Source organism: Marmota flaviventris, chromosome 17, assembly GCF_047511675.1.
Source record: "Marmota flaviventris isolate mMarFla1 chromosome 17, mMarFla1.hap1, whole genome shotgun sequence".
Lineage (NCBI taxonomy): Eukaryota > Metazoa > Chordata > Mammalia > Rodentia > Sciuridae > Marmota > Marmota flaviventris.
Genome location: NC_092514.1, coordinates 67,541,209 through 67,613,297, shown reverse-complemented (window position 1 = coordinate 67,613,297; position 72,089 = coordinate 67,541,209). Strand labels below are relative to the sequence as shown.

General features: G+C 44.8%; 1 long non-coding RNA gene across 6 annotated transcripts; it reads right to left on the bottom strand.

The window, feature by feature from the left end:
- Positions 1-37,871: 37,871 nt before the first annotated feature.
- Positions 37,872-65,585, bottom strand: LOC114101302 (uncharacterized). 6 transcript variants are annotated; one of them, XR_011704866.1, is made up of 6 exons: positions 65,448-65,585; positions 64,522-64,721; positions 61,967-62,123; positions 61,092-61,303; positions 60,043-60,727; positions 37,872-38,010 (listed from the first exon to the last, which is right to left on the bottom strand). It is a non-coding gene; the product is annotated as an uncharacterized lncRNA (long non-coding RNA). The 6 variants fall into 6 exon arrangements; XR_003584270.2 differs by having other exon boundaries at positions 37,872-38,007; XR_011704865.1 differs by lacking the exon at positions 37,872-38,010 and adding an exon at positions 56,119-56,859.
- Between the last annotated feature and the right edge of the window lie 6,504 nt (positions 65,586-72,089).

Below are 72,089 nucleotides of genomic sequence, written 5' to 3'. Positions count from 1 at the left end.
TACGATATCTGGTCTTTTTCCAGTTCTGCTTTTGATCTTTGACCTCCATGTGAAAAACAGAAATCCCTTGTTTCTTTGGAGACGCACAAATGTTTTCAGACTGCGCCATCTTGTGGCCACATCGGGGCACCTCCACGACACATCCCTTGTTTGCCTTTTCCTGTGCCTGGAGTCAGACCAGTCAGGAAAGTAGGGCAGGAAATGTCTATCTCTCCAGATCTTCATCCAGGCCCTCGGGCAGGTAATAGCCTGAACTGCATTCAAATCAAACCACAGGACGGTGTCGAAAGCTTCGTGCTTACTGATTTAGAAGCTCATGTTCCTGCTGAAGAGCAATGACTGGGATATAGGTTCAACCTTTGGAAAAAGGAATCCCTTTAGGACCTTTCTAATGTGCTATCAGCTACCAAGGACATCAGACATATAATTCATTTATATTCTAGTTACCTAACACACTCAAAAGTACTTTTGTAACAAAGGTAAAGGGAAATTGAGAAAGAAAAAGAAAGACCAAGATCCAAGATCTGAAATCCCCAATACACTTCTTACAAAGGAAGGTGGACCAAGAACAAATGCCAAGGACCCATTCTAAGAATACCTTTCACTGATTGCCACAAGTTTTAGATCCAAGTCCCTATGCAGAAACTTCTTGTCTTAGTTTGTTTTCTGTTACTATTACAAAATACCCAAGGCTGGGTCATTTATAAAGAATAGGGTTTTATCTAGTTTTGGGTTCTGGAGACTGGGGAGTCCAAGAGCATGGCTCTGGCATCTGCTCAGCATCTGGTGAGGGCCTTTGTCTGTCACAACATGGCAGATTGTTTCATATGGCAGCACAGAGCAAGAGTGTTAGAGCTTAATTTTATTAAAAAAAAAAAAAAAAAAAAGCCACTCCTGCAAAACCTTTTAACCTGTAAATGGGTTGTGTATTCACTAGGAGAGGGCTGTCATGGCCAGTCACCTTCAGAGGTCCCACCTCACAACACTGCGACATTGGGGACCTAGTTTCTGACCTGCAAACTTTGAGGACCACGTTAGAAGCATAGTGCTATCCTACAAATGGGCCACCTCCAGGTTTTCTTTTGTGCCTCTGTTTTAACCAAGACACAGAAGACTGAAGGGCATCCTTGGTCTGTCTCCCCTAGACCCACATCCTAATCTAAGCAGATAGGTAGGGGGGAAGCAGACGCAAGGAAAGATTGAACCCAGGTGAAAGAGACCCCTGAGTGACCAAGTTTCTTCCTCAACTCAAAACACCCTGGATTGAAGCATCCATTCCACAACCTCCCGGAGCGAAACAGGAGAGAAGGCGGATGCACTCAGGAGGGAGCGGGCCCCAGGCCCACCGTGGTTAAGGTCCGTGGAAGACCAAAACGGTAAAGAAGCAGCCCGACATTCTGAGTCGTGCAATGCCAGGTGGAGGGTTCCAGCTCTGGGCATGTCTCATTATCAGCTCAGTCCAGGTCTGGAGCCCCAGGGTGCTCGGAAACCACCCTCTGCAAAATGCCCCCTCTTAGGAGTAAAGGAGAGAAGAATGTTGAACGTGCTTCATATTTTTTTTTTCCTGGGACCAGCAGTTTTCACCAGAACAGAATTCACCAGCATTTTTAGAATCTGAAACAGTGTGGGTCTGTGGTACACACTGACAGCCGACACTAAAACGTGGTGACTTTCAGAAAACGGAGACACTAGGACTCTGGTGGTTTATTCTGAGCACCAAGAGCTGACCCAGGCTTCCAAATACAACTGAGATTTTCTTTTAGGAAAAGAGTCTCAAAAAATATTATTTTTTTTAAAAAAAGGAAGATAGCATTATATTATGAATTAGTCATTCCCTACGAAACACATCAATAAAGGTATTTTTGAAAGGACCATGGGCTGAAGACGTATCCCCACATTGGCTTAGATGTGCCCCTGATGTGTTGTAAGATGGGTCCTTCAACTGTGCCTATGGGCTCCCTAACACAATTGAGACCTTAAGTTGCAGATTTTTTTTCAGGAATGGAGAGCTTCTAGGAGAACCTGGTCTTAGGGCACAGGTTGAAGTAACACGTCAGAGAGGGCTGGGCGTGTAACTCAGAGCTAGTACACTTGCCTAGGAGGCAGGAGGCCCTGGGTTCCATCCCTAGCATCACCAAAAAAAAAAAAAAAAAAATGGATCTGTACTCTGCATTGTATCTATCCACTAGGAGATGCACAGTGCACATGAATTCATGCAGAATCTGAGACATTTAGAAGTAAAGGAAAGTTTTTAACAGGTCCAATGTACTCTAGATCAAAATTTCAAGCTTCATTGGCCAAGGAATACCTAAGTAGAGAAACATCGAACAAGATCTCAGGGAGTCGGTGCCCTAGGGAACACATTATAGGAAAGCTTGCTCCAAAAACAAGCAGGTCTGTGAGGTTTTGTTGTTGATTATGGTGGTCTCCCAAAGCCAGGGGAGGGGACTCTCAGCCCAGGACCCAGGCACAGCTGCCGTGGAACGCTGAAAACAGGCTTAGGGCCAAGGGCAGAGAGGAGACAGAACCCAGGGGTCCTAGAGCTGCCGATGACCCACGTCCGTCATCTCACTCAGACGTTGCCCCTAACGACTGTCTGAGTTCCAGGAAATGACTGGTTGCCTTGTAGTTATGGCAACAGCAACAACAAAATCAGCTTCTCCGTCAACCACTGAGGAAGCGGGTCAACTGTTAGTTATGGGGCAGGCTGAACAATCCTTAGCTGCAGGGCGGCCTGGACTCTCACCCTCACCCGCCTGGTTCCTTATCGCTGGTTTGCCTCAAGTCTGAACACTCAGCCCACTCAAGGCGGAACACTGACCCCCACCCCACTGCCTGAAGGCAGGAAATGTCACCCTTAGCGACCACTGGAGGATCCAGTCATTGCACACCAACACAGCAGCTGGCAGACCCAGAGAGCCCATTAGATCTTGGCTATAAAAACTCTCTTCTGCCGGGCCCCCCTCTCTCACTCACTCTCTTCTCTCTCTCACTCTCTTCTCTCTCTCACTCTCTTCTCTCTCTCACTCTCTTCTCTCTCTCACTCTCTTCTCTCTCTCACTCTCTCCTTCTCACTCTCTTTCTCTTTCTTCTCACTCTCTTTCTCTTTCTTCTCTTTTCTCTCTCTCCTCCCCCACTCTCTCACTCTCCCTGTTTCCTCTCTCTCTCTCTCTCTCTCTCTCTCTCTCTCTCTCTCTCTCTCTCTCTCTCTCTCTCTTCCCTGTTAATCAGACACTGCCACAATAAAGATCTCTTGGTCGCTCTGGGTGTCGTGGTCACTTTGCTGTCATCAACCACGTCATGTTTAAAGAGCTGGTGCCAGCGTCTCCACCAACCCTCGTGGGATTCCTGCTCTACAGATCACTCTTCCTAAAAGACTGAATTCCCTGGTTTTTGGTTTTGGTTTTGGTTTTTTCTGGAAATTGAGAATCATGGCCTGGGTCTCTTGCCAAGGTCCCTCAGCCTTCAAAATTTCTTACACTCACCATCAGTAGTGGCCAGGAAGCCATCACATTCTCCTTTTTGCTGTCCTCCCTAGAATTTTAGACATGGAAGGACACTTTTTGCATGTTTTCTTTACCGGACAGAACCATGTTTTATTTATGGGTTTCTGTCCTAGGACATTCTGTTTCCTGGTTTGGGGAGGAGAGAAACCCGTACTGTAATAATCCCCGGATTCTCAAATGGGTTTCTCTGATTGCAACCTGTTAAGGGCTAAGCAAGTCTCCCTGGAGAGGCCCAATTTGCTTTGCCTCTCAAGACTAGTTAATCATCAACTGGCCCCGTTTCCCCTTCCACTTGACCTTCATCTCCCACAGAGAATTCCTCTGCAGGATTTGGTTCCCCTTTATTTTTCCTCTTGAAACTAGAAAATAAGAGGCGGGGGGGTGGGGTGGGGTGCAAGCAAATGCTCATTTCAATAGAGATCATTTGAGGTTTCATGAACAGACTCTATTTCCACCTAAGCGCATTGGAACTGTTTTTTTCCAGTGCTATTCCACTGTGTTATAGAAAAACACTCCTGTGACCCAAGAGGTGTCCAGGGTCACTTCCGCCCACACAGATCAAAGGATCAGATGATTCCTGATCACAAATGGCTATTACCATGGACCATGAAAAAGTAAGAGATCTGAGAAGGAAAAATTCAAGGGGGCAAGATGAAAAAATTCGATTACCGTGTCTCAGATTCCCCATGAAGAAGCGCGGTCCCATCTGTGACTCAGTACTCTTGTTCTGTGGGGCAAAAGAATCTGGGATTTTTTCAGAAAGGTTGCTACCAGCCTCATTCCCCACCTATCTCTAGCAACCTAGGTGATTATTAATATTCTAAAAGTGAATATGCTCATTTAATTGGTGACAATAACATTCTTGCTCTCAAGTTTCCTACTAGTTTTGATTAAAGAGAGAAAAGTCCCGGAGGTGTTCGACCTGTGCCAGTTTTCATTTGGAGGCATTGTTTGCTCCCCGTGTGGGATGCTAAAGATAAACTCCAAGGCTCAGAGAGTCCAGGGCATGGCTCAGCCCAGGATCTCCCCAGGTAAATTTCCACCTGTTCACCTGGAGGCTCGACCCCGCAGAAGTTCCCGAGGCTGAGCTTCCTGGTTCCTGGGGTCCAAGCACTGTTGGCACCAGCGTCCCCCCCAACAAGCCTCAGACTAGCCCCTTGTTGGCTCTGAGAGGGGACAGGCTTCCAGAGGGCAGAAACTCTCAGCTGAAATAGAGACTGAGAAACTTGCTTGGCCTTGGGAAAATTTAAACTCCCGCTTTGTTCAAATCCTCCCTCTTCTTCCTACAGGTTTCTGTCTATTTTCACCTTTCTGTGCATTTATTCTGTCTCCATCTTTCAATCCTCAGCTCAGACCCCAGGAGGCTAAAGTAACAAAGCCCAGCATCACTGGAGGGCATCAGCAACGATGCCTCCTTCCCAGAGGACATTGCCCTCAGCACTGAACCCAGAAGTTCTTCTTAAATTCTGCCCTCCGTGGATACAGCCGCTCTGCCTTACTCAGGAGTTTGGAAGATGGAAGACATTTTAGGCAAGGGGAAATACTGCCCTCTACAGGGCATGCGAATCTTAGCATTTCATAGACCAGTACCCACGGCACCCCACCCCACCCTACCCCTCAACGTGAAATTTCCATTCTTCTCTTATTTTGAAGTTAATACAGCAAGTGACAATCTTGTTGGCCAGAATGATTTCTCAACATTTATTGCTCAAGTAAAAAAAAAGAGACAATACCTAGAAAAGCTTTTAAAGTTCCTTTCTTTGTCAAAGGGGACGGGGGTGGGGGGGTGGTGCTGATTCAACACTGTTGCCCAAGTCAGATGAGCACGCGATGTTTTGGACCTGAAGTTCATGAGGGCCCTGAGGGCTTACTGCAGAGGCTGAGTCCTATCAGCCCACCCCCTAATACCACCTAACTGATAGGAAGAGGGGTAACTATGTAGAAAACAAGGAGCTCTGGGTCCCTTGATGTGCAGCCCCACACGTCAGCTGCAGTCCAGCTGCTGCACAAGTGCCAGGTTAAACTAACGTGTGTCATGACTTTGGTCTCTGACAACCTTCAGCGAAGTAGAATCAGTTCCCTCCATGCTCATGGGGTCAGAACAGCAGAAGCTTCAGAGAAAATGAAGGAGAAATGCTACTTATTTTTTTCAGATGTAAGTTAAAGGAACAGTCAGAAGCTAAACATAGTCTGAAAAATAGTGGCTTGATTGGAAATCAATATATTGGAAATATATATATTGGAATATATATTGGAAATCAATATATTGGAAATAGGAGAAAAATAAAATAAATTAGTCCTAAAAGTGTCGATTGTGTAGACTCTCCTACTAGCAGGGGAACTTGGACTGAAAGCAAAATATACAAGGTAAAAACTTCAGAGGTTCTTGAGACAATTATCAAATACACTGAGAATAGTGCTGGTCCCTTAATTATAAATTTCATAGTGTGTTATGGTTTAGATGTCAGGTGTCCCCCAAAGGCTCACGTGTCAGAGAATGTAAGAAAGTTTAGAGGTAAAATGATTGACTGGGTTAGGAGAGTCTTAACCTGATCGGTGCATTAATCCCCTGAGAGGGGTTAACTGCAGTATCTGCAGGCAGGCAGGGTGGGGCTGGAGGGGGTGCTTTGGGGTCTAGATTTTTATATCTTGTCCTTCTGGAGCACAGCTCTCCTTCTGCTTCCTGGCGCCATGTCCCGGGCTGCTTTCCTCAGCCACTCCTCCTGCCATGACCTCCTGCCTCACCTCACACCCCCAGGAATGGAGTTGGCCATCTTTGGCTGAGACCTCTGAAACCGTGAGCCCCCCAAATAAACGTTTCCTCCTGTAATTGTTCTTGTCAAGTCTTTTTGTCACAGCAGTGAAAAAAAAGCTGACTTTAGCATAATGTAAATCTAAGCCTTCGCCTAGGTCAGGGCTTCCGAGGAAGGGTTGGTCATGCGTGTTCGGTCAAGCAGAAGAGTTTTTCGGAGTGGTCCCTAATTATGTTTCATCTAGGGTCTTTAGAAAATTTGGCCTTGGAGGGTCAGCTCCTGCTCCCATTTTTTTTTTTTTTTTCTTTTCGAGGTCTATGTACCATGGTTCCCAAGACTCAGTGTGGTTACCCGCCTCCAGTGACTCACCAAACCCTGTGGAGTGTCCTCGATATCGTGTCTGTCTCTCGATCTGTCCTTTCCTTTGTATCGCCAACTCCCCCGGAGTATGGAGCAGAGAAAGGACAGGAGGAGGGAATGAGTATTAGTGACAATCAAATTAATCTGCCACAATGTCAGTTCACCCCCACAACAGTCCTGTGGGGAACTGAGACTTGGAAAGTTTGAGGAAGTTGCCCAGCACCCCCCAGCCCATTTGTGGTGGAGGGACAGTACTCCAGGCCAGGTCTGTCTCCTGTTCCTGGAAAGTCAAGACCAACACACACAAAGCACTTGCATGGAAGAACCTCCGTGCATGGAAATTTGTGTTTCTTGGCACATTACCAGCTAAAAGCATAGCCTAGGTTGTTAAAAGAGTGAATATGACATCTAACAGGGATGATAAATGGGGCTGGCTGGACAAGATCCAGGGTCCCCCATGAAAAACTAAGAGAAATCCACCTGGGTGAACAGTGAGGCGGGGCTTGGAGGGTCTCAAAGGAGTTGACACCGCATCATTATAAAAACTCTCCAAAGGCAGGTGGCCGTGACATGTGCCTGTAACGCCAGCTACTCAGGAGGCTGAGGCAGGAGGATCGCAAGTTCAAGGCCAGCCTGGGCAATATGGTGAGACTTACTTACTCTTGAAATAATGAGCCGTGAGGGATTCTGCAAGCCAGATTCCGTGAGGATTTTCCTGTTGCTTGAAACAGAAAATCCAATTCAAGCCAATAAGAGATACGTCTTTTTTTGGTGGTGCTGGAGATTGAACCCAGGGCCCTGTGCATGTGTGGCAAGCGCTCTACCAACTAAACCATGTCCCCAGCCTTCAATGGTTCCTTTGATTTGAGGTCTGAAATGCTTCAGGTGCAGTCAGGACAGGGCTCAGCTCCCGTTTCTCCATAACTACAACATCTCTGGCCTCCCCAAGGTACCAGCCTCATGCTCCAGGTAGCAACTGCTCTTCAAGACGGTTAACACCTGCAGAAGCCCTAAGCCTCCCTTTCTGCTGTTCAATGTACAGGGGACGTAAGCACATGTGTAAGATTTAATTTTCTAGTTAGCTCATTAAAAAAATTAAAAGAAACATGTGAAGTTGACTTCAAGAATATTTTATTTAACCCATTATGTCCAAACTTTTATATTTCCATAGAAAATCAATGTAAAAATTATTGAACACGTATTTAACATTCTGGGACTTTTGTGATATATCCTAGACAACAAGGAGGAGCTTCCTCAAACTGACTGGGTGTGTGTCTTCTATTCTTTGCAGCTTCAGCCCTAAATCATCTAGCAGCTTGATTGTTGACTTAGACTTTCCTTCGCAATTGCAGTTTACTCAATGAAATTATCTCTGTAGTGTTTCAGTCTTTTTTTCTAACAAAGAATCTCTTTTTTATTCAACTGTATTATCCCGCTCTGTCTTTTTTTTTTTTTTTTTTTTTTTTTTTGGTACTGAGGATTGAACCCAGGGGCACTTAACCACTGAGGCACATCCCCAGCCTTTTTTTTTTTTTCTTAAATTTAGAAACAGGGTGTCTCTGAGTTGCTTAGGGCCTTGTTGAGTTGCTTAGGGCCTTGTTGAGTTGCTTAGGGCCTTGCTGAGTTGCTAAGGCTGGCTTTGAACTTGCTATCCTCCTGCCTCGGCCTCCTGGGCCACTGGTATTACAAGCATGCACCACCACACTTTGCTCTTTATTTTTTTAAAAAACAGGCAAACACGAGTTTTTAGTTCTCTTAATAGAAAAGTCAGATGAATCATCAGTCATGTATCCACACCCAGATTCGCCCAGTGGTTAATAATCAATGCACTTGTCCTTCACCTGCTGGGTTTCTCCTTTAGCTGTGTATCTTTGGCATTGGGGGCTCTGTCCACACCTGTGTCCTGCTGGCTGCGTGACACTCCTTCTCCCACCCCTTACCAGATACCAGAGGCCCTCTCATCTCCTCTTCCCTTCAGGTGGGAGCCTCTCCGTCGGGTCTTGCTTGTGCAAGGCCCCACAGGAGGAAACCAAGTTGTGATAAAAAGAAGCCCCTCTGGAGGAATTTCAGAAGTGACCTCCTGGTTCCAGATGCTTCCCCAGCAGGACACTGTGACCTGGATACTCTGAGTTGGAAGAGGAGGGAAGCAGAAAGAGGGACATTTCACACACAGCCCACACGAGCAGGAAAGAAACCGCTCAGGGACAGATGCACTGTCTGGCTCCAAAAGACAGCTGAGGTCGGGAAGCCCCATGGATGGTTCCAGAACACAGTCCTGGAGAGCAAGCGGCTCAGTCTTTTTTGTTTGTTTGTTTGTTGGATATACAGGACAGTAGAGTGTGCTCTGACATGTTGTACATACAGGGGGTATAAATCATTCTAATTAGGATCCCGTTCTTGTGATGAACATGACGTGGAGTTGCCCTGGTCGTGTGTTCACCTATGAACTTGGGAAAGTTATGTCTGATGATTCCACTGTCTCTCCTATTCCTATTCCTCCTCCCTGCCCTTCATTCCCCTTTGTCTAATCCAATGAACTCCTATTCTTCCCTCTTCCTTCTTTTGTGTGTTAGCATCCACGTATCAGAGAGAACGTTCAGCCTTTGGTTTTTTTGGAACCAGCTTATGTCATAACTTAGCACCATAGTCTCCAATTCCATCCTCTGACCTGAAAATGCCATGATTTCATTCGTCTTTATGGCTGAGTAATATTCCATTGTGTATGTGTACCACATTTTCTTTATCCATTCATCTGTTGAAGGGCACCTGGGTTGGTTCCATTGCTTAGCTATTGTGAATTGAGCTGCTATAAACATTGATGTGGCTGCATCACTGTAGTACGCTGATTTTAAGACCTCTGGGTGTAAACCAAGGAGTGGGATCGCTGGGTCAAATGGTGGGTCCATTCCAAGTTTTCTGAGGAATCTCCATACTGCTTTCCAGATTGGTAGCACCAATTGGCCATCTCACCAGCAATGTATGAGTGTGCCTTCTCCCCACATCCTCGCCAGTGGCTCAGTCTTTCCGTTTCTAACCCAGGGGTGTTTCCATGGTGAAAGCAGAGAGCAGAAGATGAGAGAGGTGGGTGAGCCGTGGGGTGAGGAGAGTTCTCTGCCTGAAGGAAAAACAAGGGTGCTACATGGAACAGAGAGAGGAATGGCAAAGCCAATGGAGAAAAGCTCAGAATAGAGCTCGTAAAAGGATTTGAAGGCAATATCAGCACAGAATCCCCCACTTCAGAACAAGAGGAGGAGGAGGATGCATGGTATTTCATGGGGTTGAGGCCAAGTTCTCCAACTCAGACCTGGTGGAGTTAAGCAAATCACTTCAGCAACAAAATACACCACTGCTTTGTAAGTTTCATTTTTCTTTTTGGGGGGCAGGGGGCAATACCAGGGATTGAACTCAGGGACCCTCGACCACTGAGCCACATCCCCAGCCCTATTTTGTATCTTATTTAGAGACAGGGTCTCACTGAGCTGCTTAGTGCCTCGCTCTTGCTGAGGCTGGCTTTGAACTCTCGATCCTCCTGCCTCAGCCTCCTGCGAGCACTGGGATTACAGGAGTGCTCCACAGCACCAGCTTCGTTCTTTCTTTAAAATATGCCAACTACATGTTAATAATTCATTTGTTATTTTTGTCCTTTACATTTTCATAAAATCAAATGGGGTTTTTCTGTAGTAAGTACCTTAGTCATCGACACCAAAGGGAAGGCCGAGGACAAAAGGGGCAGCCATTGAAATGACAAGCACAGTGACTTTTCCAAATTGCCATCCTGGTTGGTCATATATATATATATATATATATATATATATATATATATATTAAGCGATTTTCATGAAATGTTCGTCTTCATCACCTCTGGGTGTGGGTAGTATTGAGAGTATCATGAAATGCACCAGAGACTGTGAGCAGTTCACAAAGCTTGAACCACTGCTTTAGTGAGAGCAGGCCCTTGCTGTATGTGCAAACTCAAGCCTATTCAATGATTAGATCTCGTAATCAGGAAAACCTAAGAGAAAAGGGAACTTTAGAAGGTCATGATGCTCCGGTTCTCATCATTACACGGCCGCTCTGCACACATCCATGTTTTTATCCGAGTTGACCATATGCACCTGATGTGGGCTTTGCAACAGAGAAGTGAATAGGAACCACTGTAGTGTGTAAGGGTGTGCATGCCACAGGGTACGTAGGCGATTTCTTTTGGGTTTGTTATTCTTATATCAGGAAAATATACCCAGCATGTTCAGATGGTGACGGAAGAGGGGAATGAACAGTTGAAGTTTAGGAAATGCCAAAATATCGAGTTAGAGGAGTCAAGGAAATTGGAGTCACATGCCAGGAATTGTGTCCCCTCCACCATAATAGAGAGGCTGTAGCTCCTCTTTCTCCCTTCATAGACTCTCTGGGACATTCCTGGCCACAGAATTCCAGAGGAATTCAATTTTCTCTTTTTTTTCTTTCCCACTGAGCACCCACCACAAGAGTCTTGGCTGCCTCGTGTTCTGCTCCTCTGCTTTACGAGGGTTCATGGAGAAGGTCCTCTCAGAGTTCCTGACCACAGATGCCGCCTCAACATCCCATGAGGTTTTAAAAAAAAAAATCATCAGGACAATGGAGCCCTTCCCTATTTTATTTTTCAATAGATCTGAATGGGACAGTTACCCAGGATAACCATTTCACTCTGTCAGTCTCTGCCAGAAATTCGAGACAGAAATACACCAGCTTCAAAGGACCTAGGTGCCACTCCCCAGAGGAAGCTCTGGCCAGCCTGTCCAACCGCCTTACACCACAGGGCAAGCAGGTCCAGTTGGACAATTGTGCACATATGGGGACTCACAAATGTCCACCCTGGGAAAATACCCTATTTTTTGGGAAACTTATTCCACATACCTTTGTCTTGCTGGCACGGGGGGGGGGGGGGGGGGGGAGTCACGCTGTGCATATTGTAAGCCAGTAACAGCAACACATCCGCATCTAGCCCTGTGATATATGGTATAATTAGAATTGCAATGCACCTGATAGAACCTGAAATGTTGTCGAGTCTGTAGGATAACAAAACAAGTGAAGAATCATTCATACATCGTCGTGTCAAAAAATAAACTTTCTACCTGTGCCAATGTCGCTAACTGTGATGGTTAGCTTCATGTGTTGGCGTAGCTAAAAATCCAGTTATTTAAACAAACACAGGTCCAGGTATTGATGGGAAATTATTTTGTAGGCACGGTTAACTTTTACAGCCAGTTGATTCTAAGCAATGGAAATGACTATGGATAATGTGAGCAGATCTCATCCAATCAGATGAAAGCCCTTCAAGCAAAAAAAAAAAAAAAAAATCCCTGAAGTTTCCTGGAGAAGAATTTTCCATGAGACCAACATCAATTGCTACTTGAATCCACAGCCTTCCAGGGCCATCCTACGAAGTTCAAGCTTGCCGGCACCCACCTTTGTATGAAACAATTCCTTAAACTAAATCTCTTAATGGTGTTAATGCTATACATGCATATCCTATTGGTGATGTTTCTCTGGATAGCCCTGAATGTTATGCTGCATCTAGCTAAAAATAATTCAGGATCTCATAGATGCAAGTCAGACCTGACTGACGGGCTTGTTGCTGCCAAAGAAAAGCAGTCCTATTCACCTCACTCTCAGACCTGGTCCTCCAAGTAGAGATCTGCAGTGCTCACACTCAACTCCAGGTGGCGCACTTGTTCTACTGGAAAGAGTCAGGCTCTATGGTTGCTGGACACACCCCAGCCTCCTTCCCTGATTTCTAGGCCTTTCAATGACTCAGCAATGGGAGAGAGGAAGTACAAAATTAAGACAGCAGAAACTCCCAGCGTGCCCAATGTACAGAAGCTAACCAACAGAAAATTCAGTTTGGGATATATATATATTTCTTTTGGCAGAGTGCGTGTGGGAGGGGGGTCTCATCTCTTTGGGAGGTTGTAGCAGTGAGATGGGGCAAAGGACAGGTAGCTGATTATAAAAAAAATTAAATTAAAAAGGAAATGAGTTGCTAACAGCTAAACTCCAGATAGCACTTCCCTGCTCAACTGGTTACCAATGCCTGAATCCTCCTCCCAACCCACAAGGAGTTGCTAATGAGTACCCCTTGGGTGGCTCTTTTCCTGCCTTTTGGTCACTTAGGCAGGAAAGAAAGGGGGGGGGGGGTCTATAAAAAAGGCAACACACCCCCAGTCCCTTGGACACCAGCTCTGAGTCCCAGCTCCTCTCTGGAGAAGTCTACTATCTCTGTTCTGTTTCTTAAAACTTGCTTTCTGTGCTTGCCTCATTTCTCCTGTGTTTAATCTTCAACGCTGGGGGAAGGAGGACCCGACCCTGATCTCCAAGACCAGTATCAACAGGATGTAGGCAAATAATCACTTGGATAGTCCCACAAAATCCCCAATAAATAGAGACATTTGCATCCCATTTTGTTTTGTCCACTATAGAAGAAAAGCCACCTAGTAGCTGTTGTACATTTTCTTTCCTCTAGAATCTTCAAGATTTTCTTTGGGGGAATTTGAGCCACTGGAGCCCAGGGGTGCCGCATGTGTGCCTGCTTGTTTATGCACACAGACCATGACTCATCCGGACCCCAGGATGTCGGCTACCCACAATCCTGGGGGACAGACTCTGTTGAGCCTCTCTGCAACCAACCCTGCCCCCCTCCTGCCGTTAATCCTGCTAGTGGTGGGACCGTACCCTGTCATTAGGCTGTGTACCTAACCACAGAACTCAAAACATTTTAATTGCACGGGCTTGTCTAATCCTTGTGCTATCCTGCAAGAAAAGTTCAAGGTGCCTTCACTTTGCAAATTTCTGGTTTGCATACAGGGAAACCTATGTTGGCTGAACCTTTGAAGGTCACCCAGTGAATCAGAATTAGAATTAAAGACTCTCAGCCTTCGCTCAGAGGTACTAACTTTGCTAAATTCTTCTGGGAAGGCAAACCTCCCTCTCCCCCCCCCCCCCTCACCATTAGCCCTTTCCTTACACATCCACATTTGCTTGTTTACTTTTTGGAGTATCCTCATTCACATAACGACACAGATCCACGTCTATGTTTTGGCAATATAAAGCAATGTCCAAGGCCGCTGTTACCTGTCATAACCTAAATGTAAGTAGAAACATCACCTACCTGTAACATAAGAATCTTTTTAAAAATATTTACAGTTTCCCTCTTAGAGATTCATGAATCAGGACTGCATTTGAAAAGGCCTGAGGAATCCTGTTTAAAAAAAAAAATTCAACTCTATCAACATATTTTCCAAATTTACAAGAATACAGATCACGCACTTTTGCACAGTATACCTCATTTTAACATCACTGGAATAGCCTTTTAACAATCCCGTAAGACCCTTTTGGAAATGCTAAATCAAATTATAATCTCTATGTAGAGTAGGGTTTGGTGCACAGGCAGTGACCATCTGCACTAGTTTTTCGTTCCTATAACAAAATACTAACTTTATCGAGAAAAGAGGTTTACGGGTCATAGTACTGGAGGTTCAGAGCATGGCACCTGCGCCCAGCTCTGGTGAGGGCCCTTCCAGCTGCGTCACATCCTGGCGATGGCAACGGTGGGAGCACAAGCAGGAGCAAGTGTTACAGAGCCAGGTTCAGGCCTTTAAAAGAACCCTCTCTTGGAAACTCACCAGGGTCCCACAGGAAACTGCTTCATCTCTTCTGAGGGCACAATCCCAATTGACCTAAGGACCTCTCATTAGGCCCCACCTCTCAAAGGTTCCATCAGCCTCCTGTGGACTTAGCCCAGAGGGTAGGGTGATCTGCTCCTTGGCACGAGGCCTGGGGCATATCCACCTCTAAGGCCCAAACACATGAAGGGCTGCGGGGCCAAGCAGACTGGACCTTACTGCTGAGGATTCTGGAGGTTCCAGGATGGTTGATAATGTATGCTGCTGCAGAGCTCTTTGACACAGCCTCCACTACTCATCCTGCCTCTGAGGGATGACGGGGCTTCATCTCCCACCCGTCCATCTGTAAAGAGCGGTCACTCTTAACTCTGAGAGATGACCAGAGGGCATGACGGCTCTGCTTCCACCAGCCTCTCCATCTATTAGAAACATCTTTCAGTAGGTCCTATAGACACCAGTGACTCTCAATAAAAAGACAAGGACCAACTTCCTTTGTTCTCCTTGTCAAGAGGGTTCTTTTAAAATAAATGCTGCCAATAAAGCAAACTTGATTGCCACCTATGGTGCTGGGACTTATATGCATTTAATTGCACATAATCCTCACAACAGTCTTTAAGTCTGATTTTACTATCCCAATTTTACATGTGGGGAAACCAAAAAATTTGAAAGATTTGGTACCTTTCAATATCATACCACAGTAGGAACTAGAAATTATTGACCCCAAAACAAAACCCTGACCCTGACCCTGACCCTAACCCAACCCTAAGCCTAACCTTGAGCCTCACCCTAACCTAACCCTAACCCTACCCCTAACCATCTTCTGCTTCCAACCTCCACTGTTTCCGTATCCTAAAAGACTTACTCAAATGTGAAATCAAAATATAAGCGAAAGAGGGAAAGGATGAGAGGAAGGAAGGGAAGAATTAGTCTTTTTTTATTTTTATTTTTATTTTTGAGTTGTAGATGGACACAATACCTTTATGTTATTTATTTATTTATTTGTTTGTTTGTTTGTTTGTTTGTTTTTATGTGGTGCTGAGGATCAAACCCAGTGCCTCACTCATGCCAGATGAATACGCTACCACTGAGCCACAACCCCAGCCCCAAGAATTAATCTTTTAAAAATAAATTCCCTTGAAAAAAATTAAGAAGGATATAATTTCTAATTTGAGTGATGCTGGTAGAAGTCATTTTGGTTAAAATTTAGTATGAAAGACAAATCTTAAGAATAAGACAGTGCCTGTATTCATTATCCATTGCTATGTAGCAAGTTATCTCTACATTCAGCAGCTTGGAACAGCAAATATTTGTTATGTCTCACTGTTTGTAAAGGCCAGAGATCCAGGAGCAGCTTGGCTGGGTGGTTCTGGCCCAGGGTTTTCCATGAGGCTGCAGTGAAACTGTTAGCTAAGGATGTCATCTGGATGCTTCTCTGGGGCTGAGGATCTGCTTCCAAACTCATTCTCATGGCTGTTGGCAGAGGCTTTGTCCCTGCTCCAGGGGCCTCTACAGTGCTGCTCATGACTTGGCAAGTGGCTTCCCATCAAATGAATAACCCAAGAGAGACGGTGTGACCAAGACAGAAGCCACTATGACTTTCATGATTTATTCTTGGAAGGGACATGTCCTGTCTTCTGTCATATCCTGTGTGGCTGGCAAAATATGGGGGAAGACAACACAAAGAGGTAAGCAGTAGGCAGAGGTCATCGGGCGCCATCTTGGACACTAGCTATGGCTCTGGGCAAGCTAAAGACTAACAGGATATTAGCACCACCTGTGAGTCTGGGCCTGTTGGTGAGATCTGGCTCATGAAGTTCAAGTGCTCAGCAGACAAAAATTCACAAAGTGGACTGTGTCAGTGACCCTTGACACAGAAGACAGATATTTACCATTACACACACAGGAGGAGAAACTCAAACAGGCAGTCATTTGTATGCTTAGATGGTGACACGGGAATCACAGATAGATGTGGGTAGAGGGTATGGAGTGATATGGAAATTCCATCTGAAGAGAGATGATTGGGCACATCTCCTCTCAACTGCATCAATAGTAGAATTGCAATCAATGACCAAGGAGTATTATGCCAACCAGCCAACGCTACAAAAGAGGACTTTCTGTTTGTTTTCAGGAGAGCTGGTTGTTAAACACTTGTCAGCACACCACTGAAAGAAGCCCAGTTTCATCTTGATCAAGACTCCTCGAAGTCCACACAGTTGTAGATAAAAGTTCTGGTCTTGATGAAAGGACCATGTTTAAACCACATTAAACAGATCAAGTGTCTCACACTTCATTGGTAGCCTGCAATGATGCCTCCTTGCATATTTAAGTTGAACTCTGCAAGGAGAACATTCAATTTTTAACAAATATTTTTTAAATACTATTTTAGTTGTTGATGGATCTTTATTTTATTCATTAATTTATATGTGGTGTTGAGAATCGAACCCAGTGCCTCGCACATGCTAGGCAAGCGCTCTATCACTGAGCCACAACCCCAACCCAACAAATATTTTTAAAGTGCATTTATATGTTATCATCAAAATGGCATCAAGTCCTGTGCCAGGTACTCTTGACCAATCAAAGGTAATAATTTATGGTAAATGTATATAGACAACGAAAATGTTTCTGACTCTAAGACTTTACAATATTAAATAAATAAATAAATGTTTTTAATTGCAGTAGATTCCAATCTTGAGAGAAGTTGGTGACTTTTGTCTGCTTGCAAGAATGTAAGATGAGGGCATCTCTTTATTTCTAAGTGTGGCTTTCAGAGCCTGTCACCTAGATCCCATTGATTCAGTTCCACTGACAAACATTTATTGGTTACTCACTGTGGGCCAAACCCTAGTTTCAGATATACTAATTGCAAATAAGACGTGGTCCCTGTCCTTTGGGAGCTTAGTCAGGGTCAAGGGTATTTACCAAAGCTGTAGGTGCCACCCCTGAAGAACCATGCTGGGTCCAATATTCCCTGAGCCAAGTTAACAGTCACTGTTTTTTAGCTTAGATGAAGAATATAGCTTCTGGTATCAGAGGGCCTGTTCCTCCATGTACCAGTTGTGTGACCACAATCGTGTTATCTAACCTCTTAAAGTTTTGACTTCCTTGCCCGCCCATTACAGCCCCAAGAAAAGGAAGTATTCATAGCCTCTGAGTCTTTGTCCTGAAAATTAAGAGATAATGTATCCAAGATGCTTTAGGTAATCCCTGAGAAACAGCAAACTCTCAGCGAAAAGTAGCACTTACTATCTTTTTCCTCCTACCCCCAAATATAATACAGCATGGCTCCTTTCTCAGCTAGCCTGAAATGTCCATGGTAATTGCAGACATCAACCAAGCAGAGAAACATCTGCAAGTGGAGCATCAAAAGGGTGAGATTTGGGCTGTAAAGGGTGAGAGGGAGAGTGCCACACTTCCACGCTGACATTCACAGGTCCTGTGTGACTGTTTACTTTCCAAGAGGTCACATGCTTGGACTTTTGCAAATCCCTGAACCCCCCTGGGAGGGGCCAACAGCTCTGTACAGCTGTGGAATCCTCTCTAACCAGTCCCCCAACAGCCAGTCTCCAAGGACATCTCATAGCCATCCCTGGAAGCTCAAGAGCAGACCCTCAGCTCCTCCAAGGACCCCGTGAGTGGGCTTTGCTTTCCTTGGCTCTTGCTCTCCACGGGTCATGCATGGTGTTCTTCCCACAGTTAGGGGGAGAGACGTCATCTCCTGGCTGCTTTCTCCTAGCCCAGAGACTCCTGCACCTCCTGCCTCTAGCCAGTGGTGCTTTAGCAAATCGCCTGGAACACCACAGCTGTGTACAGCCGCAGCAGCAGCAGCAAGCTGTGGAGAGCTTCAGTGCCAGCCTGCCCAGGCTCCTCGGGAGGAACCATCCTCCTAACAGCAGGGCTGATTGACGCATTTATTAGAACACGGTGCTGATGTAGAAAAGACCTTGGTTTGTTTCCTAACAATGACCAATACTCAAAACACCCTTAAAAAGAAAAAAGAAAGCAAACAAACAAAACAAAACAAAACATTAGAAATGAAATCATGGCAACAGAACATTTTTAAAGAGGGTGATAAAGGGTACAAGACCAAAGAATCACAACTAATTGATAAATCTTTTTTCTGTAAAAGACCCACCCTAATAGTTCATCTCTGAACAAACCTTTTTCTGTTCTAGGCCTTATACTAAGTCCCTTGCATAGATTTTTCTCACCAAATCCCCTCAACAACTCTTTGAGATGTTTGTTTGTTTGTTTTGAGTTTTAATTGGGGATTTGAGATCCCCAATTAAAACTCAAAAACAAAAAGAAAGAAAGAAAGAAAGAAACACACAACTGCCAGTGGAGTTAAGTAACTTACACACGGTTTTATAGTAAGTTTTTGGTTCCTCCTTATTTCTTTAAAAGAAGAAAGAGAAGAAAATTGTATCTAAGTAAAATCAGGTTTAGAAATTCTCTGAAGAAGAAAAGAAGAAGCATGGTTCCCACATTTCTTAGGTTGTCTCAGACACAGGAGGGGCCTGGGGAGCGGCTGGCTGCGTGAGCAGGACCGTCAGCGCCCCTAGGTGTTTGTTTGCTGGTTGAGCCTCCTGCCGACGCAACCACCGATTGCCAAAGCCTGGACCAACGTCATTACCCAATTCTGGAAGTAAATAGATGGTCTCAGTGGTTTTACTGTGGTTCTTACTCTCACTTCAGGCGGGGACAATCTTCTGCTAGGACAGAGGAGGGACAGGCGTTCTCAGAATAAACAGAATAGAGAAACTCAGTAACCTTCTGTCCTTAAGTGGAGCCCTCGTGGTGTGTGGCCTAGTTTTCTCACTCGAGGCTGTGACACAGTTAATTTCCGGCAACTGGAGCCCTGCAAATTCTGCTGACTCCAAACGGGAGAGTCGTGTTTTTATCAAATGTCACGTTCACACATGCCCCGGGTCAAGCTCTGTGCTTACCTCCACCTGCTGCAGATCACTCATGGAATTGAAGTGACCCTTGGTTTTATGTACATTTTAATACGAATTAAAATGGTGATAAAGAACATTCTCTTCCCTCAGAAAATAGAAACCCGCTGTTGAAAGAGATTTCGTAATTAAGGAACTTTGCAACTTAAAAAATACAGAAAAGTCCTGCCAAGGACAGTGGCACAAGCCTGGAATCCCTACCACTGGGGAGGCAGAAGAAGGAGGATCTCAAGTTCAAGGCCAGCCTGGACAACTTTGTGAGACTCTGTCTCAAAATAAAAAATAAAAAGTGTTCAGTGGTAAAACACACCTGGATTTAATCCCCAGTACCCCACCCCACCAAAAGAAAGAAAGAAAGAAAGAAAGTCCTAAATGTTACTGAGAAGAGTAGCATTTGAAGCCGTGCACAGTGATCCATGCATGTAATCCCAGAGGCTCCAGAGACTGAGGCAGGAGGATCGAGAGTTCAAAGCCAGCCTCAGCAAAAGTGAAGTGCTAAGCAATTCAGTGAGACCTGTCTCTAAATAATATACAAAATAGGGCTGGAGATGTGGCTCAGTGGTTGAGTGCCTCTAAATTCAATCCCTGGTACCACCACCACCACCACCCCTCCCAAAAAAAGTGCAACCTTTGAACTACATCTGTCCAGTCAGATGTAGCTTTGACTGTGACAGCAAAACCCAGGGTCTGGTTCTATCTGGGCCACTGATGAGGAGAACATTAGAAAAGCTACTCAGCAATCCTAACCTGCTGTGGAAAAAGAATATGTGCTTGATAAATGCAGCAATTTGCCCTCATTATTATAATTCTTCATTGCAGTTTAAAATATCCTGACCTTCCATAGTATCCAATTTCATCAGAGCTTTCTCCAAAATGATGGCCTCACTCAAGCTGTCTGGGCTTTCCACTGGCCTCCTGCCTGGTCTCCCTAACTTTACCTTGGTCACTGTTGTGCCTTTCTGCAATCAATATCTAGCAGTAGGCTTTCAAGGCCTGTATCAGATCATGTTTTTCTCCTCCTTGAATCCACAGTGACTCACCTTCACTCTTGGTGCAAAATGCAAGTCCCTTACCGGGGCCTTTAAGGCCCACCTGATCTGGTCCCAGCTGTGACCCTGCTCCTCCTCTTTGTGTTCTCTGCCTAACCGTGATCTCCAGTCCTGCTTACTTGGGCTCCTTGGGTGCACCACTTGGAGGCTTTTACTATTGGTCTTTGCCCAAATCTTCATGTGGGCACCTACGTCCCATGAGTTGTTAGCACCTACCTGAAACTTACCCATTTCTGTGTCTTACTGCCCTGATTCACTCTAAAGCTCTTGCTGCAATCTGAAAATATATTTTTATATGTTTGTTAACTTTTCATTGTCTCCCCGCAATGATGCTATTAAAATGTTTGCCAAGTATCTACAACGACAGCATCTTGCAGACATCCAATAAATACGTGTGGAAATGGATGAATAGACGGATGGGTTCCATTCCAAAGCCTTTTTTTGTATACGTGTTTTTTTAGTTCTGGACAATTGGTAGCTTTGCTCTGCAACATTAGGGGTGGTTAATTGATCATTGACACCATGGGTTTTCAGCCCGGAGACCCTAACAGGGATAATTGACTATCCCTCTGCAGAGAAAGTCAGCGTTCTTCCCTTGTGGATTTCAGTATCAGAAACAATTTGAACTGGGGAGTATCTATAATAGAAGAAAGAAAATCCAGAAATAAAAAGACATGCTTCTGTAGAGAACAGATGAGGATCCAAACCAGTGGAACAGAGGAGCCCGAGAAGGAATCCATGGGGTAGTTAAGACCCTATAAAAGTCTATGCTGGAAAAGGAATCGTGTTTTCCGCCCTGTTCTGGATTTTGAATTCCTTATCTTTGCCCCTCTGCCTCCATCAGCCCTGCTCTTTCCCTGTTTCTCAAAGATTACTTAATATTCTCATTATCCATCCAGCCACCCCCACCTTGAACCCAGAGGGCCGCCTGGGACTCCTCCTCGACTTCAACCTCACCTTCTCCCCATCTCCACGACCTTGGTCCAGGCCTCCTTTCTTCTATGTCACCCTCCACACTCTTCTCAAGGGCACTTCTGAATTTCAACTGGGTTCTATCATCTCCAGGCTTTAAATCTCATGAATTGGAGGAAGCCTACATTCTGCAATATGGCTCTTACGGGCCTCGGCTCATCCCCAGCTTCAGTCTCTAACCCACTCCCGCAGCCTGCACCCTGCAGCCTGAGCCACACCTGTGTCGCTTCTCCTTCTTCTCTGCTGTGGGTCTCCAGCCCTGTTCTCTCTCTCCCGGGGCCATGTTGCCTGGTTTTGCCTGATTACTTGAAGTCCTCTAACCACATCTTGGTCCTTCCCTCTGCTCCTCTTACAGGACTCCACTCAAACATCTCTACTTTCAGGAAAAGAACAGTAATGTTTTCCCTGATGTAGAAGAAGACTTAATGGCTTTGGCCTACCTTTCTTTTTTAAAAAAAATTATTTATTGATTCTAATTTTCTATGCATGATGGCAGAATGCAGTTCATTTCATATTACACATATAGAGCACAGTTTTTCAAGTCACTGGTTGTACACAAAGTATTTTCACACCATCCATGTCTTCATACATGTACTTAGGGTAATGATGTCTAACTCATTCCACCATCATTCCTACCCCTTCCCCCACCCCCGCTTCCTCTCCTTCCCCCTCGGCCCTGTCTAAAGTTCCTCCATTCCTCCCATGCTCCCCGCCCCCCATCACCATTATGAGTCAGCATCCTTATATCAAAGAAAACATTCAGCCTTTGGTTTTTTGGGGATTGGCTTATTTCATTCAGCATTATATTCTCCAGCTCCACCCATTTACCTGCAGATGCCACGATCTTATTCTCTTTTAATGCTGAGTAATGTTCCATTGTGTATATACACCAAAGTTTCCTATCCATTTATCTACTAAAGTTTGTCTACCTTTCTTTTATAAAAGTTTATCACATGAAGTTTTAACCACTTACTTACATCTCTGTTTTCCTCACTACATTGAGTGATCTCTGTGGGCAGGGCTTGTGTTTTCTTTATCTCTATACCCCCAACACTGAGTCCATAGGAAGTACTCTATAGAGGTTTACTTAACAATATACACAGAGGTAAAATAAAAATCCGCTCTTGATGCAGCCTCCTCTGGCTGCCAGAGGCTGGCACTCATCTTCCTTCATGCACAGATAACATCAGCACAAAACCATTTCCAAAGCCATTATCCTTGCTACGTATGTAGATCTTGGCCATCAAATTAAAAGGATTGTCGTTGGAATGAATCACAGTCAACTCGATAGTACATATTTAATGTTCAGGCTGTTGTGGGTATGCCAGACTCTTAGAAGTCAAGTTAGGGCTAGATGCAATGGTGCCTGGCTGTAATCCCAATAGCTTGGGAGGCTGAAGCAGGAAGATCACAAGTTCAAGGCCAGCCTCAGAAAAAAAGTGAGGTCCTAAGCAACTTAGTGAGGCCCTGTCCAAAATAAAAAATAAAAAAGGCTGGGGATGGGGCTTAGTGGTTAAGCACCCCTGGGTTCAATCACTAGAACCAAAAAAAGAAGAAGGAAGAGGTGGAGGAGGAAGAGGAGGAGGAGGAGGAGGAAGAGGAGGAGGAGGAGGAGGAGAAATCAAGTTAGACAAAGTCACAACCACTAGGCAGTCTGAGGGGCAGTGCAGCCCCTCATACAGGTAAGCTAAGATCTTCAGATGAAAGAACTTAAGTGCAGGAAGCACAGCACAAGCTATTGGTGGACCATGGTTTGTCCCCTCAAATGTAGAAGTGTATCCCATTATGAGGTATGAAGACATGGAATCCGGTGGCTAGGGTCCTGCCCTCACAAATGGGTCGTCCCGATCATGTGATGGATGGCTTAATGGGCGCTCTCAAGAGCAGGTCTGCTGTAGAAGACAGCTTGCCTCTGTGGCAAGCTCCCTGTCTCGGGCCATGTGGTGCTCTATGCCCACTCAGGACTCTGCCAGCAAGAAGGCCATCGCCAGATGGGGACTTTTGATCTTGAACCAGAACCGTGAGCCAAAATAAACCTCTTTCCTTTATAATTCAGTCTGTGGCACTGTGTCATTAGCAGCACAAAATGACTAAGACAGATGGGTACCTCAATCTGCATAAAAATGACTGGCGTGTGTGGGATGTTCCAGCATCAACACAATCCAGACCCACTCAGGGATGACAGTTGTTCTCTTCTCTGAAGTGAAGAGGTGTAGGACATTCCCTCCCACACAGGCCTGCAGGCCCCGATGCTGAAGGGGTCAGATCTTGGTGAGTCACTCTCTATAAAGTAAGGAATCTTCTCTTTTTTCTGTTTATCTGGCAAGGCTGCTCCACTTTTGGTCCTCTGTGCTGAATACATCTCTCTGCTCAAGTTGACCAGAGAACCAACCTTCACCAAGACACCACGGTGGGTGGGAGTCTTGTACAACCAGTTACCACCAGGTTAACACTGTGATTGAGATCTTGTAGGGTTCTAGAACCAGGCTGGTGAATCACACAGAGGAAAAGGCAATGGTAGATGTGAGCTCCTGCTGTTGCTTAGCTTGTTCACCTCAGGGGTGGATCAAAGGAAGGGAATTCAGTCATATACAAGTGAGGAAGGCAGATCTTGGTGGTGCACACCGTAATCCCAGTGCTTGGGAGGCCAAGGCAGGAGGATTGTGAGTTCAAAGCCAGTCTCAGCAAAAGTGAGGCACTAAGCAACTCAGTAAGACCCTGTCTCTAAATAAAATACAAAATAGTGCTGGGAATGTGGCTCAGTGGTCAAGTGCCCCTGAGTTCAATCCCTGGTGCTCTCACCCCCACAAAAAGAAAAATAAATGAATAAAGAATGCAGAATCATGCAACCTGAAGCAGTTAGCTGTTCCACAAAACACCCACCTGTGGTTATCTTCAAGACTTAGCTTTCACCTGGGTCCTCAAACAGTAGTCCCTGGAAGCACAAGTGGTGCAAACAAATCTTCAGATGTGATTTCTAGTTACGAATCATCATCCAGTGGAAGAAGAAGAAATCCCCGGAGAGCCAATGTCTCAAAGGGTCTGCTCTGAAATGAAGGAGCAAGCTTTCAGGGGCACCATTCACTGCTTTGGTACAATTGCTCCTGGAATGTTGAAAATGCTCTCCAGTATCTGGAAACCCATCACCTTTATGTCAAGAAGGTAAAATATCCCGCCACACTCTCCCCAGCTCCTCCACCATCCTCCCAGGAGGGACTCTAAATTAACAGCCCTGTCAACAGGGGCATCATGCAGGGAATTAAACTGTTAGGTCCTAAGGCATCCACTACCTTCTCTCCTGTGCACCTAGAGTGTTCCTAACTCTGCACTGCCCTTGGGGAAATAGAGAAACAGCCATTCAAAGCATTTTTTTTGTGGGGCTGAACGCTCTCAAGAAACTGAAAAAAAATCCACACATAGAAGAAGCCTGGATTTTAAAAATTAATTTTGTAAAATTTATATCTGACAGCGGAATGCATTAGAATTCTTATTACCCATATACAGCACAATTTTTCATATCTATGGTTGTATTCAAAGTATATTCACACCAATTCGTGTCAATCTACTTAATTAACTTTTGTATTTTCCAATTCCCTAATGAAACTCTCCATATTTTGATCTACTTTAAACACATTTAACATGCTCATTTTAAAGACCTGTCTCACACGTCTGTCTTTCCTCTTAGTATTGGGTCAATTGGCTCTGATTCCCCACATGTCTGGTAACTTTTGATTAACTGTCAAACATTGCACATAAAATGTTACAGAGGTTGTCTTCCTCCAGAGATGTTCGATTTTCTTGTGGTAAGCAAATACCACTAATCACATGACCTTGGTTCAGTAAAGATGAAGGTAAAGCAGAACTGTGTCTCAGTCTTAGGACGAGTGGTGTGGTCAACTTCTGGTGTGCCTAATCTTATTGCAGAGTATTTTAAGGGATTGAACTAAAAGTCTAGGGTATCTACCAGGCCCCTTGTTGGCAAGCCCTAAATTCTAATTTTTGCCTGTCTAGCAATGAGACTGCTAAGTCTTTGCTTAGCTTTTTATCCTCTCAGTTTCTCTTTTCTGCTTAGTTTTTTAAGTTAACTGAATTTTTTATTTTTTTCTTTACAGTTATACATGACAGTAGAATGTATTTTGACATATTATACATTCATTGAGTATAATTTCCCATTCTTGTGGTTGTATATGATATGGAATTACATTGGTCATGTAGTCATATATGAACATTGGAAAGTTATATTTGATTCATTCTACTCTCTTTCCTATTCCCATCTCCCCTCCCTTCCCTTCATTCCTCTTTGTCTAATCCAATGAACTTCTGTTCTCCCCCAACACACACTTATTGTGTGTTAGCATCTGCATATCAGAGAAAACATTTGACCTTTGGTTTGGGGGGACTGGCTTATTTCACTTAGCATGATAGTCTCCAGTTCCATCCATTTACCAGAAATGCCATAATTTAATTCTTCCTTATGGGTGAGTAATATTCCCTTCTGTATATATACCACATTTTCTTTATCCATTCATCTGTTGAGGGGCATGTAATTCGGTTTCATAGCTTGGCTATTGTGAATTGAGCTGCTATAAACATTGATATGGCTGCATCATTGTAATAGGCTGATTTTAAATCTTTTGGGTATATGCTGAGGAGTGTGGGATAACTGGGTCTGATAGTGGTTCCATTCCAAATTTTCTGAGGAATCACCATGCTGCTTTTCAGAGTGGTTGCACCAATTAATTCCACTTAGTTTTTAAAATTGATCCTTAAGGTTGTGGAATTAAGAAGTCAGTAACTACTGCAAAAGTAACTTCCACTTCGAATGTGAGGCTAATTTATCTGCAGTTTACTTTCTCTGGGACATTGGTGCCTCAAGCTGCCTTAGAATCCTGAACTCAAGTTTTACCCTTTTCTAGCATGATTGCCACAAACCCTTGGTAACCTCATTTTCCTAGTTGCTCTCAGCAGAATTGTTGGTCTGCTACAAACCATTCCAAAGTTCTGGAAGCAGAATCTTCATGTTTAAAGGTGGGCTGACTATTTTAAAATCAACAAATCAGTCAGGAGCAATTGTAGCAAAATATCCAAGCCCAGAGAGTTCTGCTGAAGACTTGCAGCAAATGGCTAAAGAATTAACACCAATTCTACACAAGGCTCTTCCAGAAAAATAGAGGAGAAAGAACTTCCCAACTTACTTTAATCAACTACAATTACATTTTGTGGGTGAACAACAACAACAAAAAAGTGTGGCTATAAATCAGTTTTTGCAAGTATATAGAAGAACTAAGCGCACACACACACACACACACACAAATGCAAATGCAAAATACTGGCCAGGAGGGACCATGAGAAATGGAGGAATTCTACCAACCAGAGACTTCAGGTCCTATCTGAAGGTATAAGTGCTTCTTCTGTCTGTACTTTGTGTGTGTGTGTGTGCATTGTATGTTGTGTCTGTGTACATGCTCATGTCTGTACATGTTTGTGTATTATCTAGATGGTACTGAATCAACTTAGAAATAAAAGAACATACATAAATTTAAAACAGGGAGAAAGAGAAAAATTGCTTCTCTGCCACTGACCTTAACAGCCATTTTTTTTTTTTTTCCCCCTGTACAGTGCCTGGTAACACAGATGTCAGGCTGTGTGGCCTGAAAGTCACAGTCTCCATCACAACAAAGCGATCTTGCCATTTTGGTGTGAAAACAGTCAAACAGATGGTTCTGTCTATGTTCCAATAAAACTTTACAAAAACAGGGAGAGGCTACATGATCGAGGAACATTGCCTACTGTGTTCTTGCTTTGTTCTGTCTTTGAGTATCAGGAATGCTAGCCTCAGAGAATAAGTAGGGAAGTGTTTTCACTTCTGTTTTTCTAGAAGAGATCCTATAGAATTAGTGTTCCATTTTCCTTGGAAATTTGAAGAAATCCTGAGCAAATAACATCTGGGCTTGGAGATTTCTTTTTATGATATTTTTCAACTATAAATTCAATTCATTTCATGTATATAGGTCTGTTCAAATGATCTATTTTGTGATAGTTTGTGCCTTATGAGGAACTTGGCATTTCACCAAAGTTGTCTGAACTTATAAATTGCTTTTGGGGGGCTTTTTAAATTATAAAATTTATTTTACATTTATAGAGCTATTGAAGTTAACTATTTTGGTGGCCTTTTGAGGAACTGGTTACATTGCCTGGGTTGTCTGAGTTTGAAAATTGCTTTTCAGGAACTTTTTTAAATTATAAAATTATTTTCTATTTGAAGGGCTATTTGAAGTTAACAATTTTCAGTTTGTGCCTTTTGAGGAATCAGCCATTTTACCGAAGCTGTCAGTTTAATGTGAGCAGAACCGTTTGCAGTGTTCTCTTATTATCTTTTTCAGATCGGAAGAGTTTATATTGATATCTCCCACTTTGTTTCTGCAATTGGCAATTGGTATTTCTTAAGTCTTTTTTTTTTTTCTCAGTAAATCTTGGTAGAGGTTTTGTCCGTTTCATTGATCTTTCCAAAGAACCAGATTTTCATTTCATTTATTTTTACTAATTTTGGATCATGGTTTTATTTATTTATTTGTCCTAATTAGTTATACATGAAAGAAGAATGCATTTTGATTCATTGTACACCCATGGAGCACAACTTTTCATTTCTACATCGTGGTTGTGCTCAATGTAGAATCGCACCATATGTACAGTCACACATGTATCTAGGGTAATGATGTCCATCTCATTCCACCATGTTTCCTGACCCCCTGCCCCCTTTCCTCTACCCACCCCCTTTTCCCAAAGTTTCTCCATTCTTCCCATGCACCCCTCCCTCCCCATTATGGATCAGCATCCACTTATCAGAGAGAACATTTTGCCTTTGGTTTCGGGGATTGGCTTACTTTGCTTAGTATGATATTCTCCAACGCCATCCATTTACCTGTAAATGCCATGATTTTATTCTCTTTTAATGCTGAGTAATAGTCCACTGTGTATATATACTATAGTTTCTTTAACAATTCATCTACTGAAGGGCATCTAGGTTGGTTCCTCAATTTAGCTATTGTGAATTGAGCTGCTATAAAACCTTGATGTGGCTGTGTCCCTGTAGTATGTTGATTTTAAGTCCTTTGGGTATAGACCAAGGAGTGGGATAGCTGGGTCAAACAGTGGTTCCATTCCAAGTTTTCTAAGGAATCTCCATACTGCTTTCCATAGTGGTTGCACCAATTTGCAGTCCCACCAACAATGTACAAGTGTACCTTTTTCCCCACATCCTCACCAGCACTTATTATTGCTTGTATTCTTGATAATTGCCATTCTGACTGGAGTGAGATGAAACCTTAGAGTAGTTTTGATTTGCAATTTTCTAATTTCTAGAGAAGCTGAACATTTGTTCATATATTTGTTGATGGATTGTATATCTCCTGAGACACTTCTCATGTCCCCTGCGCCTAATAAAAGAAAAAGTAGGCCTAAATCTTCATCGTGTCAAATTAGGTCCTGACTTCCTCAACCAGACTCCTAAAGTGCAAGACATAAAATCAAGAATTAATAAATGGGATGGATTCAAACTAACAAGCTTCTTCTCAGTGAAGGAGACAATCAATAATGTGAGGAGAGAGCCCACAGAGTGGGAGAACATCTTTACTACACGCACATCAGATAAAGCAATAATCTCCAGGATATATAAAGAACTCAAAAAACTTAACATCAAATTAAAAAAATAAATAATAAATAACCCAATAAATAAATGGGCTAAGGATCACATTTTTTAAAAACCTCCCTCTGCCAATCTGTCCATGACAGGTCTACTGTGACAGGTTCTCTTCGTTTTTTCCTTCATCTGAAAAAAAAATCCTGCTTTTCCTTCCATTCCTGAAGGGTGCTTTCACTGGCTGTAGGATTGGGGGTTGGCAGCTCTTTCCTTGAAGCACATTAAAAACATGATGTGACTTCATTCTGGCCTCCAGAGCTTCCAAGGAGAAGTGATAGTTAAGACACGAGTTCTCCTGACCCAGCTTTGAAGGGTTTTTCCCTTTGTCGGTATTTTCTGGAGTTTGAATATTAGGTGTGCTGGCGTTCATCCCTTTGGTGTGGGTTTCGCGAGTGGTGGGTTGGAATTGGCCACAGGCCGTAGCTTGCAAGCCCTATCCTGATAATTGAGGTTCCAGGAAAAGCCAGGCCCAGCATTGCCAGACTTCCTGATTTTCCAAGTGAAAACAGAAACCTAGAGGTTTTTAAAATATGAAATTGCCTGATCTCTTAAGAGTCTCCACAAATTCTAATTTTTTGTGCAACCAAAATACTCAATAAAAAAAAAAATGAAGACAATTGAAAAGTGTCCTTTGGGGGTTTTGTTTGTTTCTGGGTTTTTTGTTTTGTTTTGTTTTTGTTTTTTCTCTTTCTTTGCCTCAGCTTTGACACAAAGATTAAAGATTCATACTTTCTTTTAACTTTCATTTTCAAGACATGCCTCTTCCTGTGTGCTTTTAGTTTCAACTCCTATCATGCACCATGATTCAAATGCATCCCTTTTCTCAGCTTATAGTTAGTTTGATTTTGCTTTGTCATCCAGTCGTTTTTGAAACTGTGGGATTCAGCCCATCCACAGTGATTGACAGGCTAGATTGGATTTCTCTTCATTCCCTTCTTCCCGATGGACACATGGGCTCCTTCAGGTGGCTTCTGGAGACAAAGCAGCAATGATTTTAGAAAAGGCATACCCTAGCAGAGATCCGGAATACACGGGGAGTATCAATATGCTTCCTATCCCCTGGGTTGTATAATGTTTGGTATTCTGAATATTGAAAAGATCATAGTCTTTTATTTACAGTTAAAGCGTAGATTCTTTTCAAAGAAAACCCTTCAAAAATAAAACAGTTCTACCTTCTTTCTTCCCTTCTGCTCCCACTGCCCAAGGGAGCCGCAGACCAGTCGGGCGGTGGGATTTTGTGTTTCCCCTGAACCGTGTGACACCTCCGCACTCCTGGCTGCTGGCTCTTCAGGCAGCTGGCCCTGATTTCAGGAAGTGGAGGAGCTCAGGCATGTGACAGGGGCGATACACTCTGCTGCCCAAAGCAATTGGAAAACCCTGCTCTGGTTTGCAGTCCTGAAACTCGGGCTGCCAAAAGGCAGAAAGGAATCAAGAGAATGTCACCTCGTGGTCTCGGGCCTTGCTGGTCCTGCCAGGGGGAGATTCGTGAGGGAGAGCGGTGTCACCCCTCTCCTAGGCTGGGATCCCTGATGTCACCACCTCCTCGTGCCTTGTGCTGCTCTTCAGGTCCTACATTTAGACAGAAAGAAGCAGGAATGAAGAATCAGGGGAGACGGCTGCTGCCAGGAAACATTGAGAAGGAGCAGAAAGGTAGCGCATCTCTTTGGCAGGTGGTTAATGGATGATGCGCTCCCAAGATGAACTCCCAGGCACCTGGGATGGAAAGAAACATGGCCTCTCCTTCCACCCAGAACAGAGGGCTCAGAGGATCAGGTCACCTTGATCCCAGCCAACCTGAGCTGGTGAGGCCTGCTGCTGCTTCTTTGGCCTTGAAGGCCAGCGGTCCTCTGTAAGGCCCAGCACAAGGAGGGACAGCCCAGTGACTGGAGTCCCCTATCAGGTTCCCATTAGGATTATCCTACCGCCAACAAGTCAGCCATTCAAGTTTTAGTCTTTCCCTCCCCTGGGCCTTCAGCATGTTTTGATAAGCAGAAGCAGAGACTTGGGGTTGAGTATTGAATACCCTGCACTATTTGCTCTTGAGAATAAAGGGAGTCACACAGTGTGGCTACTACACCACTGGTTAGTGGGGCTTTCCACAGAAATAGATCCAATCGGAGGTGGACAGAGAGAGAAAGAGGTTTCTTTTAAGGAACTGGCTCATGCATTGTTGGGGGCTGGGTGAGTCCAAAATCTGACTTGGAAGGCTGGTCAGTGGGACCCTCAGAAGAGAGTCACAGTTCGAGTCCTGAGCAGTCTGCTGTGAACAAGGAAGTTCCAAGATTATAAACTGAGTCAAAGGTCATCTGCTGGCAGAACTCCTTCCTGTTCAAGGTGGTCGGCCTTCAAAGGATACAAGGCAGCCCACCCGTATTACACAGGGCCATCTGTTCTAATCAAAGTCCACTAAATGGATTTAAATGTCAATGTCATCAAACACATCCTCACAGAAATATCTAGAACAATTTTGACTAACTATCTAGGTACCGTGTGAAAGAATTCCCCACGCAAAGACACTTCGCCAGGAGAATTCCAATTTTATTGCAAAAAGCTTTGTGCTTATATAGAACTAAGGGGGAGATGGTAGGGCTTAGATAAATGGCAGGCAACCCGTTTATTGGCAAGTTCTTTCAGATATCAGCTCCGGAGCCCAGGAATTAGTTCTCATTGGGGCTAAGGTTCCCCGCCAGCGAGATTTGAAATTGGAACCGGCAGGAGAGTTCACACGGGCGGGAACTTTTCGCGCCACTGCAGAAAAGAAGAAGGTAGGAAGAAGAGGTGCTTAGGCGCCATGTTGGGGTTTTTTTTCTCTGGGGTATGGCTGCCGTTTATACTTTTCCCAACACCGTGGCCCAGCCAAGTTGACCCATAAAATTAACCATCACAATGGTCAACATGCACTGGAGATCAATACGGTCTCCCTTCTCCCACCTCCCTGGTTCTTGCACCACTACCTCATTTCTCCCAACTACCTTAACCTTCTCCTCTGTCCTGGGCCCTGTGGTCACTGAATGTCTCTGTCCCTGCTGAGCGAGGATCATCTCCCAGAATGCCTGCTCACAAATCTTCTGCATGTGCTTTGGGACTAACCACTGTCTTGGTGACCCTTCTGACCTCTGCCTTGCCTGTGTCCCCCTGGTTCTGCTGGCCGGGGCACTCAGCAAATGTTTCCTCCTTGCCGTTTGCCTCACATTATATGCAGTCCCTGCCTCCTCCTCGGAGTTTGTCCTCTTCGCAGGCAATTAAGGAAAATTATAAACACAAATTCTCAGGAGCAAATAGCAAAGATTTAATTTAAATTCTCCCATTTCTCTTACGCTTGGCTTCCTGGTCTGAATCCATGGTGTCCCCTGTGGGTTGCTTTCCCTTGCTCCTCCCCTCTTTTGGCCAGGTCAGTGGGGTTCATTTTGCAAAGCTCTGAAAGCATTTTTTTTTAAACAGGTGTGAACTGAATAGAGATTCATTCTACATCATCTGTGGCCCACTGACCAGATGACAGGGGGGAAAAACGGAATTTGGCCAAGAAAAAAAGTTTTCTCAAAATTAGAAAACATACAGAGATTTGCATGTGGAGATACAGATTATAGACCCGGAGAAGGAAGGTCTTTATCATTGAATACACAGACCCCTACACTTTGGGGGAGAGGAAGGCTCCCCCCAAATTAAAAAGGTACAAGAAGCAGAGACACACATGGATGATGGAGCCTGAGAAAATGTAGGAAGCACCTTGAGCTGCCAATCAATGCACAGCTGAAATCATATAGAGAATAATGAACCGCACCGATGACACAGACACCAGAATGGGACCAGCAGCACTGGTTCCAGATATCTACTTTCTACCCAAACTGAAATCCCCACATCAAAACCCTCCTCATTCTAAAAATCTCCCAAAGCCCGCCGGGCATGATGGTATACACCTATAATCCCAGCAGCTGGGGAGGCTGAGACAGGAGGATCATGAGTGCAAAGCCAGCCTCAGCAACAGCGAGGCACTAGGCAACTCTGTCTCTGTCTCTAAATAAAATACAAAATAGGGCTGGAGATGTGGCTCAGTGGTTGAGTGTCTCTGAATTCAATCCCTGATACTCCCCAAAATAAAAATCTCCCAAAACCCTCCAACCACCACCATCACTTCCTTCTCCAAACTTGGAGAGGTTGGTTGTGTCCTTATTTGGGTTACACTGTCCAGAGAACTGCTTCAACTTTGGTTTGCAGCTGATCGGCTTTTCTGTCTTGTTTTTCTCATTGGACTGTAGTGTCTGGGGGCTGTGTCCTTGACTTGTTTCTCTGTGCCTCTCAGAACATGGCAACCAGAACAGCTCCTCCATGAATATGAGCTGATTTATTAAGATGTGCTCCCACTTGATCCACATTATCAGGAAACAACCCAACTGCATCCACTCAGCAAAGATAACATTAAAAATGACCTTATCAGCAGCTGGCATCTAAAAAATGCTCATTCCATGCCAAGTTCTGAGCACATATATTTCAAACCATTTAACACTTAGTAACTAATCTAGGAAGCAAGTGCTCTTATTATTCCCATTTTACAGATGAACAAACCAAGGCACAGAGAGCCCAGTTTTATAGCTGATCAGTGACACAGCCAGTTCTTGAAACCCAAACTAACTGGTTCTAGAACCTGAGTGCCTCACCATTACACCATGTTTAGAAATGTGTTAAAGCCCTGAGAAATGGTAAGACATACTCAAGAAACTATTCAGAGCTCTTCTCTGTGCCTGGTTTATGTGCCCAGCTTGAGTTAGTTGGAGGGCTTTCCACCACATAGGACTAAGCAATTCCTTTTTCCATCTGTGACCCTACAAGATTTTTCCCAACCTGATCTAGAACCTTCCTCGCTGTCCTCCTTTCTACACTGGGCGACTCACAGTACCGTCAACACTGACCGAGTTTTTCCCTGTGGGCAACTTTACAAAATCTTCTCAGTGTGGACAGGTCCCTATACCCAGAGCCATCTGTCAAAGTGCGGCCTCTTTTCAAGATCCAGCTTAGATCTCCCCTACCCGAGAGCCCTACCCCTACTATTTCCTTCCTCCTCAGAACTGTCTCTCTCCCCCTTCCCAGTAAACAACGTCCACAATAACGTCACCATTAATGACTTGCATTCAGATAATCCTCCTGACCCTGGTGAGACAGGAATGGAGTCAAAGCCCAGAAGCTGGTTGTCCCACAAAAACCACCACTACCTTGCATCCCAACTGGAATGAAGCCAGCACGCCTTAGAGAGATCCACGGGGGGCATGCAGTAGGGTCCCAGTGTTTCACCCTTGTAAATAATGCTAGAAAAATTATGAGGGTTTCTTATAAAAATAGTCCCAAATCCATTCATTTATTTAAAAAAAAAATTCATCCCACTTGGCACTTTATAATTAGTAACAAATTACAGATGACACATCTCACGGCCAGTTGGACCCACCAGAATGTGTTAATAAGGTCGAAAGCTGCCCGCTCTGACTTGAAGGTTCTGGAAGACACAGACTACGTCTCATCTATTTAAAGGTCCTAACGCTGTGTTTCACTCACGGGAGGAACTTATTAACTGTGAACACATTGACCTGAATTGCCTGAAGGCTTAGTCGGAAGCTGTTCCAGAGGAGAAGAGAGAGCATAGTGGAAAATCCAGCAGCTGGTGAACGAGCATTGGCCACGTGGGCCTCCTGGAGGCACCAAGTCCTGCAAATACACAGGGCCTGATGGGGAGGGGAGAGAAAGTCCATCCCGTTCTATAAAGAGGGTGTCTGCGAGAGAAGCCCGACAAATGTGTCATCAGCATAAACACAAAGAGAAAAGCACAGTCTTTCCAAGAGTATGTTGAGGAGGGCAAATGAAGGGGTAAGGTGGGAGAAATGAACCGCAAGAGACCGCTGGAGGAGAAGAGGCTGGTGGTTAAGTCTCTGGTTCGCCTAGTCATTAGGAGAAAACCCCAGAAAGCAGTCTGGCAGGGGTCTCCCATTGCCCTCCACTGGTGGGAGGGGCTGGGGTTGGCCCTGATTAGCCTCCTCCCTGTGGTTGTGTGGGCACGAGGAAGGGGGAATGGCTCCCCATGGGACGTGTGTGTGTTGTCGGTGATGGTCCATCTCTGGGTCTCCTTCTTCCACCAGTTGATGGAGACATCACTGGGTGGAATGCAGAGACCAAAGTGGTCCTCTGCTGCTTGGGAAGCACACTGTCAAGGATGGATGTAGCCATGTCGATTACAGTACTGCCGTTAGTATTTTCACTCTCACTGTGACCATGGGGGACTGGCCAGCAGATCCGATGATGATACAGGAAGCCTCGAGACCCCAGCTGGCTTCTCTCCAAGCTACATTAATTGGTGACTGGGGGAAAGAGAACCTTTCTGCTAATAGGCTGTCTTCCTCATGATATTTGTATTCTCCATTTGAACATGAATCTCAGAAAATGTCATCTTATGTGAAAGATTCTTATTAACTTCTTCCTACAATATCTTAAATGTCTCAGTAAATCAACAGGCTTTCCCTACCTGAGTTTAACTATCTGCGGAATTCTCAAGAGACCCAGCTTAGAAATGTTCCAGTGTGGTCCCCAAACCGGAATGTCTGTTCTTAAATAATTCAATCATTCCAGCTTTGCAAGTATTTAGTTGCTTATGTTCTTGGGGAAAATAATTAACAAGCTAATAGAAAAATACTGCATGTATATTATACCTGGAAAGTCTAGAATTTCTGTTTTTAAAGATATTTCATAAGCTAATTTCTTTTGACATTTATTTGTAAGTTCATATTTATTTTTGTGAGCATCAATCTTTACTACCACAATTTGGTTCCTTTTTGGTCATAAAAAATGGAATGGGTTGAAAATATTCAAAATGTCTTAGATTCACTACTAACCAGTTATTGATGGTAGGTAAGTAGATAAGGTCGAATGAAGATAATGAACTTTTCCACGTGGGATTGTTAAAGAGATCAAGAAGGGGAAATGCATGTGAATCTCTTTTGTAAGGGATGAGGTGTAGCAGTGTGGACTGTAACACCCCTGTTAGTATTTGTACCCTCGCCATGATCACAGGGAACTAGCCACCTGGTCCAGAGGATCAAGAAAACCCCTCTTTTCATGGAAATGTCACAGCGTCGCATTTGACTATTTAGCTTCGAATCTCAGAAATATAATTCACTCAATCCACAAATGATGGAAAGACTTTTGTATACAGTACGTGCTATCCCTATTTTTAAGAGTATTTTCCTCTGGGTCAAAGTAGCTGAGCTTCTAGTAATTCTTTAAGGAACAAAGATGAGTTTTAACCTTCTGACATCACATGGGATGGACACTTCTTCGTTCACGGAGGATGAGCTCAGATCAGCCCCTTTCAGAAAGAGCCGGAGCATCAGACCAGGAGAGACGGCGTGAAGCGGAAAGGCTCTTGCCTTTAGAGATGATGGAGGCAGCCTACATAACCTGTCTAGTCCTACTCTCTAGTTCACTCTAGAGCCAACAGAACATGTTCAATGGCAATTCTGTTAGCAAAAGACAAGTGCAAACTAATGGCAGTAAATCTGCAGGGGAATGGAAGCTTCTAGAGCTAGTGTGAATCCCCGAAGTGAATCAGGCAGATGCACCAATATATGTGTCCTGGTGCACAGGATGCCTTTCATAAGGTGAGGATGGGTCTTGATGGATGGCTGAGGCAGGAGCGGGCACCGCCAGGTCTGGCTTACGTTTCCTTCTCTACCTCTTGATCCCACTGGGTAAGGTGAAGGCTCCATAACAATCACAAATAGTATTTCCCAAGCCCCATATCCACTCCCCGGGGATCTCTGATTCCCCTGATAATCCTTCCAGAAAGCTCTAGGGGTCTCCAGGTACCATCTCCCACTTCACCCCTTGCAAGTCCTCCTGACTTGTGTGAAGAAATTGTTCCTCAGCCCCCCGGCACACAAACCCACTGATGCCTGAGATATCCTTCAATCTCAGGGTAAATAGGATATCATTTGCCAAAATAGAACCTGATTGAAGTATGGCAGGGCCCCCAAGGGAGGCAGCAGAGCACAGAGTTGAATAGACCCCAAATCAGACAGTCACACCCACTTACTGTCGCATTGAGTAAGTGACTTGACCTTTCCCAGCCTTGGGCTCACACCTTGTAGGTGTGAGCTGCTTAGAACCCCAGATATTTTAAATTTCCCATATACATACATAATTTGTTTTAAGTGCTTAGCAAATCTCAACTCACTTAATGCTCACAAGCCTTTGGGGTAGGTGTTGTTCTCTAGACGAGGCCATCCAGACCCGAGAAGTCAAGTGGCTTGCTCAATGTCACAAATTGACAAGCAGCAGAGGCCAGATTCAAACCCAGGTATACGAGCTTCTGAATCTTTGTCCTTAACCATCTTAGTCAATCTTTGATCATCTAACAAGTTGGTATCTTAGAATTTTTAAAGGAAGTAGTTTTTGAACAAGGAAGTGCTTTTGAAACTTTGCTATGGTGGAAATGTCCAAACCCACAGAAGAGCATCCATCCCTTGTCCCCAGTATGCAGTTTAAACAATGATCAACGCCCCACTGTTCTAAACATGAAAGTTTTAAATTTGCATTTTTCTTCAGCTGCAATAAAAAACCATTCATGTCATTCATTTTGCTGTGGCTCTTATCATTGAGTAAATTAAGGCAATTTCCTTTAATTTCTATTAAAAAAAAAAAACCTAAAAATGATGGTGGATCCTTATATTGGGGGTAACATTTTTACAATACTCTCTTGTACCTTACTTGGAACACATCACTAAGATACATCATTACGTTGAATTTTTTTCAGCAGCCTGTTAATCAGGGCAGTGAGATTGCTGACATTTCTATCCTACAAATGGCCAAATAAAGTTCAGAACACGTCAGGAGTTTGTCAAAGGTTCCGCGCCAAGTAAGTGATGGACATATCAAAATAGCAGCTGATTTTTAAGATTTTCGAGTGATTTATTCTCTGGACATCCACGTACAGTGGGAACACAGTGGGCTCTGGAATTCCGTAGACTCAGCACATTCCTCGTTCCTCCTCTTCCGCAAGTAGCCCTCTGAGCCTGGACACCTACTGGATAAAATGAGCAAATAATACTTTTATCACAGTTCTTGGAACATCTGTGTTTTAAATTATTATACCACATAAAATATAACAATTTCATGTGTATATACAATCTATGTACACATAGAATCGACACGTGTGCTTGTGTAAGTCTGTGTAGGTGTGTACCATCTAGTACCAGCATCGTCCCAAAGCTGATGCCCACTAAGTAGGAGTTCTCACTTCCCATTTCTACACAGAATCCACCAGAAGAAAGAGTCTACGGATTGCTCAGTATTCATCAGCTGCACTTCCAAGTCTTCCCAAACCCCCTCAGCATGAAGATATCCACCAATGGCCCCTGATTGCTTTCATTCTTCCCCAAAAGTACTTCCTTCTTTGAAGCTCAGTTGTTCCATTAAACTGAGAACCTCCCAGATGTATCAGTTACATTCTTCACCTCTTTGGAAGAGCTGAACAAAGCTTTTGTTATTTTACCTGAGCTCTGTTTCTTCTTGGGGGGCCAAGTTGGAGATTATTTGATAGGTTTTTATAAAAAGAATGAATTTGTGCATGGTCCCTTTAAAATGCATCAAGAAAATTGGCTCCTTATCCCTGAGCTTTGTCTTTTCTTACTGAAATGAGCCTATCCGTGGCTCCCTGTGGTCCCTCCATCTCCCTCTGCAGGGTTTATTAAGAATAATTGCTTTTTTTGTTGTTGTTCAAGGCTGTTCGACTTCAGCAGTGAAGACACAATTTGTCCTTTGTGACCAGATGTGAGAGCTAATCCATGTTTGGGCCAACACGTATTTGCAACTTAACTCACCTAAACCATAAAGCAAGCGACTTTTAAAGAAGAAACTCAAGAAAGGCAGCCCTTGGCCCTGGTTCCGCTACAGAAAACGGTGCAGAGCGCCTGGTGCAGAGCTAACACTGAGTGTGTTTTTGTTGACTGACTGAATAAATGAGATCCTCCAAGCATCTTAGCCTAAAGCACACGATCTAGAACTTCCTGGAGATCTGTCTGATGATTCTTCCCCACACCCATCTGAAGGAATTGCAATAGAGCTAACCGTTTACTCTTCAAGTAGTAACATTTTTGAGAGCTGATTTTAATGAATAGCGATAATAGGAAATGAATATATTGATCATCTCATGCACACCTCGATGTTTCAATGTTAAGAAACATTTACTGTTTGAGTTTTAAATATCTTTCCTGTGTGCAGTCTCATTTCTTTTATAAAATGAAAAAAAAATGTGAAGATATCAGGTGTTCTCCACCTTAAAAAATCATAAATTCTGAATTAGTGAATTCAGGGAAGTTGAACTGTGTCTAGTCTTAATACTTTATGTTTAAGTTGGGATATTTCTACACCGAGATACGAAGAACAAGCGATTATCACTTTCTACTAGTACCAGCCCCTTAGGCAGGGCCGCCCCTTGTGGAATGGACCCTTGAACTCACATAGACCCATCCCTTTTTGCTCCTCTACTTCAGCCTTAAGCCTTCACCCACGAGGCTTTCTTTTGTGTCCTGTAGAACGTGGTCCCCTAGCACCGTTCAACTCTTTCCTCCCTAAAGAAGACTACCGTCCTAGAAGGTTCCATTCAGTCTCTGCTGATGGAAGCACCCTGGGAAGAGAAACAAATATAGTAAGACATGGTTCACAAGGGCCATGGCTCATAGCACCAGGGTGAACTGGAATGGGGGGATCCGGTGGCCTCCACATCTGACCTAGTGAATTTGGAATCAAGAAACTAAAATTCTAGGTCCAGTTCTATCATGAACTGTGAGGTCTTCCTCCTCAGTCTTTAAAAAAATCACTCAAAACTCAGTGCTTTAGATGACCCCAAATAACATCCAGTCTGACTCAGAGGGAATCGGCACTTTCTAGAGCAGTAGGCTTAGATTTCTTCGACGGAACTCTGTTTGCATAGTCTGTTGCAAATCATTTTTTAAAAATGGAACTAAAATAAGATGAACCAGCACTGGCCTCATTATTATTTCACTGCTTGGAGCCTCTGTGCCCAGCATCCAAGGGACATGTCTTGACTTTGGTCCTCTCGGAAACAATGAAATTCTTGATGGGAAGGCTCAAAGCAATTTCTTCCATCTCTAGTGTTTTCATTCTTTTGATGGATTAACCTCAGTTGCTATTAGTAACTGCAGGAAGCCAAAGCCAATCCCAAGTTAACACCGCGAGACTCTCCCTCGCTCTGCTACTGGAAAACAAAACTTCAAAAACAAGCCATCCGGTAAATTTGCAAAGTGGAGGATAATAGTGGGTTCTGATGGTCGCAGTCAGCCTTCTGGAAATTCACAGAGCACTTGGTCTGCGGCACCGGAAACTCACTCCAGCTAGTTGACAGAATGGGAAATAGTGGTAGAGTGACAGGGCTTTTGCTTGGAGCACGTTAAACACAACGCCACCCACAGGAGGGGCTGGAACTGCAAGCTGAGGTGCCACCAGGAGCTCAGGCAACTCCTCTCTCTGCTCCTCTCTGGGACCACACCTCTCCTGCTGGCTACAAGCCGGCCACGTCAGCCCCAGGGGCTGATCAGCTCCACTCGTCCACATGCGTGGCCCAGTCTAGATGGTCTCTAAGATCCACCCCCTGCACCTTGGCTGATTGCTTCAGTTCTTATGACTCAATTCACCATTTCTACATGGGCCCAGCTTAGGCGCGGGACCCAGCCAAGGTATCTAACCAGCCAGGACCAGTATTAGGGTCACGTGGGACTTAAAATGAGATTCCAAGTCATTTATTCTTCAATCTGAGGTGCTTTTGAAAATAAAGACCAGTGGGATGAATAATAACAACCAGAACAAGGATACAGCGCGGCCACAGCTCAGGAACACTAGGATGTTTGGTGTCCCGAAAATTGGAAAGACATTTCTCTCTCTTTTTTTTTTGAAGGAGAAGTGGAAAAGGAGTGGACAAAAAAGAATCAAGGACATTTTTGATACCCGCAGCCAGGCTCTCCACCTCCACACACCCCCACCCCACAACCCTGAAAATATACAAAGTATGATTGTTCCCTAAGCACCTTAGGGGAATGGGCTTTTCCTCCCTGAGGAAACCCTACCCAGGTCACTGCTGAGACTTAGGAAGACTTTGTAAGTGCCGAAAAGCCTCAGAATTCTTGGAAGGATTTTCTGTTAGACTGAGATTACCCATCTGACTGGGCTCCCTACCAACAGCCGAAATGACCAGATTCAACTGTAGCCTTTGTGCACATGCCTAGTTCCCATGATGATCATTTGAATTCCACGTACAGCAAACACACAAATAGGCCTACTTCAGCGTATTCTAAGAGTGTCGTCTACTACACACAAGTCGTATCTGCTCACTCTAGAGAAATTAGAAAGTACAGTTAGGCAAAGGAAGGTACAAATAACCCATCATCTAGCTCATTCTGTAGCCCATTTTATATGCATGAGTACAGATATTTTTCACTGAAGTTAGATTGCATTTATCATTTTGTGACTTTTTTTTTTTAACTCAGTAGCATGAGCATCTTTTAATGTATCCTTTCAAACTGAAGAAAAGGAGAATCTGATCCAGGAATATTCGCCAATATTTATTGTGTCTTTCCGTGTTCTTTCGCTGTGTTCATTTATTTAACCTTCACAAAAAGACTCATGAGGTGGGAACCATTGGGATCTTTCTTCTGTAGAGGAAGAAATGAAGCACAGAGAGGTTAAGCAACTTGCCCGGAGTCACAGAGGTAAAAAGGGTTAGCCCCACGCCAGTCACAGAGCACCCTCATCACCACTGCGCTGTGGGCTGTCAGTTCTCCAGCCTGTTCTCTGGGCTCCAGTCTTTCTTCTCATTTTGCTTTTGGAGGCAGGGAAAGAGCCAGGGAAACGCAGAAAGGAGAAAGCAAGAGACAGTAGGAAGTGCAGGGTGTAGAGCGAGGTGAGGGAACAACGTAGAGAAAAGAGAAAGGAGAAGAAAAGAGAAATTAACATAATTTGGAAGTAAACTATCAGCTTGAACCCTCATGAAACTGCCATTATTGTACGACAGACACAGTTGATCACAGACGATTCCGTGGAGCTCAATTTATTAAACTCCATCACCAAATGAAATGCGCTTCACTGTCGAGTAGTCATTAAGGGAAAATATATCGACATGTAATTAACGTTGGGACTCAGCTTGAAATATTAATTAAGAAATCAAAATGCTGAATGTCTAAAGCCCCTCCAGGGCCCCACTCTGTTGTTATTTATGTAGGAAGTGAGTGGCAAGCCCCAGGATCTACATTTAACAAACGCTCCTGGTGATGTGATGCACACCCAAGTTTAAGAACCACCGACTAAGGAAGGCAGAAGACTGCAAGTGAGAGAACTGGACATTGTGGCTCCCCAGGTGATTATCTTGCTTCTACAAGCAGGCTTTGTCCTTCTTTTTATGCACTATATCTGTGTTTGGGCTGACAAGTCACCAAATAAGTAGCATGCTGGTCTGTGGAGACGATGGTGGGTTTACCCATGTAGGGGGGATTTCTAACCGTGGAATACAACCAAGAGCTCAGTTGAGCTGGGTGCGGTGGAGCACGCCTGAAATCCCAGCAGCTCGAGAGGCTGAGACAGGAGGATTTCAAGTTCAAAGCCAGCCTCAGCAACAGCAAGGTGCTAAGCAACTCAGTGAGACCCTGTCTCTAAGTAAAATGCAAAATAGGGCTGGGGATGTGGCTCAGTGGTCAGGTGCCCCTGAGTTCAATCCCCTACCACCACCAAAAAAAAAAAAAAAAGAGCTCAGTTGAGTTTATCTGAAAAAGTATAAGCTCACCAGAGTGTCTTGGTAGGATTTTGTTAGACAGATAGTCACTCGGTTATTCAGTTACTAAGTTCTTACTATGTGCTCAGCATTATGGTGATAGGTATGAAACAATGAGATACTGATATATTCCTTCCATGGCTTGTATGTTGGCACAAAGCAGCACTTTAACCATAGCACATCATTTAACCATTTTGTTACTTGTTCAGTGGATTTATGATTACAATTGTTAGAGAATTTCTTTCCCCAAGTTAGTTATAGAGCTTATAACACACACACACACACACACACACACACACACACACATATTTTAAAATATACATTTGATGACTATTCTGATTGAGTAAGATGTTGTTTTCAGATATGCATTTATGATTTCTTGCCCCTGGAGTTGATCAAATTAATCATCTTATGTGTATCAGAATTGGTTGACAATCTAGTAAATGAATAACATATCCATAATGTTGCTATGAACTGTTTGCATCCTTAGAACAATATCCATTCATTTATGGCAATTCAGTAATCTAGATTTCTTACTATATGACTTACTACATTACTATTTTATTTCCTGACTCTTTGCTCCACAAGCATTACTGTTGGGTATTGAAATCAAGCTCTTGGCTAAAGAAAACAATATAGTAATCAACACACAGTAGGTGGCCAGAAAATAGTACTAAGTTGAAACATATGTTAAGCCATCTAAATACATATGTAATGTAATATTGTACATATATAATACAATATTTATTATATTATAATTTCTTTATGTTTATGTTGTTTATATGGAATTTTCCTTACTGAACAAATATTTAAAGTAGAAGAACTATGTTACTGACTCTACAGGTCTCTTAATATTTTTGGCTTGAATTCATAAAGGTATTCTTGGTTCCAGGAATTTAACATACTTCATCATTTCTATTGGAATGTTTAGGAGGTAACTGACTATTCTTTTTTATCTGTATGATAATAATAGTGGTCTGCTATTACAGAAAAAATAAAAATGAATTCTAGAAATTCATGCATGATACTTTAGGTTATGAATTTAAGTTACATATCAATAGCACAAATGAGCTAAGTAGACATTGTCCTTACCACAGGGCCTCCTTGATATTAAAATGCTCAAAACTCATTGTCTTATAAGCCTGGAACAAAGGTGAGTCAAAAAGCTTACTTACCTTGGGATGAAATTTAAGGGAATACCAAAATATTATTAATGAAGATGAATAATCTCTTATTTCAATATTTTTCAAATCAAAAAAGTCATTATAAATAAAACACCAAAATTTCAAATAAAGACAACATCCAATCTTGCATTTGTACAGTTTGGCCCTCTTGTCTCATCTGAATCCCACTCCTGAGAAAAATAATGCACACTATTTTAAAAAGCATAAAACACTATGGGAAAGAAAGAAACATATTCTTAAAAGGCCCGAGTACAACTTCTGTAAATATGGTCATTGAAACTGAAATCTCAATGGACAAGTTAGATTAGACACAGTTGAAGAAAGAATTTGAGAACTAGAAGATAGACCTAAGAAATGATCCAGAATTCCATACAGAGGTTTTTTAATGTAAGGAACTTTGAGATAAGAGAATAGAATATTTTTTAAAAGCCAATGTACACAAAATCATAGGTTCTGAAGAGAGAATACATAAATAAAACAAAATAAAGACAATATTTGAAGTGGAAATGGATAATAGCTTTCCCAAGATGGAGAAAGACAAGATTCCTTAGATTGCAGAGCCACATCAAGTTTCTAGGGGATGACAAAAATAAATTCTCTCATGAAACAAATGAACAAACAAAAAATAATGACTTTATCACAATTTTTAAAGTATTAATAAAATTATAACATACCAACACCAAAGTTTTACAAATAGAATAATATTAATAATAAATACATCAACTGTTAATTAATGATATGTATTACTTTTAAACTACTATTTACTGAACATTTATTATGAATCAAACTCTAAGTTCTGTACCTTTACTACTCATTTGATCCTCATAACAACTATATGTACTATTATCCCACTTTGCAGATGTGGGAGTTAAGGCACAGATAGAGGAAAACTTATGTAAGTTCTCACAGATGGTTAAGTAGTAAGCTGGGATTTGATTTCACAGTCTCATTTGGAAGCTCAGGCATTTAATCACTGTATTCCACTGCTTCTCAAAAAGACAACTATTTAAAAGAAATCACAAAAAGACAAATTGTTAAACACATGGAATTACATTCTGAAAGCAGTAAGACAAAATTTCACTCTAAATTTCTATACCCAGCTAACGTGTAGGAGCAATAAAGACAAACAGGACAGAGAGTTTACCACTCACCAAACATCTGTATCCCGAAAAAAGGAAATGGAACCCAAAAGAATGAGCAGGATACAAGAAATACAGTAAGCAAAGAAACCTCTAAACATATTGATGAATCTAAACAAGTATTGATAACAAGTTAACAGGTGAGAGGTGATTCTAAAGAGAGTAGACTAAAATGTTAGCAAACAAAATTATGAAAGATGAGTAAATGGAGTTAAAACATTTCATCGCCTTGGACTCTTCAGAAAAATGAGCTAAAATATTAGTTTATATATCATTACACATTAAAATTCTCTTAGAATATACAACTTCCTGAAGAGTAGAATGAGGGAATAAACATATTAAAGAAAATTTACCTACTCTAAAGGAAGTCAGGAACAAAAAAAAAGAAGCAAAGAAAAAAATAGAGTAATAACTAATAATAATATATGCCAGACATTTGTCAAAATACAATTTAATCAGAATAAAGATACATGAATTCTATTTTTAAAATGTTAATCAAAATAAAGGATGCTCTGACTATATAAATTTATATGAAATATACTTAAAATGAAACATATTATTAAGAGATAAGAAAGATTATTATATATCAGAAAATATAACACATTTGAAACAACAAGCATCAGTAATATACCCCAAAATATTAGATTGAACCATATGTAATGATCAATGTAGAGCCACTTTTCGACCTAAAATAAAATAAAAGTCAATCGAATTATGGAAAAATGAATTTTTCAAGTGTGACTTTAACATTCGACTGTTACAAACTAAGTGATCAAAAAATAAATAATAATCTTGGAAAGTTAAATAACATAAGAACTTGGTATGATTCACATATTTAGGACTTTATGTCAACTCTTGGATGATCTGCATTCTTTTCAAATTTCCAGGGAATATTGTTAAAAACTGAAATACGTGGCCATAAGGAACATTTCAATAAATATCAAATAATTGATAAAAACCTGGAATTGATAAAACCACATTCTCTAACCACAGTACTTTAAAATGAGAGCACAATTCCTAAACAAGAAAGGGAGAGAAATAAGACAAAAATACTCTTGTATGTTTAGAAAGTAAAAAATGATTTTAAGTTGCTCACAGGTCAAAAATAAATCATGATTGAAGTTATAGATAACACTAGGCTGGTTGATCATGCCCCTGTTTTCCCCATTTAACTCCGTCCGTGTGATTTAACGCCGGGTGATGCTGCTAAGGTAACACAGTGGGCTTCAGGAGCAACAGCCAGGAGATGCCGAGAAAACTGTGAATTCTTAATTAAATTGTTTACTTATCCCACTCCTTTGTCCACTGCATGTGGGTTTGGATTTTATCCAGTCTGTCCCCCATCCCATTCCCCAGAGGGCAGGTAGGAAGTTTCCCCTTGACTGCTGAGATGCCCCAGGAGCCTCCTCACATATCCTCAGAGACTCCTCTCAAAGAAGCTGCAAATGGTGGACCACTGAGAGAGCTCTCATGGGGAAATGTCACTCCAAAATGCCAACTACTTTAACTTACTACAGACGGGCTTCCCCAGCCCCTAATTCCAGGTCTAGACAACTCCAGCAGGCACCATTGGTGACACAGCTTCTCTCCCCTACTCACTGATGTGGGCAGACCTGATTGTCTTGAGCTCCAATTCAGAGAAGCATGCAACCGTTGAAAACAGGAGATGCCCCCAATCAGAGCAATACAAACGAGAGCCAGGGAACACGTTCTGGGTCGCTGACCATGCTCCAGTCACCCAAGCAAAACGCTGCCTTAAAATGTCATGTGTGTTAAGACACAAAGGAGAGAGCCCAAGTAAGAAGAGCTCAGCTTTGTTCTCTAGGACTCCACTCCACAAAAGCCCAGAGATTCCATCAACCACATGCTCCCAGGAACCTCATAATGTCAACATGCCAAAGGAACCCAGAACCTCAGGAGAGGGGTCTAGAACGCCGGAGAAAGGATGGACAGGAATTCTCATGATCCCTGGGGTTTTGTATAAAGGCTAAAAGCCGGTGAAATTCCATCAACACATTTGAGTTTGGACACCATCCTAAGAATGCCCCATTTAAGTATTTGGAAGAACACCCACTGGAGCCAAAACTTGAGGGCACGTGACACCACCAGGTAATCCGCTCATCTCCCCCACTCAGCCCACCCCACCTTTTCTCTTTCTCTGTCCCTTTACGTCACCATGGACAAACTCAGAATTTGGTTAGACCAACCTTCCCAAGGTAGAGGGTTTGGCCAATGGTCAGCCAGTATTGTCACAACGTGAGCCAATAAAACGTGACTTTCCATATTGTTTCCCTTTAATGTTATGCTAAAAAATGACCTAGTAAGTAAAAACAATGATTACGTTAGATAAAATTCATCCACTACCCTTACTACGACTCTGGCTCACAGGGGAAGATCCAGAGTAAGGGCCAGTCTTGTGAGAGAGTTGGACAGAGGTCGCCATTTACCCAGAACCCTGGGGGGTTTAAAAGCCAGGAAGTTCATTAATTTTTATAACCACCTGCTTCCGCGAGAGCTTCCCGTCCTCCTGATGGCAGACGAAAATTAAAATTGCCCATGAGAGGTAACTTATTCTGCTCCTGTTGGAAGCAGCTCACTCTGAGGTTAGCTCAGCTTCACTGGGTAAATACCCCGGATTCAAAGGCTCTTCTCCCCTCTCAAGGGGCCACCTTGCCCACCACCCCTTCCCAGGATGGTATCTGGATGCAGAGGGAAGTCCACATGTCCTTCTGTAGGTCCTCAATTACAGATTGGTCTTGTCCCTAAATGTCCCTGGCTGGTGTGGCTAACTGATCCTTGTGGGTAGGCTTCTGCTGCTGAAGTCCACGGCCCCAGAGGTCCCTCAAATCACCAGGCCTCTGTGCTTTGTGGCCCTGACCACAAGCTTATGCCAGGACATCATTTAGGTGACCTCTTCCAAAGAGGACAGGAGCTCCGTGCCATGAGGAACCCTCTACCTGGCTGTTCCACCATTTTCCTGCCGTGGTGGACGCAGCAGAGAGACAGAGGTCAGGCCAGGACCTGTCGACCCTCCCTCAACCAGCTGCAGCTTCTTAAGCCTTATCCCTCCTGGCCCCACTTCTGGTGGACTGGGGGAAGAGGAAGTCACTCCTCACGACCCAGCTGAGGTCCGCATCCTGCCCTCTCAGCCTGGTCTCCTCCCCCTGTGCCAGTGGTTTCCGTGTCCTCTTCCTACCTGTGGAAGTTTACCAGAGTCTCGCCTTCTGCACTGGCTCATCTTCTTTGCTTTTCCACCTGAGTCGTTCTGATTTTCTACACAGCGCTGAACCCTGCGTCAGCAATGTTTATTTAAGATAAGCCAAATGGTTTTCATAAAAGGGACTATTCATAAAGACATCAGAGAGCTATAGGAGTACTCCAAGAAACAGCACAGCAATAGTTATGGGCACACACAAATAGATAGCAATGAACCCCACTGTAATGTAGAATTACAATATTAAAAATAAAGAGAAAAAATTAAAAAAAAAAAAAACAGAACAGAGCCTGTGTAATCATTACCCACCCCAAGCTCCAAGACCCGCAGATCTGAGGAATGTTACCAAACCCAGAAGGAGAGAATGTATGGAGAGGAGTAGTAGCATTTATAGAATCTTGGAAGGCTCAAGGCCACCCCTCAGGCAAGGAGGTAGGCAAGGGGTTAAGTACTGTTATCATTATCCACACCCCTTTTTTATTGATTCTTTTTAGTTATACATGACAGTAGAATCCATTTTGATAAAATTACACATGCATAGGTTAGATCTTATTCTGATGAGGACCCCATTCTTAAGGATGCACATGATGGTGAGATTCACTTAGATATTTTCATATATGTACACAGGAAAATTATATCAAATTCATTCCTATCTCTTTTCCTATTCCCATCTTCCCTCCCTTCCCTTCATTTCCCTTAGTCTAATCTACTGAACTTTTCTTCTCCTTCTTTCCTTTATTGTAGCTTCCACATATCAACAAAAACATTCAACCTTTGATTATTTGGGATTGGCTTATTTATTTAGCATGTTCCATTCATTTACTGGCAAATGCCATAAAGTCGTTCTTCTTTATGGCTGGGTAATATTCCACTGTGTATATATACCACATTCTCTTTATCTATTCGTCTGTTGAAGGGCACCTAGGTTGCCTCTATAGCTTAGCTATTGTGAATTGTGCTGCTATAAACATTGATGTGGCTGCATCACTATAGTATGCTGATTTTTAAATTCTTTGGCTATATGCTGAAGAGTGGGATAACTGGATCAAATTGATGGCTCCATTCTGGGTTTTTTGAGGGCTCTCCATATTGCTTTCCAGAGTGATTGCACCAATTTGCAGTCCCACCAACAATGTATGATCATACCTTTTCCCTCCACTTCCTTGCCAATATTTATTGTTGCTTGTATTGGTAGTTACCATTCTGACTAGAATGAGATGAAATCTCAGTGTAGTTTTATTTTGCATTTCTCTAATTGCTAGAGATGTTGAACATGTTTTCATATATTTGTTATCGATTCATATTTTTTCCTTTTTAGAAGGGTCTATTCAGTTCCTTTGCCCACTTGTTGATTGTGTTATTGGAGGTTTTTTGGTGTTGAGTTTCTTGAATTCTTTGTATATCCTGGAAATTAATGCCCCACCTAAGGTACAGGTGACAAAAATTTTTCTCCCATTCTTTGGGCTCTCTCTTCACACTCTTGATTGTTTCCTTTGCTGTGAAGAAGCTGTTTAGTTTAATGCATCCCATTTATTGATTCTTGATTTTATTTCTTGCTCCTTAGAAGTCTTGTTAAGGAAGTCAGTTCCTGATCCACTATGTTGAAGTGTTGAGTGTACATTTTCTTCTAGTATGTGCAGGATTTCTGGTCTAATTTCTAGGTCTTTGATCCACTTCACATTGATTTTTGTGCAAGGTGAGAGATAGGGGTTAACTTTCATTCTATTACATATGGATTTCCATTTTTTTCCCAGCACCATTTGTTGAAGAAGCTATCTTTTCTCCAGTGTAAAGTTTTGGTCCTTTGTCTAATATGAGATTACCATATTTATGTGGGTTTGTCTCTGTGTCCTCTGTTCTGTACCATTGGTCTACAAGTCTATTTTCATGCCAATACAATGCCGCCTTTGTTACTATAGCTCTGTAGTATAATGTTAAAGTCTGTAAACGAGTCAAGATGGTGCCTGGCATTTTGCAAGAGGGAGTGGTTTGTGAAGTAACTCCAGGGAGCCATTAAGTGTGGAGATTCCTTGTTAGTTGACTGCTGTATCTAGTTTATGTTAATTAGATAAGCTGTGTGGAATGTATATATACCCCTCCTGTCCTACAATAAACAGCTCCCACTCCTGCTGTATCAATGTACACAAGTTGTTCGTCACCCCCCGGTTATTTTGCTGCAGCCGGACTGCAGCAGTATAATTTAAGGTCTGGTATTGTGATACCTACAGCTTCTTTTTTTGTTTTTCCTCTAAGGATTATTTGACTATTCTGGGCCTGTCATTTTCTCAAATGAATTTCATGACAGCTTTTTCTATTTCTTTTTGCATTTCTCTAATTGGAATTAGAGAAATGCAATTTCTACATTGGAATTTTGATGGGAATTGCATTGAATTCGTATAGTGCTTTTGGAAGTATGGCCATTTTGACAATGTTAATTCTACCTATCTAAGAACATGGGAGGTCTTTCCATCTTCTTAGGTCTTCTTTAATTTCTTTCTTTAGTGTTTTGTAGTTGTCATTGTACACATTCTTCACCTCTTTTGTTAGGTTAATCTCTGGTCAGTGTCAGTCATCCTTCCTCCTTTTGCCTTCCTGATGAAGCTGTCCATCGGCCTAACCCAACCGGACACCAGAGGCCAGTGAGCCACTGACATGATCCAAACGTGTCAGCACCAGGAGGCAAACAGAAGGTGCCCTGTCAAACACTTCCCTGGAAGGGAAAGGAACAGGGGGGTCAAGTACAAGCAAGTATGAAAAAGAAAAACTACGCTATTTTTCAAAACTATTATATACTGGTAACGTTTGTCTGTCTTTACCGGTTTTATTTCTATCAGTGCCCATCTAAGTATCCCTGGGGAACCCCAGGGGTACCAAAATACACAGACACCCAAGTCCCTCATATAAAGCACCATCCTATTTGTGGGAACTACACATATCTTCCCGTGTATTTTAAATCATCTCTAGAGTACTTATGATACTTAGTTCAGTGCAACTGAAAACTCAAAGTTTTTCTCCCAAATATTTCAGTCTGCGGTTGGTTGAATTTGTAGGTCGGGAACGTTTGTATACAGAGGGCTGTCTGTAATGTGGACCATGAATTAAATGCTCATCTGACACGTCTCAGTAAACAGCACCTCCGTGATTCTGGTTGCTCCTCGCATTAAACTTAGGAGACATTATTAACCCCTCTCCCTCCTCTCATACTCCCGCGTAACCACTAGCAAATCCTGTTGAAACCAATCCCCAACTCTCCATCTGCTGATACCACATGGTCCAAGTCGTCTCTTCCTGCCCCAGAAGAATACGTTCTTCTTTAGGCTGTTCACAAACAGCTGCCAAAGTTACAGCGAGTTCCAGTTCAATGCCACTAATTCGCAAAGTCACCCCATGATGGTGAACAGGGGCTAGCACTGAGTCTTTTTCTGTTTGCCAAGCACTGTGGAAAATCTTTTTTGTTGATGTCATTTAATCCTCAAAAGGACCTTCTGTGGGGATAAACATTATTGCCATCTCCATTTTACAGATGGAGTGTCTGAAGCTAAAAATGCTCATTTTTCAACAGTCACAATATAAGATCTGAGACCAGATTGTCTAAGAAGGTGGGGAGCCAGGGAAGGGAGTAGAGACCTGGAAACAGCCTGTCTTGGAGGTCACTGCCGAGGGTCATCATCTGGAATGGGAATCCTGTTTTAATTGAACGGATGTTACAAGAGAAGCTGCCAATCCACGTTGCATAGGAGAGTTCTCCATTTTAAACTCTGTTCAATTTAAATTTTTAATTCAGTTTGAAAAATGAGTGAGTGAAAGTCAACACCCCAGGAGTTTCCATTTTGCAACCTTTGCTAGATTATAACAGGTCCAAAACCCACCGCATCCTTCCAACACCCTCCACCCCTTCCCAGGGTTGCCAGCCCAGAATTGGCGTCCCCTGTCAAACCGACAACCCTCTGTTTGCAAGCCTGATGATAATGACATGATATAAACCATTTGGATTACCAGCATGGATTAAGTACCATGCTAAGAACCTGACATGTGTGATATCTTCTTCACAACAAGCCTGAAATTTACAGATGTATAATTATCCACTGAGGCCAAAGACATGACGTCACAAGGTTTAAGTTACAAAATAGAAAATAGCAGAGCTGAGGACTGAACTCAGGCCTCTCTGACTCCAAAATGTAAGCTTTTTCTACCAATGGCAGAGGACTTTCACCCAGCAGGACCTTGAGATTCTAGATGCACAAATCAAAAACCCACTGGGAAAAATCTGTTCTTCCACATCAAGTCTCAGTGATGAGGTCCAAATAACGCATTTCTCTTTGCAGAATGCTAACCGGTCATCCGACCATTATGCTTCCTAAGAGCCCCATGGACACCTTCAGAACTCCAAACAGAAGAAGAGATAAGCCAAGCAAAGAGCAGGGCAGGCCTGTGGAAAAACAAACAGGATCTGCAGAAACAAATCGGCTGTAGAAAGAGCTACAGGGGGCCCCAGCTATTTTGATTTTGATTTACAGAGAGAACGTCATGTTGAAGAGTAGCTTTTTAAAAATGAGCTGCCCTCCTTAGAATGCGAAGTAGATAAGTAGATCTTATCGTCTTCTGAGCACAAGTCCGTCCTTCCCTCTTTGAATCATAACCCCCATCCTCTTTCTGGATGTTTTAGCCACCCCCTCAGCACAAGCAGCCTTCCAGCTCCCACATGTCAACTAGCATGTTATTTGTAATATGGTCACCAAGTCTGGCCAGAGAAGAAGTGGCCGGCCGAGGAGAAAAATCTGTGATTACATATTTCCATGTGCGATGTCATTTGCTGGATTTATTGCCAACCCTAAAATTGTCTCCAGTTTCCCAAACGCTGGCTGTTTCAAGCTCTACTGCATGTTCTTTCAAATGTTCCTATTGTGATTTTTGAGAGGTCTAGAGGCATAAATTAGAAGGGTTAACTTTCAAGTGATGTTTTGCCAAAAGACTTCTTTGCTTCTACGGAGTGCTTAGGAACAGGTCTCCCCAGTTAATGTTTCCAAGATGGGTTTCCTTTCACCACCCTCCCACCAAACAGCCCTTCCTTCCCTGGGACCCCCGCCCATCCATCATCCACACCCTAGTTCATGCCAAAACACTAGCAGCTCCCTCGTCTCCCCGTCTCTAGCCCCTCAAGCCAACGTGTCAGCAACCCTTGTTTGTCAGTGGTGCCCTAAAAACCTCTTTCCACCCCTCCCTCCCTCCAACTCTCCCTCTCTCCTCTCCAGTGATGCTCTACCAGCACCAACCACTGCTCCATCCTGCACCCAGACAACCAGCTCCTACCCCAGCCTCTGGACAGCCTGATTTTCATAAAATGCAAATTTTCATAAAATGACATTACCCTCCAACTCTCTACCACCCCCCACCCCCGGCTCCTACTGCTTTTAGGACAAAGTCAAAAATCACAGCCACTTTCCACGCGACCTCCTAGCCTGGATCAGGCTTCTGTGCAGGCTCACCTCATGCCATGTCTCCCACCCTCTGTCCACTCTGACCCCACTGGCTTTTTCTCATCCTCAAATATGGCAAGCGCTTTGACTGCATCAAAACCATGACGGCTGCCTCTTCCTCTGCAGGAACACCCCATCCCCAGCTACTCTCAGTGGTTCATTCTTATTCTCCAGGTCTCAGCTCCATTTTCCCCCTCTAAGAGCCTTTTCTGACCACCCAGACTAAAGGTGGTCCTTGACAGCTACTCCCTGTCCCGACCTCCCTTCTTTCTTTCCTTTCTGGAACCTTCCATGAACTACAATTACGTGACTTTTATATTTACTGTCTTTTTCCTACTGTGCTCAAAACATCTAGCAGAGATCCTGAGACATAATGGCAAAAATAAATATTGAGTGACTGGAGCCCACAGTCACCAAGTGATGCCTCCAATAAAGCACACATCAGAGTCAAAACAAGAGGTGTCGCCGCCCTGTGCATGAGAGCAAGCGGCCAGATAAACTTAACGAAAAAAATATGCTTTCTGTTAAGATTAACGGAAGATATTTTCTAACTGATTTCATGGAGCTGGGAAGGGGGATGCGAAGGTAATAAACACGTTTAATTTGAAACAGATGAAAATCTGGTCAGTTCCTTCCTGGTTTCTTGACTCAGGGCCTTTTTTTAAAAAAAAAAAATTGTCTTTTAAAAATTTTATGAGTATAATTTCTAAGCATCAGAATTTGTCCTGGTGAAAGGCACTGGATGCCCGGTCCATCTTGACAAGGCCTGGCTTAATTGAGTCCTGTGGGCTCATTTGCATATCCGCCAGATACAGGAGGGAGCTGGTAATGCTGAGCCACAGCTTTATAGACCAGAATCCCAAAGTGAGCAAGACACTTTCAGATCCTTGAAGAGGGCACTAGGGAAATGTATAATAACACGCTCATTGAATATAGATTTCCTTAAAGTGCCAAAATGTGCCTTGGGGTTGTCAAATTCACCACTTGCTGGAAAACTTGGAGGAAATTAATGAATGGAGAGAGCAGATGTTTTTCCAAGCTTAAGAATTTTGTTGGCCTAAAAATCTGCCCAGCTACACATCACTGTGAGGCTCATTAATGCCTTAAGCTGGGTCTTTTGAGAGGAGCAAGAGAAGTAGACGGAGGTTTCACGAACCACAACTTCAGAAACCAAGCTCAAGGTCATAAAAGAAAAATGAGACTCTTTTTTTTTTTTTAAATCTGGATGGCATGAAGAAAATTTCAGAATTCTGTCCAATATCTATGAAGATAATTCAATGACTGATGTTCCCATTAAGGGTCCAGTAGGGACTCTGTTATTTCTAAATCTTTAACCATTACCTTCTAATGACTGCCTTTAGGATGCTGGTTTTCAGATTAAATTTCTTTTGTTTTTTTGAGGAAAAAAATTAAACCCATCTTAGATGTTACCCCTAGTACTTCTGCAGAGGGAAGAGCCACAATGCCAAAGCCAAGCCGTGTCCTGCTCTCTGAGCCCTTAACTGATCCCAGGACACTGTTAACCAATCCCAGGCCCAGCCTTTACAGAAGGACCTTCTCGTCACCACTGTGAATTTGGGGCTGACTAAAACGCTCCCCCAGACTGTCCTCCCCCATAGTTAATATTCTGGGTGTTTTAGTCAGCTGTTCACTATGGTAACCAAAAGACCTGAAAAGAACAATTAGCGGAGGAAAACTTTATATGGAGCTCACAGTTTCTGGGGTCTCAGTCCATAGATGGCCCACTCCATTCCTCTGTGCCCAAGATGAGGCAGAGCACAGAGGCAGAAGGGCATGGGGAAGGGTCTAGAGAGGAAGCAGCTCAGGATATGGCAATCCAGAAATGGGGGCAGAGAGTTCTGCTCACCAAGTCAAAATATATGTCCCAAAGGCATGCACCCGGTGACCTACCTCCCCCAACCACACCCTACCGGCCCAGGTGACCACCCAGTTAATCCCTACAGCAGATTGACTTTTTGATTAGTTAGGGCTCTCATAACCCAATCATTTCACCTCTCAACTTTCTTGCATTGCCTCACACCTGAACTTTTGGGAGATACTTCCTACTTAAACCATAACACTGGGATTGATCAAAAGGCATCCAGACTTTCCCTTCCCCTTAGTTGATATTTTGAATCTGCCATTTTTGTTCCTCTCTGTCTTCACCCAGTATTTTGCCGTCCACCCATCAAATAGGGGCAGGGCATCTGCCTCTTGCACGATCCAGTGCTGCATGTTAGAGACCACTGTTCAACAGGTGGCCAGAATGCCTGACCTCGCGGAGCACATACTTTTCTTATAGCAGAAGGTGGCGTGAGAACGGACCCTTGAAGCACAACTGATCATTAATAAAATGAATGTATTTGCCCGGCTCTAGGATCCAGAGGAAGGACAGGGCTATGTTCGCAGGTGGGAGTCAGGGGTTATCATGGACAGAGCCCTGAAGGAAGTGACAAGTGGACATTCTCAGGAGGATGGTGAAGTGCTGCATTCCCACCGGAGGGAGGGACCCAGGCCAAGTCCCAGAAGCCTGAGAGCCTGAGGCATTTTCCAGGCTCGGGTGGTTCTTCTGGTGTATCAGTGCTAGGGGAAGGAGTGAAGACGGTGCAGAAGTGAGCAGGTTCGGATCAGGAGGACTTGGAGGGGAGAAGACCTGGGTGCTTGAGAGTCCCTGAGGAACTGTGTCATAAGTCAAAAAATAATAATAATTGACATAATGTAGGGTGGGGTCAGAATCTCACCTGCAGATGTTGCTCTACCCACAGAACAAAAAGCATGGTGTCCCCACCGGAGGCCTTAGTGTGGGTCACCTATCTGACTGCTCTGGAGAACACGGGCACACTCTTCTCCTAATTGTGGAAAGAAAGAAAGGAAGGAAGGAAGGAAGGAAGGAAGGAAAGAAGGAAAGAGTCTGCCGAGAGCATCAACTTCTTTTCATCCAGGTTAAATCATTCTTCATGAAGCTGGACTCCAGTGCAACCCCTTGTTCTCACGGCCACATGCTGGCCACTCATTTGGGGACTGTTCCATTCTTCAGACCCTCAGAACTAATGGTGGATTCCTTCTCTGTTTAGAGTTCCCTGTGAGAGGAAGAGGAAGAACAAGAAGCAAGAAGACCCACCTGAAGACCAGCACCCGCCCCACGGTCGGTCACTGCAGAAGGAGGAGGGAGCCCCGGGCACTGAGAACAGAGCAAAGGAGACAGGAGAACAGGCTCCCGAGGAAGGTCCTTCTCCCAGCAAAACAGAACCTCAGAAAGATGCAAAAGGTAAGGCCAACCGGGGCCACTGTGTGCGTTGGCTTTTGGTTGCTGCGACCAAAATGCCGGTCAAGAACAACTGAGAGGAGGGAAGATTTACTTTGGCTCATGGTTTCATAGTTCTCAGTCCACAGTTGGTGACTCCGCTGCAGAAACATCATGGCAGGAAGGCAGGGTGGGAAAGGCTGCTCTGCTTATGGCGGCCAAGAGGCAGAGAGAGAGAGAAGAAGGGGCCAGGGACAGATATAGTCCCCAAGGCCATGTCTCCAGTGACCTCCTTCCTCCAGCCACACCCCACCTGCCTCCAGCTACCACCCAGTGGTTCATTCGAATGATTAATCCATCAAGTGGATTAATCCACTAATGAGGTTATAAACTTCATGGTCCAATCTTTTTGTTTCTGAATGTTGCTGCATTTCCTAACACATAAGTTTGGGGAGGAATATTCTAGATATGAACCATAACAGCCACAGACCCAGGCCCAGTGCACTTCCAGGCATCCTTTGGGCTTATGAAATGGAGCTCTGAAGCTGGGCAAGGGCAGAACTGACGTCATAAGACAAGACTAGTACATATATGTTGTTCAACGGTTGTAAAAAGAAATCTGCAGAGCTGCAACTGAACTTCTGGCTCAGAAACTGATTTTCATATTTAGGTGATATCCAGCATTGGGCCACAGTGGACTGTGACCAATTTATTTATTGTCACTGTTTCTGCAGAGTTGGGCTTTTCCATCCTGGACCTCGTCTCCCAGCCCAGTGAGGTACACACTTGAACCCCAGGAACACTCCAATAAGACAGGGAACAGACACTAGCCAACCAGTGTCTTTTCAAGTATGAGGACAGAATCACCCAGGGCCAGCAGTGGAGGTCTTCGGAGGACAGGGAGGCATCCTGAAGCTGACACACAGAAGACAACTGAGCTGGCTGACGCATGTCCCCACCTCACCTCCTTCCTCCTCTTGTAGATTTTTTTTCCTCCAGTTCCCCCTCCCCTCGTCTCTTCCCCTTTGCCTTGTTTGTGGCTCTGAAGCCCTGATTTGCCACCCGGGGCTAAACACCCAGAGGATCTGTATGGTCAGTGCAGAGAGCTGCCGAAGATACCAGGAAGTCATCTCTGCATTCCCAGTTCTTTCTCTAGCTAAAGAAATCAAACTTTGTGCAAATACGTGATGCATCCTCTAAGTATGCATAGAGGGAGAGAAGCCACGGGATACTTTTAAGGTGAGAAGTGATCTTTAAGCCTCACGTGCTAATTGGGAGATGCAACCCCTCAGATCATTAGCAGAGTTATTACCTACTCCAGGTGCTAACAGGAGTGACAAATTGCAGCTGCCAGAAGGGGAACATAAATTCTCCCAACTATCTCCAGGCCCTGGTTGCAGAGTCAGACCGAGTTTTGAGTTAAGCAGATGCTATGCATTTTTTTTTGAAAGTCACGGTTCTGACTTCCCAGCTTGAGTCATGTTCTGGCTCATGAAAACTGTGGACATGTGAACGTGATAAGGAAGAACTTAGAAAATGGATTTTATTTTTGCAAAGACCCAGTCTTCCTGCCGAGGACTGGAACTAGTAATTAAGGAGAATTGTAGGGTAAGGAAAATGGAGAGAATAGAAGTAGCACACGTGGAAGAGAAGAGAGAGGAGACCGTCTACCTTAGGATGAAAGCTTTGGCTTTGAAGCAAAAAGTGCAAAATCTTCTCTGAGGACAGAGTTCAGAGAGAGATGTCAACTTCAAAGGCTGCGGGGGGAAAACTCCTGACCCTTGCCTGTCCCCTGTCAGACGCTCTACGGGAAATCCCCCAAACAACCCGCACAGCCACATTGACTCTCGCCTATTCTTCCAGACGCCCCAGTTTATATTTCTCTTCAATTCTGTCCAGAGATCAAAGCTTCCTTCCCTATTTTTTAACCTCCATTTTGGGCATTAATGCAGAGTCAGCTAGTTGACAGGAATTTTTAGAGAGAACTCAGGCAACAGAAATAGTCATTTTTACACTGAACAAATATTCGCTAAGCACCTACTGTGTGTTGGGCGCTGTTCCAGGTACTGAAAACATATCAGTGAATAAAACTGATGAAGATGGTCAAAGACACTAATGCAGAGCCCACCTAAAGGGTTCCATTCCCTTCTCCGAGCAATGTTAGGGGAGGGGGAATTTGAATACCACTCCCCCCTACCTGGGTGGTCCTGTTTGGAATAAGACAATCATCTCAGGAGAAGGTGAGTGTCTGCTTCCTAAGAAAGCCTGAGCTCAGAAGGTACAGCCTGCCCCCACTCAAGCCTATCTGCTTCTTATTTTCCTCCCACTTGAAAGTGAATAGATTTTCCTCCCATCTGGGGTCTCTACCCACTTCTGACCCTGAAAGCTCAGGAAATTGCAAAGTAAATTTTCCAGCAGATACTTTAACCAGTGTCAGGCAGGCTCCTGTAGCCAGCCCCATGCCCGTGCTCCATCATGCAAGCCCAAAGCACCACAGAGAGAAGGAGGCCGGAGCGGTGGACTGCTGGCCTTGGGGGTGGCCCGCTGCAGAAGATAGGTTGAGTTTCATCGTCTGATGAGGATTCCCAAGCATGCGGGAGATGGGTGCACGTGCCCGAAAAAAAAGAGACTCAAAAATATTTTTTTTAAAAATGGTTTTGCTTGGAAATGTGTGGTTTCCGCAGCAATTTGGGGGATCTAAGCTCAGAGAATAGTGAGAGTGACTGACCAAGGAATCCACAGCCCTCCCTAGCCAGTGCACCATGGGTCATAGGCCGTGGAACCACAGTGCCTGCATATGATCTGCCTCTGCTTGAGGATACCAGGCAATTTGGAAGATTGTCGGGAGCTGCCCTGGATGCAGACACCTTTAAGTCCTGATGCACTGAGTTCTGAACAGTTATTGCCTTCAGTCTGGCACAGCAGAGCCAGGTCACAGTGACTTGGGTGTTACCCAGCTCAGATAACAAAGCATGGCTCCAGGAGTAGATGTCACCTGCTGAGGCTGAGTTACACTCACCTGTTCCTTTGTAATCCTACCCCTTTGCCCTTTGGGGGATAGAATATTCCATGGAACAGCCAATAAAAGCCCGGGTTCAAGGCCTGCTCTCTCTCTCTCTCTCTCTCTCTCTCTCTCTCTCTCTCTCTCTTGCCTCCTTTGTGGCCGCTCGGTCAGCAGAGCTGTCACAGAACCCAAAGAAAAAGGTCTTCCTCTGTCTCTATGTGATGATTTCGTGCCAGCCCAGTTCACCTGGAGTGACCCTGACTGGTTTAGTGGTGTGTTGAGACAGAAGATTGCACATCAAAGGGAAAGTCTGCTCCAATTTGTCCAGAGTCAGGAAAACACATCTTTCAGACAATATTGGGTAACTGCATATCCTGTCCAAACATGCTAACTGGGTCTGGGTGGCGTGGCAGACACAATTGGGGTTTTATTGTTGTTGTTCTTTTTTTTTCCTTCCTGAAAGGAACAGAAGACTTGAAAATACAGGAAAGCAGGTAGCTCTGAGGCTCAGAGAGAGTGAGCTGTGTGGCACGTGAAACTCGCTGCAGGTCTTGGTGTCCTGGTCTTCCATGGTGCAGAACGGAACTCACAACACACACAGAATCCGAGAATCAAAAAGTTGGGTGAGGGGCTGGGGTTGTGGCTCAGCGGCAGAGCACTCGCCTCGCACATGTGAGACCCTGGGTTCGATCCTCAGCACCTCATAAAAGTAAATAAACAAAATAAAGATATTGTGCTCATGTATAACTGAAAAAATATATATATTAAAAAAGGTTGGGTGAGATTTTTTTTTTATTAGATCTTTATGGTTATAGAGGAGCAAGATCTTCAAGGTTATAGTCTGACCACTTAAAGCCTGACACATAGTAGGTGCTAAATAACTGTACAACTCACCAACTAATTCACCAAAGAACCCAACGCGAGAGCACATTACCCTGTGCCTAGTCCAGTGAGAGGTAGTTCAATCTGCACTAAAGTACAACGAGGACGGGGACCTTGCACTGAAACGGGCCCCTGTCTCTGGCAACTAGGGCCCTTAGTGCTGTAGACAAATCCAAACCCACCTTCCAGATGCTTCCATCAAAGGTCCCAATCCCACTCACTGGGGTAGAGCCAAATAGTTTGATCCCAACTCTACAACACAGCCTTTCAGATATTGAAAACAACTGTCCTGCCCGTGGCAGTGGTGCACGCCCGTAATTCCATTCCAGCGGTTCGGGAGGCCAAGGCAGGAGCATCGTAAGTTTGAGGCCAGCCTGGGCAACTTAGTGAGGTCCTGTCTCAGAATAAAAAAATAAAATAAAAAGGGCTGCAGATGTGGTGCAGTCGTAAAGCTCTACAGGTTCAATCCAGGAAAGAAAGAAGAAAGAGAGAGAGAGAGAGAGAGAGAGAAGAAGGAAGGGAGAGGAAGGAGGGAGGGAGGGAGGGAGGGAGAGAGGGGGAAGGAGGGAGGGAGGAAGGAGACAGAACTGTCTTGTCCCCCACTGAGCCCTCTCTTCTTTAGGCTAAAGACTTTGGATTACTCCCCGCACATGTTAACACTTGACAGTTTCCAAGTGTTTTCAAATGCTTGGGGAATTTACTTTATAAAGCACATTTTTTTATATCAGAGAGAAGTGAATTTGGCCTGAAGGATAAAAAGGAGGAGTATAGGAAGAGAAAGGCACTCCCTCCACTTAGCAGTCTGTCTGGAGGAAGGCAGTGGGGGCTGGTAGGTGGCTCCGTGACCCATCAGAGAGCCGGCATGCATAGCTTTCTGCTCCTCCTTAATCTCATGTTGACAAGATGGCTGCTCACCTTGGTGCATCCCAGGCACATTCCAGGCAGGAAGAGGATAACAGGTGGATGCAGGAGGAATTCTGGGCACTTCCTATCTATGTACAAGAAAATAACCACTTTTCAAGGCCCCCCCCTCTCTTTCCCACCAAAGGACTCTTACTTGTCACTAGCCAGAGCTGTCAAACTCATTCCAACTCCAAAACCCTGGAGTGGCTTGGGCTGGGAAACACAGGTTCCATCCCAGAGTGGAGATCCTCCTGCCAAGGAAGACGGGGGAACGGATACGGAGCAACAGGGCTGCCCGGGCACTCTTATTCCTGATCTCGTAAGAAGAAACAAAGGTTAAGGAAGTCAGGTGGCTTCCTCAAGGTCACACAGCGGCTAACTGACACCCGGCCAAGTTCACACCATGGGCAACCGTGAAGCTCACCTTCCAAATACTCATGATGGGCCCTGGTGGGACACCCCTGGCCTCTGCACGAGGTGGCAGGGTGGTGACTGGCTCCCACCCTGAGAACCGCTTAGAACCCATGTCCACTCACAAAAATGAGCCTCCTCCTCCTCCCAGCAGAGCCAGGGTCCCGCCAAGAATCCCAGGAGGGTCCCAGAGGAACCAAATCCCCAGCTGTCTGTCTGTCTCTCTGCTCTCCATCTCTGTCTCTCTCTCTCTGTCTCCTTAACAAACCAGAAACGCTGGATTGAAGGGTACATTACTACTGGAGGTCACGGAGAGCGTTTCTTTCAAGATGGGTAACTACAGGGATGAGGAGGTCTCCATCCTGCATCTGATCAGAAAACCAGGCCAGCACCCTCTCAGCTGGAGCCAGGCAGGTGGGTGTCACCACGGGACCACAGCCTTGGGACAAGAGCCACGTCCTTTTCTCGAGATTTCTTTAGCACTCAGCAGATTGGCTCCCGGTCCTGATAAAAGCATTCTCCTGTCCTTCTCTAGCTCCTGAGTTACAGAGGGACAGCTGGGGACCAGAATCTGGGAGGTACCCTTTCTCCCCCAAGGTGTGTCTGGAAACCACAGGTGGGACATGCAGCAGCCCCGCCCCTCACAGCACGCAGCTCACAGGTGGAGTCAGCCCTGGCCACCGCCCACTTTAGAGCTTACAGAGCCGGCGACCCTGAGCTTCGTTTTATAAGGGCCAGAGCAAGTCCTGGTTTAACAGCTGACCGGTCCATTAGCCTCTCTGCATGGCTCTTCCTTCACTCGTGGGCTGACGTTTTCTTGCTACACATTGGGTGGTTTAACACCTGTTCATTCTGTCACAGTTTCTGTGGGTCAGGGATCTATCTGGGCACAACTTCGCTGAGCCTTCTGCTGGACGTTTTATTTGAGACTCCAAGCTGTTGGCAGGGGCCACTTCCTGGCAGCCTTCCATCTGTCAGCGGCTTGCTTCTTCAGGGCCAGCAGGCTTTGAGACCTGGACTCTCTTTTAAAGGGCTCGTCTGATTAGGTCAGGCCCCTCCCGATATGCCCCCCTTTGGTCACTTTAAAATCAACTGATTAGGGTCCTTAGTGACAAAATGCCTTTATCTTTTCCATCCTGTAACACAGTCCCAGAAGCCATAGGTCGTTGTAGTCGCGTGCAAGAAGAGGGGATCGTCTAGGACGTGCACAAGACGGGGCAGAATGGTGGACCATCCTACAATTCTGCCTCTCGTACCCTATAAAATGAAGAGACCCTGATTGACCCATTCCCTATATAAAATGCTGAATGTTACAGGACGAGCCAGCGAGCAGCAGCCACTATGATTACGTTAGCATTTTGAACATCGTACCACATGGCAGGCTCCGTGCTAGGAGCTGGGGATTCAAAAAATAATAACCCAAATCTTGCTTGAAAGGAAATCATGACATTTCTCCAACACTAATCATTTCCTCCCAATTCAAAAGTTGGCAAAAAGCAATAAAGCTTTAATCCAACCAAATAACTTTTCAATATACACACTCGGGATTTTCTTGGCTTATCGAAGCCACTGTCAAAAGTAAAACATGCTGACTCCAATCGAATCCTGTAAGCCACGGGATTATCATTTCCACCTTCCAAAGCCCCCAGTTTGCCTGCTGGGTGGCACCTGGAGGAGAAGCTACAGGGTGAGTGTCATTACTCCAGCACAGGTAAACTCAAATTCCAACACGGTGGTGTCTTGGCTCCGCTTCCCGCTTATGGATCCCCTGGGGGAGCTTGTCCAGGGTCCCTCTCACCAAAACTCAGATGTGTGCAATTGCACCTGTGCACTCGCATGCTTGAAAACCTCTCAGGAGATTCCAACATACCACCAGCGTCAGGAATTGCTGCTCAAGCCAAAACCGGAGGGTTCCCCAAGGGTCTGAAAACGTCGTTCCCCTTTAAAAGACACAGCCTGAAGGCCCAGTAAGCCAGAGACATGAGCAGTGGTCACACATTTTTCCATTGACTTTCAGCAAAGAGGTTGAAATTCAGCACATTTCACACCTGTCAAGCCACCATCCTTGGGGGGGAGGGGGCACTGCTGCTTTCTGCAGAGATGACGACTCTTCTCTGGGTGGCTGGTGGCTGGGTGGCACTGTCAAAAGATGAAAGTCACCATCTACCCCAAAAAGCTTCTGTTGTTCAGCATGTTTTCTTCTCACTCATTCACCGTCCTCCACGTTTGAAGCGCCCACAACTGATGAGTTGAGCTTCGTGGCTGGGTGCTGTGGGTTCAAAGGTCAGTCAAGCTTACCTTTAAAACTCCAGGTCTAGTGCCATGATCCAGAGATGTCCTTCCCGCACCAGAGGAGAAGTGGTTTTAGTGTCAAAGGCATGGAACTAATTTTGAGCTTATAAACCATCTTTTTCTCCATTTTCTATGATTATGTGTATCTCTCTAGGGTTTAATCACTTCCAGAGAACAGCTGCTCTCCAACTTTCCCTCCTTCTCCTCTGGAAAAAAAAAAAAAAATATTACCCAGGATGGGAACTTAAAAATTGCCAACAGACCCAGGTTGTCTCACAAGGATAAAGAGCCAGCTGGAGACCTGACCACCTCCCTCTTCTGCCATTTCCAGGAACCTCCAGTTCCTCCTCTCTCTCTCTCTCCACTACCCAGGAACGCATGCGGAGCTGGGCTGACTCCTTCTCCATACCCAGTGCTCTCTGATCAGGACTAATTGCAAATTGACTGAGAGGGCTCTGCAAAGCCCAGGGCAGCTGGATTCCTCTTTTCAGATAATGCTAAGCCAGTGGCAGCCTTTGAAAAAGACTCGTGTAGTCTGGTATCATAAAATTCAGACTGGATTTGGTTTACCAATAAGCCAGAGAAATGAAGTCCTCCCCCCCACCCAACGCACACACAACGTATCGCGTATCTACAAAGACTGAGATGCAGGCAGTGGGAAGGAGACCAGAATTCCCATTCAGAAGAAATCCTCTTTGCAACCCTCGCCCATGCGTTTGTTTTGTTAACATTGATGGAGAATCTCCTATGCACAAGCCACGGAACTAAGCTATATTAGTCCACTGCCCACCAACCCCCACCAATGAAAAGTTTTACAATAGCGGAATCCAACCCTGACCTCAAAACTGTTTTGGCAGATGCTGCTACCGCCCCCCCGCCCCACAAAAAAAAAAAATCATTCTAAGTTACTTTTTTTTTTTTTTAATACCTACCAGTCATCCTGGGGAAGCTGCTCTATGAAGCTCACTTCACTCTCTATTCTTAATCTATTCTTAATATTGTCAGAAGAGATGGGGATCCCATGCAGGAGCCCCATGAGCAAGCCCAGCCCCACCTCCCCCTGACCTCAGCCCCTGCCATCTAGGAAAAAGGAAATAAACAATACCCAAGGTCATGGCTGGCCCCGCAGAGGAAATGTGTCAGGGAAAACCCAGAGACAGACTGGCCATTGCTTATCACCTTGGTGCTCCTCTGTGGGAGAATAAGTGACTCTCTCCAACAACATTAGGAAGTTGGACCACATCAAGGAGGACCCCCGTGCTCCCCTGAGGGTGGCCTCCAGGAGGAGAGTGGTTAAGGACCCCAGGGATGCGATTTGTCACTCTAGGATGCTGGGTCTCTGCGTCTCAGTAGAATGGAAGCTTGTATGGCTAAGCTGGTTTCAATGTGGGCCCAGGTGAATTCTAGAACATGGAAGGCCCCTTGGAGTCCCAGATCCTTTCACTGAATCAGGTGGGCAAGCCTGGGCTTGGTTCCCTTGAGGGCTGCTCGTGGGCCAGGTCATGCCTGCCCTACACGTGGATATTGAAGCTGCTCAGAAAACTTTAAAACGCTCACTTCTATTTTGGAAGCCCTTGCTGTCTCCCTGCTACAGGGAGCATGGGGTTGGCAGGGTGGGTCTTGCCACCTGGTTTTGTCTGTGAGAACTAAAAATGTTCTTCCAACGTCTCAATGGTCGAAAAGGGAGCCCGGAGAAAGATATTTTGTGACGCAAAAAAAGTATTTGAAAGTCAAATTTGAATGTCCATAAATAAAGTATGATTAAAACACGCCTACTCATTCACATACTGTCCGTGGCCACTTCCGTGCTGTGTCATTATAGAATGACACAGTTGCATGATTATAACAAAAGACACATGACCCAAGAGACCTTAAATTAACTTTTTGTTCTTGTGGTTGTGTGGGGGTTTTTTGGTGAGGAAGAGGGGGATGATACAGGAGATTGAACCCAGTGGCATTCAACTTCTTGGGCCCCAGCCCTAGCCCTATTTATTTATTTATTCATTCATTCATTCATTCATTTATTGAGACAGCTTCTCACTAAGTTGCCCAGCCTGCCTACTCTCTGGTTATAAGAAAGGTTTTCAGCCTCTTCACTAAGTTGAAAGAATAATCCTGCACACATATAGGAAAATGAGAAGGTCACGTGACTCATTCTTTAATTAACATCATTAAACAACCATGTAGAGCCCCTAATGATATTTTTTTATTGTTATTCAGTTAGACGCCCCCCCCCCCACAGTAAAAACCCAACTCTGGTGGCATGGGCAGAACAATTTACCAATCATGCTATGGCCAAGAGTACCCAGAAAAGCACATTAGAATATCACAGAGACTGGATTTGTCTTCTGCCCTTGGCTCTGGGCTGAGGGTGGTTTCCCTCCTGGTTACATTAGGTTGTCGTCGGGTAAAGTCAGACACCAAGAATTTAAACCTATTCTGGGAAAGAGGCGAGCCCCCTGTGGGATCCCAGAGCCCAGCCCTTGTCTCCCTGCCTCCCTGGAGCAGATGGGAAGCTGCCGATGCGCCTGGGACCTGTCTACCCACCATCAGCCTCCTCCAGCCTGGGCACCGCCAAAGCTATGGGACTGAGCTGGGAATTGTCTCCTCCAATATCTAAGAGCTTCCCAGTGCACGACGTGAGTCTTCCCGGGATCCCTCTGCATTCCCTTATCCGTGCAGACTGAGGAGTGAGAGTGCGCCCCCTACAGGGCGAGCTGAGCCAATGAGGCGCGGTGGCCGGCCAAGACCCAAAGTAATTGGTTTCTTGTCACCTCCATCCCGGGTCCCACCCCCTTTGCCTCCTGGCCACAGGGGACGCAAGAATAGGGAGGAAAGGAAACCCTGAAAGCAAGTAATAATGCCTTCAAACCTCATTGAGGATGCTTGAAAGGAAAAAAAAAAAATCCTCCAATTTGGACAGTTTTCTGTTGCTCCCAACAGTCTTTTCCACCTCAGGGCGCCCCTGTGCCACCCTCACTGAAAGGCCAAGGTTCATCGTCGGAGATTAAAATGCACACACACAGATAGCAGTGACAAAGATGAAGCACTTTACTGCAAGCTGGTGCAAGCTTATATAGAAACTGAGAGTCAGTTATCTTAAACCAGGAAGCTCCCGGGGCCAATCATAGTAAAGGTCAGATCATCACCTACGGTGCACGCACGTCCGCCCTGCATGAGATTCATGGGGGGCACGAACTGTCCACGGGTACGGAAGACGGGAGGGCCAATTAGAAGGTTTTCAAAACAACTTGTTATCCGCCCACTGGCAACTTGCCCGTCGCCATGTTGCATTAGGGGCTCCTTATCTGAAAGGCCCAGGGAGTTCTCGCTGCCCAATGGCAATTTGCCCACTGCCATGTTTGAAAGGCCCGGGGAATTCTCAGGGAGACTCCCAACACTCACTCTCTGAGTTTCTGCTAGGTATCCACTATGCAAAATGCGGTGAGTCTTTGTCCCCTGATACCTTACCCTGGGGTGAACAGGGTCAGCTTGTTTTGTGAAAGAGGTGTTTCTGCAAAGTCTGGTGTTCAGCTGACCCTCCCTCCCTGTTGTCTTAAAATCCGGACATGTCTTCCTTCAAAGCTCAGTCACTCAGGCGTGTGACGAATTTCTGTTGGGGACTTCCTGCCAGATGTGTAGTCCAGGTAGGTGTATCAAATACAGGTCCAGTTCACTGGGGCCCTCGGGTCCCCCCCCGGAGCATGTTCCACTAGAGATGTGAGCAGTCAAACAGGGACACCGGCCCTGGGAGTAAACGGTGTGACAGCCCAGAGGACAGTAGCTAACTGTGGTCAGAGGGGCAGAGTGGCCTTCAGCAAAGGTGCTGCTTCATCGAAGCCAAAATCAGCGTCCTGGAAGATGAGCAGGAGTGTGGCAGGGGAAGGCAGGAGACTGGTAGGAGGCAGGGTTGGGGGTCCAAGCAGATACGGATACGCATGCAAACTGCAGCTGCTAGAGTAAAACTGTGATGGTGGGATAATAATAATGATGAGCTGGGCGTGGTGGTGCACACCTGTAATCCCAGCTGCGTGGGAGGCTGAGGCAGGAGGATCGTGCCTCAGCAACTTAGTGAGAACCTGTCTCAAAACGAAAAATAAAAAGGGCTGGGGAACCAGACCCAGTGGCACACACCTGTAATCCCAGTGGCTCTGGAGGCTGAGGAAGGAGGATTATGAGTTCAAAGCCAACCTCAGCAATTTAGCAAGGCCTGAAGCAACTCAGTGAGACACTGTCTCTAAATAAAATACAAAAAAAAAGAAAAGAAAAGAAAAAATAGGGCTGGGGATGTGGCTCAGTGGTAAAGTACCCCTAGGTTCAATCCCTGGTATACCTCTCCTCCACCCCCGCAAAATAATTCAATCAGGGGAAAGCAGAGCAGAGGAGGCCAAAGATGGAGGCCTCTCTTCAATGCAGACCCAGCTCTGAACTCAGGACAGCCCTGGCCGGGGATGGTCCAGGTGGTGTGGCTCCATCTGTGGTCCGATGGCATTAAATTGCAGCTCTTTGACAAGGACCCCCCAAAACAGGCACCACCCTGAAGCTACATAGAGCCACTTAAATTGATGCAAGAGAAGGGGGGAGACCTTAGGAAAGTCCTTGCTTCGACCTTACTGAGTCTGGGATTCTCCGTCAGGGAAGGGGGACGCTTGACCCCTCCAGTCCCCGCTGGCCTCTGACTCTCACCAGGTCCCTGTCCCCAGCCTGCCTCCCGAGCTCCCGTCTCAGGGCCCATCTAGAGTCTTGGTAGCCAAGACAGGACAACATGCCTCCTTGCTCTGCCGTGTGGGAGGCAGGAAGTGGCCCAACTCCCTGAGGAGATGAGGTTCCTGTGGTGTGTCCAGCTGCCCACTCCTCAGGACACCCCACGCTCCCCGGTGTCGGGCCAGGAAGGAGGCCACACAGGGCCACCAGCAGCCTGACCCAGGAACTCAGGTTGTGGCTAGAGATGGCGTTGGCTGAGCCTCCTCCACGGGAGGGGGCCCACTGTGCCTGGGAAGGGTCCCCTGGCCAACAGCCGAGGCCAGGCCTCTCCCTCCCACAGGCCACACGTGGGCAGAGCTAGAGGAGGCACCAGCTGCGGCAGAGAAACCATGACCAGGCAGAATTAGGAACTCCTGGTCAGTCCAGAGGGGCTTGGTGGCCAGGATGGGGAGAGCAGTGGAGACCACAGGCCAGAGCTGTCCCCGGGGGGCACCCGGCAGGAACTGCTGTCAATCAGAATCCTAGACCAGAGCCTGGGCGAGCCGGGGGCTGAAAGGAGACTTCCTGGTTTAGGGAACCCACCGGGCACCCCCATGGGCGTCTCCTAGTGGAATGTAAATGCAGCTGTTTTGTTTTGTTTTTCGCTTTTTGTTTTTTATTTTTTTGTTACCTGGGATTGAACTCAGGGGCTCTCGACCACTGAGCCCCATCCCCAGCCCTATTTTGTATTTTATTTAGAGACAGGGTCTCACTGAGTTGCTTAGCGCCTTGCTTTGGCTGAGGCTGGCTTTGAACTCACGACCCTCCTGTCTCAGCCTCCCGAGCGGCTGGGATTACAGTGGTGCACCACGACAGCGCCCAGCCTCCCACCCGTTTTTAATGGAGGTGAGATGGGAATCGCAGGTGGGACCCTCTGTTACCATCACCCAGCCCGTGACTGTGGGAAGGAGGACTTTCAGCCTCTGGCCTTCTAGAATGTCATTGTTTTAGATATAAACTGTGCCCTCTGTAGGCTGGACAAAGACCTGGGTCTGTGATCCACGGTGGAGATGGACAGTAAGCCAAGACCTTGCAGGCTTGCTGTGATTCCCCATCGATGGAGGCAGACTTCCCACAGGAGACCGAGGGAGGGCCTTCTTGTCTGTCTGATAAAGGCAAATGGAAGCCCAGATAATACGGGAAAGGCATGCACAGGAGCCACCTGGGCTGGAAAACACCCCGGCCCTGGAGCCAGCCTGTGGTAACAGACTGCTCTCTGGCCCCTCTGGGGGCACAGATGGTCCACTGGCCCCACCAGGGCGCTTTCAGACATGAAGGTGGAGAAGATACTAGCCGGGCGCAAGGAATGCCGTAGCCGCTTTGGAGAGGTCAATGTGCACAAGCGCTACCAGTCTGGGCAGGTCTTCTCTCCTTTCCAGGCTCTTGCCACCATGGTGAGCTCTTCTTTCATAATGGGTTTTAAATAAAGTCTTGGAGGGGAGACTCAGTGCTTTCTCCTTTCAGAGAGTGTATTAGTCAGTTCTGGCCACAATGATGCTGCGTAACAAAGGACCCTAAAAATCTCATAGCTTGTGATCCTGTCAATGCTCATCTTCTGTGGAGAAATATATTCCTTTTGTTTACTGGAAGCCCACAGTGCAGAAGGGAGTAAAGAATTGAGAATAATCATCCCATGTGACACCAGACTTAGTCCCTGTGTCAGATGGGAGGATGACCTAAAGCTCAGAGGAAGATCTGGAGGCAGTGGTTACAGCTTTGTACTTAAAGATGAGGTGATTTCAAGGGAAAGGGGTGGACAGGGGAGGAAGAAGTTTTTGTTATATATTCTTGTGGTCCTAAAACGCACCTGTGCCCATGAAACACTTGAGGAGCCTCATTAAAATGCAGATTCCAAGGCTTATAATGATTTCAACTTGGAGGGTCTCAGATGGGGCTTGGAATTTCCTTGTTAAACCACCCTCTATGGGCCACCCTTGCGCATTCTTACCCACTCAGCACGTCCTGATCCTGATAATGTCGAGGCTCCCATGGAAAATGGTATATTTTGGGAAGGCACTTGGGGCTCAACTTAGGAGGTTACCAATGGAGCTAAATAGCCAGCCTGCCCAAGCATGAAGGGGACCAACATGTCACCCAACTCATTCACACCTCCACAGTGTGCACTGGGACCCAGGTCAGGAGCGTGGGTTCGTCCTCATTTATCCTTTTCTGAACACCAGGATGAGTGATTAGACATGCTGGTGTCCAGCCTCCCCCTAAAACAAATAGATTAGTAGGTCTGGGGTGGTTCCCAGATATCAGATCAAAGGGTTTTAAAGCTCTACGGAGAAGAGTGAGCAACTCTTCCTGGTTTCTTAGTTCTCCCCTTCACACTTGTTCTAGAACTTTCCAACTTTTAGTACTTTTAAATCCTGAGTCACAAAATCCCTCAGTCCCTCTTTTAAAAACCAAAAGTCCCAGGTCCTTGGAACCAGAGAAAATCAGATGCTGGTTCCTGTCTGCCTGTGATTCCCAGGCACAGCAAATTAGAGCGCTACTGCTCTTCGCACTTCTGGATTTTCTAGCCCAGATTCCTGCTCGACCCATCCACTGGACGACATCCCTTGAGCATGCCTGTGTGCAAAGCCCTGAGCTAAGCACTCTGGAGACACCTAGGACTGAAATCTCAACTCCACCCTTAAGCCTCTTGCAATCTGCTAGGAGAACCAAGCCACGCACCCAAATCAGGCAACAAACACAAAGAACTGTTCACAAGAACAGCTTCCTAAACGGACAGACCTCAAAGGAGATGAGTCATTTTCTATTACCTCTATCCCCACCTCCAAAATCTTGCCACAAAACAAAGTCTCCAAGAGGGACACTCCCCAGAG